The sequence below is a fragment of the Xylocopa sonorina genome, unplaced genomic scaffold, assembly GCF_050948175.1.
Source record: "Xylocopa sonorina isolate GNS202 unplaced genomic scaffold, iyXylSono1_principal scaffold0052, whole genome shotgun sequence".
Taxonomy (NCBI): Eukaryota; Metazoa; Arthropoda; class Insecta; order Hymenoptera; family Apidae; genus Xylocopa; species Xylocopa sonorina.
The window spans coordinates 119,509-191,597 of NW_027490123.1; positions in this window are offsets into that span (position 1 = coordinate 119,509).

The following is a 72,089-nucleotide window of genomic DNA, read 5'->3' on the forward strand; positions in this document are numbered from 1 at the left end:
AACGCTATTCCCTAGCAAGGAAGTGTCGCATTTACATTCTTTTGAAGTGAATACGAGCTATACATGACACTTCGCAATGAACATTATATCTTATCACGAAACATATAAATGAGATGCGACATCGCGTTTTAAGAAGCATTATAACCTTATTGCCTCGAAGCGGAGATATCTGCAAACGCTATTTCCTAGCATGGAAGTGTCGCATTTACATTCTTTTGAAGTGAATACGAGGTATACATAACACTCCACAATGAATATTATATCTTATCATGAAAGGTAGAAATGAGATGCGATATCGCGTTTTGAGAAGGATTAGAACTCTATTGCTACGATACGTAGACATCTGCAAACGCCATTTCCTAGCAAGGAAGTGTCGCATTTTCATTCGTTTGGAATGAATAAGAGGTATACATGACACTTCGCAATGAATATTATATCTTATCACCAAGCATAGAAATGAAATGTGACATCTTGTTTTAAGAAGCATTAGGACTCTTTTGCTACGATACGTAGACATCTGCAAACGCTATTTCCTAGGACGGAAACGTCGCACTTACATCCTTTTGAAGTGAATACGAGGTATACATGACACTTCGCAATGAATATTATATCTTAGCACGAATCATAGAAATGAGATGCGATATCGCGTTTTGAGAAGCATTAGAACTCTATTGCTACGATACATATACATCTGCAAACGCTATTTCCTAGCAAGGAAGATTCGCATTTACATTCATTTGAAGTGAATACGAGGTAATCATGACACTCCGCAATGAACATTATATCTTATCATGAAACATAGAAGTGAGATGCGATATAGCGTTTTAAGAAGGATTAGAACTCTATTGTCTCGGCGCGTAGACATCTGCAGACGCTATTTCCTAGCATGGAAGTGTCGCATTTACATTCTTTTGTAGTGAGTACGAGGTGTACATGTCACTTCGCAATGAATATTGTATCTTATCACGAAGCATAGAAATGAGATGCGATATCGCGTTTTAAGAAGCATTAGAACTCTATTGCTCCGATACGTAGGCATCTGCAAACGCTATTTCCTAGCAAGAGAGATTCGCATTTACATTCTCTTGAAGTGAATACGAGGTATACATGACACTTCGCAATGAATATTATATCTTATCACGAAACATATAAATGAGATGCGATATCGCGATTTAAGTAGCATTAGAACTCTATTGCTACGATACGTAGACATCTGCAAACGCTATTTCCTAGCAAGCAATTGTCGCATTTACATTCTATTGAAGTGAATACGAGGTATACATGACACTTCGCAATGAATATTATATCTTATCATGAAACATAGAAGAGAGATGCGATATCGCGTTGTAAGAAGCATTAAAACTCTATGTCCTCGATGCGGAGACATCTGCAAACGCTATTTCCTAGCATGGAAGTGTCGCACTTACATTCTTTTGAAGTGAATACGAGGTATACATGACACTTCGCAATGAATATTATATCTTTTCACGAAACATAGAAGAGAGATGCGATATCGCGTTCTAAGGAGCATTAGAACTCTATGGCCTCGATGCGGCGACATGAAGTGAATACGATGTATACATGACACTTCGCAATGAGTATTATATCTTATCACGAAACATATAAATGAGGTGTCATATCGCGATTTAAGTAGCATTAGAACGCTATTGCTACGATACGTAGACATCTGCAAACGCTATTTCCTAGCAATCAATAGTCGCATTTACATTCTTTTGAAGTGAATACAAGGTATACATGACCATTCGCAATGAATATTATATCTTATCACGAAACATAGGAATGAGATGCGATATCGCGATTTAAGTAGCATTAGAACTCTATTGCTACGATACGTAGACATCTGAATACACTATTTCCTAGCAAGGAAGTGTCGCATTTACATTCTTTTGAAGTGAATACGAGGTGTACATGACACCTCGCAGTGAATATTATATCTTATCACGAAACATAGAAATGAGATGCGATATCGCGTTGTAAGAAGCATTAAACTCTATGGCCTCGATGCGGAGACATCTGCAAACGCTATTTCCTAGCAAGCAATAGTCGCGTTTACATTCTTTTGAAATGAATTCGAGGTTTACATGACACTTCGGAATGAATATTATAACTTACCACGAAACATAAAAATGTGATGCGATATCGCGATCTAAGAAGCATTAGAACTCTATTGCCTCGACGCATAGACATCTGCAGACGCTATTTCCTAGCATGGAAGTGTCGCATTTTCATTCTTTTGTAGTGAATGCGAGGTATACATGACACTTCGCAACTAATATTATAACTTATCACGAAGCATAGAAATGAGATGCGAAATCGCGATCTAAGAAGCATTAGAACCCTATTGCTACGATACGTAGTCATCTGAATACGCTATTTCCTAGCAAGGAATAGTTGCATTTATTATACATTCTCTAGAAGTGAATACGAGGTATACATGACACTTCACAATGAACATTATATCTTATCATGTAACATATAAGTGAGGTGCGAAATCGCGTATTAAGAAGCATTAGAACCCTATTGCCTCGATGTGGAGATATCTGCAAACGCTATTTCCTAGCAAGCAATAGTCGTATTTACATTCTTTTGAAATGAATTCGAGGTTTACATGACACATCGGAATGAATATTATAACTTATCACGAAACATCAAAATGAGATGCGATATCGCGATCTAAGAAGCATTAGAACACTATTGCTACGATACGTAGGCATCTGCAAACGCTATGCCCTAGCAAGGAATAGTCGCATTTACATTCTTTTGATGTGAATACGTGGTATACATGACACTTCGCAATGAATATTATATCTTATCATGAAGCATAGAAATGAGATGCGATATCGCGTTTTGAGAAGCATTAGAACTCCATTGCTACGATACGTAGACATCTGAATACGCTATTTCCTAGCAAGGAAGTGTCGCATTTACATTCTTTTGAAGTGAATACGATGTATACATGACACTTCGCAATGAATACTATAACTTATCACGAAACATAGAAATGAAATGCGACATCTCGTTTTAAGAAGCATTAGGACTCTATTGCCTCAATGCGGAGATATCTGCAAGGGCTATTTCCTAGCATGGAAATGTCGCATTTAGATTCCTATGAAGTGAATTCGAGGTATACATGACACCTCGGAATGAATATTATAACTTATCACGAAACATAGAAGTGAGATGCGATATCGCGATATAAGCAGCAATAGAACTCTATTGCTACGATACGTAGGCATCTGCAAGCGCTATTTCCTAGCTAGGAACAGTCGCGTTTACATTCTTTTGAAGTGAATACGAGGTATACATGACACTTCGCAATGCATATTATATCTTATCACGAAACATAGAAATGGGATGCGATATCGCGTTTTAAGTAGCATTAGGACTCTATTGCTACGATACGTAGACATCTGAATACGCTATTTCCTAGCAAGGAGGATTCGCATTTACATTCATTTGAATACGAGATATACATGACACTTCACAATGAACATTATATCTTATCATGTAACATATAAGTGAGATGCGATATCGCATCTTAAGAAGCATTAGGACTCTACTGCCTCAATGCGGATATATCTGCAAGGGCTATTTCCTAGCATGGAAATGTCGCATTTAGATTCCTTTGAAGTGAATTCGAGGTATACATGACAATTCGGAATGAATATTATAACTTATCACGAAACATACAAATGAGATGCGATATCGCGATCTAAGAAGCATTAGAAATCTATTGCTACGATACGTAGGCATCTGCAAATGCTATGCCCTAGCAAGGAAGTGTCGCATTTACATTCGTTTGGAGTGAATAGGAGGTATGCATGACACTTCGCAATGAATATTATATCTTATCACGAAACATAGAAATGAAATGCGACATCTCGTTTTAAGAAGCATTAGGACTCTATTGCCTCAATGCGGAGATATCTGCAAGGGCTATTTCCTAGCATGGCAATGTCGCATTTAGATTCCTTTGAAGTGAATTCGAGGTGTACATGACACTTCGGAATGAATATTATAACTTATCACGAAACATAGAGATGAGATGCGATATCGCGATCTAAGCAGCATTAGAACTCCATTGCTACGATACATAGGCATCTGCAAACGCTATTTCCTAGCAAGGAATAGTCGCATTTACATTCCTTTGAAGTGAATACGAGGTATACATGACACTTCGCAATGAATATTATATCTTATCATGAATCATAGAAGTGAGATGCGATATCGCGTTTTAAGAAGCATTAGATCCCTATTGCCACCTGTGGAGATATCTGCAAACGCTATTTCCTAGCAAGGAAGTGTCTCATTGTCATTCGTTTGGAGTGAATACGAGGTATACATGACACTTCGCAATGAATATTATATCTTATCATGAAGCATAGAAATGAGATGCGATATCCCGATTTAAGAAGCATTAGAACTCTATTGCTACGATACGTAGACATCTACAAACGCTATTTCCTAGCAAGGAAATGTTGCATTTTCATTCTTTTCAAGTGAATACGATGCATACATAACACTCCAGAGTGAACATTATATCTAATCATGAAACATAGAAATGAGATGCGATATCGCGGTTTAAGAAGCATTAGAACTCTATTGCGTCGATACGGAGACATCTGCAAACGCTATTTAATAGCAAGGAAGTGTCGCATTTACATTCTTTTGAAGTGTATGCGAGGTATACATGACACATCGCAATGAATATTATATCTTATCATGAAACACAGAAGTGAGATGCGATATCGCGTTTTAAGAAGCATTAGAACTCTATTGCTACGATACGTAGACATCTGCAAACGCCATTTCCTAGCATGGAAGTGTCACATTTACATTACATTGAAGTGTAGACGAGGAATACATAAAACTTCCCAATGTATATTATATTTTATCATGAAACATAGAAATGGGATGCGATACCACGTTTTGAGAAGCATTAGCACTCCATTGCTACGATACGTAGACATCTGCAAACGCTATTTCCTAGCAAGGAAGTGGCGCATTTACATTCTTCTGAAGTGAATACGAGGAATACATGACACTTCGCAATGAATATTATATCTTATCATGAAACATAGGAATGAGGTGCTATATCGCGTTTTGAGAAGCATTAGAACTCTACTGCTGATATACGTAGACATCTGCAAACTCTATTTCCTAGCATGGAAATGTCGCAATAACATTCCATTGAAGTGAATACGAGGTATACATAACATTACACAATGAATATTATATCTTATTACGAAACATAGAAATGAAATACGACATCACGTTTTGAGAAGCATTAGTACCCTATTGCTGTGATACGTAGACATCTGCAAACGCTATTTCCTAGCAAGCAAGTGTCGCATTTTCATTCTTTTGAAGTGAATACGAGGTATACATGACACTTCGCAATGAATATTAAGTCTTATCATGAAACATAGAAGTGTGATGCGACATCTCATTTTAAGAAGTACTAGAAATCTATTGTTTTGATACGTAGACATCTGGATACGCTATTTCCTAGCAAGGAAGTGTCGCATTCACATTCTTTGGAAGTGAGTACGAGGTATACATTACACTTCGCAATGAACATTATATCTTATCATGAATCATAGAAGTGAGATGCGATATCGCGTTTTAAGAAGCACTAGAAACCTAATGTTTCGATGCGGAAACTTCTGCAAACGCGATATCCTAGCATGGAAGTGTCGCCTTTACATTCTTTTGAAGTGAATACGAGGTATACATGACACTTCGCAATGAATATTATAACTTATCACGAAAGATAGAAATGAGATACGATATCGCGATTTAAGGAGCATTAGAACTCCATTGCTACGATACGTAGACATCTGCAAACGCTATTTCCTAGGAAGGAAGTGTCGCATTTACATTCTTTTTAAGTGAATAAGTGGCATACATGACACTTCGCAATGAATATTATATCTTATCATGAAACATAGATGCGAGATGCGACATCTCGTTTTAAGAAGCACTAGAAATCTATTGTTTTGGTACGTAGACATCTGCAAACGCTATTTCCTAGCCAGGAAGTGTCGCATTCACATTCTTTGGAAGTGAGTACGAGGTATACATGACACTTCGCAATGAATATTATATCTTATCATGAAACATAGAAATGAGATGCGATAACCCGTTTTAAGAAGCAATAGAACTCTATTGCTTCGATACGTGGAGATCTGCAAACACTAATTCCTAGCAAGGAAGTGTCACATTTACATTCTTTTGAAGTGACTACGAGGTATACGTTACACTTCGCAATGAAAATTATACCGTATCATGAAACATGGCAGTGAGATCCGATATCGCGTTTTGAGAAGCATTAGAACTCTATTGATACGATACGTAGACATCTGCAAACGCTATTTCCTAGCATGGAAGTGTCATCTTTACATTCTTTTGAAGCGAATACGAGGTATACATGACACTTCGCAATGAATATTATATCTTATCATGAGACATAGACATGAGATGCGCTATCGCGTTTTAAGAAGCATTAGAACTCTATTGTTACAATACATATACATCCGCAATCGCTATTTAATGGCACGGAAGTGTCGCATCTACATTCTTTTGATGTGCATACGAGGTGAACATGGCACTTCGCAATGGATATTATATCTTATCATGAAACATAGAAGTGGGATGCGGTATCCCGTTTTAAGAAACATTAGAACTCTATTGCTTCGATACGTAGACATCTGTAAACGCTATTTCCTATAGAAAGGAAGTGTCGCATTTACATTCAATTGAAGTGTATGCGAGGTATAAGTGAAACTTCGCAATGAATATTATATCTTATCATCAAACATAGAAATGAGATGCGATATCGCGATTAAAGAAGCACTAGAACTCTATTGCTACGATACGTAGACATCTGCAAACGCTTTTTCCTAGCATGGAAGTGTCGCATTTACATTCTTTGAGGTGAATACGAGGTATACATGACTCTTCGCAATGAATATTATACCCTATCATGGGACATAGAAATGCGATGCGATATCTCGTTTTAAGAAGCATTAGAACTCTATTGCTTCGATACGTAGGCATCTGGAAGCGCTATTGCCTAGAAACGAAGTGTCGCATTTACATTCTTTTGATTTGAATACGAGGTATTCATGACACTTCGGAATGAATATTATATCTTATCATGAAACATAGAGATGAGTTGCGATATCGCGTTCTAAGCAGCACTAGAACTTCACTGCTTCGATAGGTAGACATCTGCGAATGCTGTTCCGTCGAAAGGAACTGTCGCATCTACTTTCTTTTGATGCGAATACGAGGTATGCATGACACTTCGCAATGATTATTATATCTTATAATGAAACATAGAAGTGAGCTGCGATGACGCGTGTTAAAAAGAATAAGAACACTATTGCTGCGATAAGTAAAAATCTGCAAACGCTACTTAATAGCAAGGAAGGTGTCGCACTTACAATCTTTTGAAGTGAATACGAAGTATACACGACACTTCGCAATGAATATTATATCTTATCATGAAACATAGAAATGTGATGCGATATCACGTTATAAGAAGAATTGGAACACCACTGCTTCGATACGTAGACATCTGCAAACTCTACTTCCTAGCAAGGCAGTGTCGCTTTTACGTACTTTTGAAGTGAATACGATGTATACATGACACTTCGCAATGAATATTATATCTTCTCATGATACATAGAAATGAGATGCGATATCGCATTTTAAGAAGAATTAGAACTCTATTGCTTCGATACGTAGATATCTGGGAACGTAATTTCCTAGAAAGGAACCTCCTCGCACCCCCCAGCATCAAACCCAGGGCGCATGCAACCAGCCAAACTCGCCTGCAGAACCAGCAACTGGAAGTGTTCTCGCGCGCATACCTGCAGGCGCTCACTCACACCGAGTTCCGCTGCCTCACTCGCACCGCCGAGTATACCTGTCTCGCTCGTACCGGGCACCAGTGTATCACTCGCACCACCGAGTATACCTGTCTCGCCCGCACCAAGGACGGGCAGCCCTATCTCCCTCGCACCGAGGATTCCGTCCTGCAGGAAGACGTAGCCGCCGCCCATCACCTGAATGGGGCCTTTTCCAATTCCGGGAACAGGATCTGCTAGAACCTATATATTACTTCTAAGCTAGGACGTACATACCATATCATGATGCATATATAAGAATTCCTAGATCTAATTTACACTAAGTAAGATGCGTCCAGCCAGCGGCATACTCCGCTAGCCCCACCACGAGCCGCGAGTCCCCACTCGCGGGACAGCGATCTCCCTACCACGAGCCTCCGCGACCGTAGCGCCCCGCGAACCGAGGAGGTCAGAGACGCGTCTCCAGAGCACACACTTTGACTCAAAATCTCCTACCGAGTAGTCGAAACCTCTAGTTCTAGATCGTTAGCCACCTCAATGTGGGGTTCAGGCATCGTATTTCTATTTCCATTTTAACTTAGTCTTAGTCTTAGAATAATTCCAGTTCTTGTATACTTTAAACCTAGAATATACTTTATTTTTACTTTTACTATATCCAAGTACAAGTTCTTTTACCAAGTCTACTATTTCCACATCCATTAATTTTATCAAGTGTTTACAATACTAGTTCTACATTTAACATTACATTTAACTACGAATTCTTCCACGGGTTCTTCCATACAACTGGGGTTGCTCTTCATCAAATTGAAGGAGTATAGAAATCGGCTTTGTGACGTTGAGACCGCCGCCTATCCTTCAGATCTTAGTCGAAAGTACAGAAGAACCTGGTGAATGAATCGTGCTTCCGGTTTGCGAAGAACGCGACGTGCGAGTAGGAAGAATTTCATACGATCACATGTGCGTGAATATTTGGGGGGCGTTCCGAGAGTCCTCGTATACCAGCGACCTGCCATCGCACCAGCCCAGACGCCGCTTTCCGAAGCGACCGTCGACGATTCCGATCCAGACACCACGACGCATCATGCCGATTCTGCCACATTCAGCATCATCGCTGAATTCCGACCGCCGTCCTCCTCTTCGCTGGCGACTGATCGAGATTTCCGTACCAGCCAACAGAATGAAATCCGCTACGATCCCAGCCAACGATCCTCCACGCCGTTTCTACGTACAAATCGAGAGAGAAGTCATCGGAAGGTAGGGTCATTCCCTTATTATCGCGAGTGTTTTCGCTAGTGTCGCGTCAGCCGAAATTGTCGGACACGGTCTTAACGCGTTCCCGCGGACCGAACTACCGAAAAATAGGCTCGTGTCGTAAAGCCTCCGGAGCAACGGAAAATAGTTTCGCTGGACGTGATACCTCGTATTCACTTCAAAAGAATGTAAATGCGACACTTCCTTGCTAGGAAATAAGGTTTGCAGATATCTACGTATCGAAGAAGTAGAGTTCTAATACTTCTTGAATCGCCATATCGCATCTCATTTTTATGTTTCAACATAAGATATAATATTCATTGCGAAGTGTCATGTATACATCGTATTCCTCTCAAGAGAAAGTAAATGCGACACTTCCTTTCTAGGAAATTACGTTTCCAGATGTCTACGTATCGAAGCAACAGAGTTCTAATGTTTCTTAAAACGCGATATCGCATCTCATTTCTATGTTTCATGATAAGATATAATATTCATTGAGCAGTGCTATGTATATCTCGTCTACACTTCAAATGAATGTAAATACGATACTTCATTCCTAGGAAATAGCGTTTGCAGATGTCTACGTACCGATGCAATAGAGTTCTAATGCTTCTTAAGACGCGAAACCGTATCTCATTTCTATGTTTCATGATAAGATATAATATTAATTGCGAAGTGCCATGTATACCTCGCATACACCTCAAATGAATGTAAATACGACACTTCCCTCCTAGGAAATAGCGTTTGCAGATGTCTACGTATCGTAGCAGTAGAGTCCTAATGCTTCTCGAAACGCGATATCGCATCTCATTCCTATGCTTCATGATAAGATATAATATTCATTGCGAAGTGTCATGTATACCTCGTATTAACTTCGAAAGAATGTAAATGCGGCACTACCTTGCTAGGAAATAGCGTTTCCAGATGTCTACGTATCGAAGCAATAGAGTTCTAATGCTTCTTAAATCGCGATATCGCAATTCATTTCTATGTTTCATGATAAGATATAATATTCATTGCGAAGAGTCATGTATATCTCGGATTCACATCAAAAGGATTTAAGTGCGACACTTCCTTGCTAGGAAATATTGTTTGCAGATGTCTACGTATCGTAGCAATAGAGTTCTAGTGCTTCTTAAATCACGATATCGAATCTCATTTCTATGTTTCGTGATAAGGTATAATATTCATTGCGAAGTGTCATGTTTATGTCGTATTCACTTCAGAATAATGTAAAACCGGCACTTTCCTAGCTAGGAAGTAGCGCTTGCAGATGTCTACGTATCGAAGCAATGGTGTTCTAATGGTTCTCAAAACGCGATACCGCAACTCATTCCTATGTTTCATGATAAGATATAAAATTCATTCCGATGTGTCATGTATATCTCGTATTCACTTCAAAAGAATGTAAATGCGAAACTTCCATGCTAGGAAATAGCGTTTGCAGATGTCTACGTATCGCAGCAATAGAGTTCTAATGCTTCTCAAAACGCGATATCGCAACCCATTCCTATGTTTCAAGATAAGATATAATATTCATTGTGTAATGTTATGTATACCTCGTATTCACTTCAAAAGAATGTAAATGCGACAATCCCTTGCTAGGAAATAGCGTTTGCAGATGTCTACGTATCGTTGCAATAGAGTTCTAATGCTTCTTAAAACGCGATATCGCATCTCACTTCTATGTTTCATGATAAGATATAATATTCATTGCGAAGCGTCATGTATACCTCGTATTCACTTCAAAAGAATGTAAATGCGAAACTTCCATGCTAGGAATTAGCGTTTGCAGATGTCTACGTATCGTAGCGATAGAGTTCTAATGCTTCTTATAAAGCGAAATCGCATCTCACTTCTATGTTTCTTGATAAGATATAATATTCATTGCGAAGTGTCACGTATACCTCGTACTCAGATCACAAGAATGTAAAAGCGGCACTTCCTTCCCAGGAAGTAGCGTTTGCAGATGTCTACGTATCGAAGCAATAGAGTTCTAATGCTTCTCAAAACGCGATATCGCAACACATTCCTATGTTTCATGATAAGATATAATATTGATTCCGATGTTTCATGTATATCTCGTATTCACTTCAAAAGAATGTAAATGCGAAACTTCCATGCTAGGAAATAGCGTTTGCAGATGTCTACGTATCGTAGCAATAGAGTTCTAATGCTTCTCAAAACGCGATATCCCAACACATTCCTATGTTTCATGGTAAGATATAATATTCATTGCGAAGTGTCATGTACATCTCGTTTTCACTTCAAAAGAATGTAAATGCGAAATTTCCATGCCAGGAAATAGCGTTTGCAGATGTCTACGTATCGTAGCAATAGAGTTCTAATGCTTTTTAAAACGCGATATCGCAACTCATTCCTATGTTTCATGATAAGATATAATATTCATTGCAAAGTGTCATGTATATCTCGTATTCACTTCAAAAGGATGTATGTGCGTCATTTCCTTGCTAGGAAATATTGTTTGCAGATGTCTACGTATCGTAGCAATAGAGGACTAATACTTCTAAACACGAGATGTCGCATTTCATTTCTATGTTTCGTAATAAGATGTAATATTCATTGTGGAGTGTTAGGTATACCTCGTATTCACTTCAGAAGGATGTAAGTGCGTCACTTCCTTGCTAGGAAATATTGTTTGCAGATGTCTACGTATCGTAGCAATGGAGTTCTAGTGCTTCTTAAATCACGATATCGCAACTCATTCCTATGTTTCATGATAAGATATAATATTCATTGCGAAGCGTCATGTATACCACGTATTCACTTCAAAAGAATGTAAATGCGAAACTTCCAAGCTAGGAAATAGCGTTTACAGATGTCTACGTATCGTAGCGATAGAGTTCCAATGCTTCTTAAAACGCGAAATTGCATCTCACTTCTATGTTTCATGATAAGATATAATATACATTGCGAAGTGCCATGTATACCTCGTATTCACTTCAGAAGAATGTAAATGCGACACTTTCTTGCTAGGAATTATTGTTTGCAGATGTCTACGTATCGTAGCAATAGAGCTCTAATGCTTCTCAAAACGCGATATCGCAACTCATTCCTATGTTTCATGATAAGATATAATATTCATTGCGAAGCGTCATGTATACCACGTATTCACTTCAAAAGAATGTAAATGCGAAACTTCCAAGCTAGGAAATAGCGTTTACAGATGTCTACGTATCGTAGCGATAGAGTTCTAATGCTTCTTAAAACGCGAAATTGCATCTCACTTCTATGTTTCATGATAAGATATAATATTCATTGCGAAGTGTCATGTATACCTCGTATTCACTTCAAAAGAATGTAAATGCGACACTTCCTTGCTAGGAAATAGCGTTTCCAGATGACCACGTATTGAAAGAATAGAATTCTAATACTTCTTAAAACGAGATGTCGCATCTCATTACTATGTTTCATGATAAGATATAATATCCATTGCGAAGTGTTACGTATACCTCGTATTCACTTCAAAAGGATGTAAGTGAGACAGTTCCGTGCTAGGAAATAGCGTTTGCAGATGTCTACGTATCGCAGTAATATATTTCTAATTCTTCTCAAAACGCGATATCGCAACTCATTCCTATGTTTCATAATAAGATATTGTATTCATTGCGAAGAGTCATGTATAGCTCGTATTCACTTCAAAAGAATGTAAATGCGAAACGTCCATGCTAGGAAATAGCGTTTGCAGATGTCTACGTATCGTAGCGATAGAGTCCTAATGCTTCTTAAAGCGCGATATCGCACCTCACTTCTATGTTTCATGATAAGATATAATATTCATTGCGAAGTGTCACCTGTACCTCGTACTCACATCACAAGAATGTAAATGCGACACTTCCATGCTAGGAAATGGCGTTTACAGATGTTTACGTATAGTAGCAATAGAGTTCTAATGCTTCTTAAAACGCGATATCGCATCTCACTTCTATGTTTCATGCTAAGGTATAATATTTATTGCGAAGTGTCATGTATATTTCGTATTCACTTCAAGAGAATGTAAATGCGACACTTCTATGCTAGGAAATAGCGTTTCCAGATGACCACGTATCGAAAGAATAGAGGTCTAATACTTGTTAAAACGAGATGTCGCATCTCATTACTGTGATTCATGATAAGATATAATATCCATTGCAAAGTGTTACGTATACATCGTATTCACTTCAATGGAATGTAAATGCGACATTTCCATGCTAGGTACTAGAGTTTGCAGGTGTCTACGTATCGTAGCAAGAGAGTTCTAATGCGTCTTAAAACGAGATGCCGCATTTCATTTCTATGTTTCGTAATAAGATATAATATTCATTGTGGAGTGTTATGTATACCTCGTATTCACTTCAAAAGAATGTAAATGCGACCCTTCCATGCTAGGAAATAGCCTTTGCAGATGTCTACGTATCGTAGCAATAGAGTTCTAATGCGTCTTAGAACGCGATATCGCATCTCACTTCTATGTTTCGTGATAAGATATAATATTCATTGGGAGGTGTCATGTATACCTCGTATTCATTTCAATGGAATGTAAATGCGACACTTCGCTGCTAGGAAGTAGTGTTTGCAGATGTCCACGAATCGAAGCAATAGGGCTCTAATGCATCTCAAAACGCGATGTCGCATCTCATTTCTATGTTTCATGATCAGGTATAATATTAATTGCGAAGTGTCATGTATACCTCGTATGCACTTCAAAAGAATGTAAATGCGACACTTGCATGCTAGGAAATAGCGTTTGCAGATGTCTACGTATCACAGCAATAGAGTACTAATGCTTCTTAAAACGAGATGTCGCATTTCATTTCTATGTTTCGTAATAAGATATAATATTCATTGTGGAGTGTAATGTATACCTCGTATTCACTTCAAAAGAATGTAAATGCGACACTTGCATGCTAGGAAATAGCGTTTGCAGATGTCTACGTATCGTAGCAATAGAGTTCTAATGCTTCTTAAAACGCGATATCGCATCTCACTTCTATGTTTCAAGATAAGATATAATATTCATTGCGAAGTGTCATGTATACCTCGTATTCACTTCAAAAGAATGTAAATGTGACACTTACATGCTAGGATATAGCGTTTGCAGAAGTCTACGTATCGTAGCAATAGAGTTCTAATGCTTCTTAAAACGCGATATCGCATCTCACTTCTATGTTTCATGATAAGATATAATATTCATTGCGAGGTGTCATGTATATCTCGTGTTCACTTCAAAAGAATGTAAATGCGACACTTCCTTGCTAGGAAATAGCGTTTCCAGATGACCACGTATCGAAAGAATAGAGTTCTAATACTTGTTAAAACGAGATGTCGCATCTCATTACTATGTTTCATGATAAGATATAATATCCATTGCGAAGTGTTACGTATACATCGTATTTACTTCAATGGAATGTAAATGCGACATTTCCATGCTAGGTAATAGAGTTTGCAGGTGTCTACGTATCGTAGCAAGAGAGTTCTAATGCTTCTTAAAACGAGATACCGCATTGCATTTCTATGTTTCGTAATAAGATATAATATTCATTGTGGAGTGTTATGTATACCTCGTATTCACTTCAAAAGAATGTAAATGCGACACTTCCATGCTTGGAAATAGCCTTTGCAGATGTCTACGTATCGTAGCAATAGAGTTCTAATGCTTCCTATAACGCGATATCGCATCTCACTTCTATGTTTCAAGATAAGATATAATATTCATTGCGAAGTGTCATGTATACCTCGTATTCACTTCAAATGAATGTAAGTGCGACACTTCCATGCTAGGAAATAGCGTTTGCAGATGTCTACGTATCACAGCAATAGAGCACTAATGCTTCTTAAAACGAGATGTCGCATTTCATTTCTATGTTTCGTAATAAGATATAATATTCATTGTGGAGTGTAATGTATACCTCGTATTCACTTCAAAAGAATGTAAATGCGACACTTGCATGCTAGGAAATAGCGTTTGCAGATGTCTACGTATCGTAGCAATAGAGTTCTAATGCTTCTTAAAACGCGATATTGCATCTCACTTCTATGTTTCAAGATAAGATATAATATTCATTGCGAAGTGTCATGTATACCTCGTATTCACTTCAAAAGAATGTAAATGCGACACTTACATGCTAGGATATAGCGTTTGCAGAAGTCTACGTATCGTAGCAATAGAGTTCTAATGCTTCTTAAAATGAGATGTCGCATTTCATTTCTATGTTTCGTGATAAGAAATAATATTCATTGTGGAGTGTTATGTATACCTCGTATTCACCTCAAACGAATGTAAATGCGACACTTCCTTGCTAGGAAATATTGTTTGCAGATGTCTACGTATCGTGGCAATAGTGTTCTAATGCTTATTAAAACGCGACATCGCATCTCACTTCTATGTTTCAAGATAAGATATAATATTCAATGCGAAGTGTCATGTATACCTCGTATTCACTTCAAAAGAATGTAAATGCGACACTTCCATGCTAGGAAATAGCGTTTGCAGATGTCTACGTATCGTAGCAATAGAGTTATAATGCTTCTTAAAACGAGATGTCGCATTTCATTTCTATGTTTCGTGATGAGATATAATATTCATTGTGGAGTGTTATGTATACCTCGTATTCACTTCAAAAGAATGTAAATGCGACACTTGCATGCTCGGAAATAGCGTTTGCAGATGTCTACGTATCGTAGCAATAGGGTTCTAATGCTTCTTAAAACGCGATATCGCATCTCACTTCTATGTTTCAAGATAAGATATAATATTCATTGCGAAGTGTCATGTATACCTCGTAGTCACTTCTAATGAATGTAAGTGCGACACTTCCATGCTTGGAATAGTGTTTCCAGATGTCTACGTATCGAAAGAATAGAATTCTAATACTTCTTAAAACGCGATATCGCATCTCACTTCTATGTTTCATGATAAGATATAATATTCATTGCGAGGTGTCATGTATATCTCGTGTTCACTTCAAAAGAATGTAAATGCGACACTTCCTTGCTAGGAAATAGCGTTTCCAGATGACCACGTATCGAAAGAATAGAGTTCTAATACTTGTTAAAACGAGATGTCGCATCTCATTACTATGTTTCATGATAAGATATAATATCCATTGCGAAGTGTTACGTATACATCGTATTTACTTCAATGGAATGTAAATGCGACATTTCCATGCTAGGTAATAGAGTTTGCAGGTGTCTACGTATCGTAGCAAGAGAGTTCTAATGCTTCTTAAAACGAGATACCGCATTACATTTCTATGTTTCGTAATAAGATATAATATTCATTGTGGAGTGTTATGTATACCTCGTATTCACTTCAAAAGAATGTAAATGCGACACTTCCATGCTTGGAAATAGCCTTTGCAGATGTCTACGTATCGTAGCAATAGAGTTCTAATGCTTCCTATAACGCGATATCGCATCTCACTTCTATGTTTCAAGATAAGATATAATATTCATTGCGAAGTGTCATGTATACCTCGTATTCACTTCAAATGAATGTAAGTGCGACACTTCCATGCTAGGAAATAGCGTTTGCAGGTATCTACGTATCACAGCAATAGAGCACTAATGCTTCTTAAAACGAGATGTCGCATTTCATTTCTATGTTTCGTAATAAGATATAATATTCATTGTGGAGTGTAATGTTTACCTCGTATTCACTTCAAAAGAATGTAAATGCGACACTTGCATGCTAGGAAATAGCGTTTGCAGATGTCTACGTATCGTGGCAATAGTGTTCTAATGCTTATTAAAACGCGACATCGCATCTCACTTCTATGTTTCAAGATAAGATATAATATTCAATGCGAAGTGTCATGTATACCTCGTATTCACTTCAAAAGAATGTAAATGCGACACTTCCATGCTAGGAAATAGCGTTTGCAGATGTCTACGTATCGTAGCAATAGAGTTCTAATGCTTCTTAAAACGAGATGTCGCATTTCATTTCTATGTTTCGTGATGAGATATAATATTCATTGTGGAGTGTTATGTATACCTCGTATTCACTTCAAAAGAATGTAAATGCGACACTTGCATGCTCGGAAATAGCGTTTGCAGATGTCTACGTATCGTAGCAATAGGGTTCTAATGCTTCCTAAAACGCGATATCGCATCTCACTTCTATGTTTCATGATAAGATATAATATTCATTGCGAAGTGTCATGTATACCTCGTGTTCACTTCAAAAGAATGTAAATGCGACACTTACATGCTAGGAAATAGCGTTTGCAGATGTCTACGCATCGTAGCAATAGAGTTCTAATGCTTCTTGAAACGAGATGTCGCATTTCATACCTATGTTTCGTGATAAGATATAATATGCATTGCGAAGTGTCATGTATACCTCGTATTCACTTCAAAAGAATGTAAATGCGACACTTCCATGCTAGGAAATAGCGTTTGCAGATGTCTACGTATCGAAAGAATAGAGTTCTAATACTTGTTAAAACGAGATGTCGCATCTCATTACTATGTTTCATGATAAGATATAATATCCATTGCGAAGTGTTACGTATACATCGTATTTACTTCAATGGAATGTAAATGCGACACTTACATGCTAGGATATAGCGTTTGCAGAAGTCTACGTATCGTAGCAATAGAGTTCTAATGCTTCTTAAAACGAGATACCGCATTACATTTCTATGTTTCGTAATAAGATATAATATTCATTGTGGAGTGTTATGTATACCTCGTATTCACTTCAAAAGAATGTAAATGCGACACTTCCATGCTTGGAAATAGCCTTTGCAGATGTCTACGTATCGTAGCAATAGAGTTCTAATGCTTCCTATAACGCGATATCGCATCTCACTTCTATGTTTCAAGATAAGATATAATATTCATTGCGAAGTGTCATGTATACCTCGTATTCACTTCAAATGAATGTAAGTGCGACACTTCCATGCTAGGAAATAGCGTTTGCAGATGTCTACGTATCACAGCGATAGAGTACTAATGCTTCTTAAAACGAGATGTCGCATTTCATTTCTATGTTTCGTAATAAGATATAATATTCAATGTGGAGTGTAATGTATACCTCGTATTCACTTCAAAAGAATGTAAATGCGACACTTGCATGCTAGGAAATAGCGTTTGCAGATGTCTACGTATCGTAGCAATAGAGTTCTAATGCTTCTTAAAACGAGATACCGCATTTCATTTCTATGTTTCATGATAAGATATAATATTCATTGCGAAGTGTCATGTATACCTCGTATTCACTTCAAAAGAATGTAAATGCGACACTTCCTTGCTAGGAAATACTGTTTGCAGATGTCTACGTATCGGAGCAATACTGTTCTAATGCTTCCTAAAACGCGATATCGCATCTCACTTCTATGTTTCATGATAAGATATAACATTCATTGCGAAGTGTCATGTATACCTCGTATTCACTTGAAAAGAATGTAAATGCGACACTTACATGCTAGGAAATAGCGTTTGCAGATGTCTACGTATCGTAGCAATAGAGTTCTAATGCTTCTTAAAACGAGATGTCGCATTTCATTTCTATGTTTCGTGATAAGATATAATATTCATTGCGAAGTGTCATGCATACCTCGTATTCACTTCAATGGAATGTAAGTGCGACACTTCCATGCTAGGAAATAGCGTTTGCAGATGTCTACGTATCACAGCAATAGAGTACTAATGCTTCTTAAAATGAGATGTCGCATTTCATTTCTATGTTTCATGATAAGATATAATATTCATTGTGGAGTGTTATGTATACCTCGTATCCACTTCAAAAGAATGTAAATGCGACACTTGCATGCTCGGAAATAGCGTTTGCAGATGTCTACGTATCACAGCAATAGAATACTAATGCTTCTTAAAACGAGATGTCGCATTTCATTTCTATGTTTCGTAATAAGATATAATATTCATTGTGGAGTGTAATGTATACCTCGTATTCACTTCAAAAGAATGTAAATGCGACACTTGCATGCTAGGAAATAGCGTTTGCAGATGTCTACGTATCGTAGCAATAGAGTTCTAATGCTTCTTAAGACGCGATATCGCATCTCACTTCTATGTTTCATGATAAGATATAAAATTCATTGTGAAGTGTCATGTATACCTCGTATTCACTTCAAAAGAATGTAACTGCGACACTTCGCTGCTAGGAAGTAGTGTTTGCAGATGTCCACGAATCGAAGCAATAGGGCTCTAATGCTTCTCAAAACGAAATGTCGCATCTCATTTCTATGTTTCATGAACAGGTATAATATTAATTGCGAAGTGTCATGTATACCTCGTATTCACTTCAAATGAATGTAAATGCGGCACTTCCATGCTAGGAAATAGCGTTTGCAGATGTCTACGTATCACAGCAATAGAGTACTAATGCTTCTTAAAACGAGATGTCGCATTTCATTTCTATGTTTCGTAATAAGATATAATATTCATTGTGGTGTGTAATGTATACCTCGTATTCACTTCAAAAGAATGTAAATGCGACACTTGCATGCTAGGAAATAGCGTTTGCAGATGTCTACGTATCGTAGCAATAGGGTTCTAATGCTTCTTAAAACGCGATATCGCATCTCACTTCTATGTTTCAAGATAAGATATAATATTCATTGCGAAGTGTCATGTATACCTCGTATTCACTTCTAGTGAATGTAAGTGCGACACTTCCATGCTTGGGAATAGTGTTTCCAGATGTCTACGTATCGAAAGAATAGAATTCTAATACTTCTTAAAACGCGATATCGCATCTCACTTCTATGTTTCATGATAAGATATAATATTCATTGCGAGGTGTCATGTATATCTCGTGTTCACTTCAAAAGAATGTAAATGCGACACTTCCTTGCTAGGAAATATCGTTTCCAGATGACCACGTATCGAAAGAATAGAGTTCTAATACTTGTTAAAACGAGATGTCGCATCTCATTACTATGTTTCATGATAAGATATAATATCCATTGCGAAGTGTTACGTATACATCGTATTTACTTCAATGGAATGTAAATGCGACATTTCCATGCTAGGTAATAGAGTTTGCAGGTCTCTACGTATCGTAGCAAGAGAGTTCTAATGCTTCTTAAAACGAGATACCGCATTACATTTCTATGTTTCGTAATAAGATATAATATTCATTGTGGAGTGTTATGTATACCTCGTATTCACTTCAAAAGAATGTAAATGCGACACTTCCATGCTTGGAAATAGCCTTTGCAGATGTCTACGTATCGTAGCAATAGAGTTCTAATGCTTCCTATAACGCGATATCGCATCTCACTTCTATGTTTCAAGATAAGATATAATATTCATTGCGAAGTGTCATGTATACCTCGTATTCACTTCAAATGAATGTAAGTGCGACACTTCCATGCTAGGAAATAGCGTTTGCAGATGTCTACGTATCACAGCAATAGAGTACTAATGCTTCTTAAAATGAGATGTCGCATTTCATTTCTATGTTTCATGATAAGATATAATATTCATTGTGGAGTGTTATGTATACCTCGTATCCACTTCAAAAGAATGTAAATGCGACACTTGCATGCTCGGAAATAGCGTTTGCAGATGTCTACGTATCACAGCAATAGAGTACTAATGCTTCTTAAAACGAGATGTCGCATTTCATTTCTATGTTTCGTAATAAGATATAATATTCATTGTGGAGTGTAATGTATACCTCGTATTCACTTCAAAAGAATGTAAATGCGACACTTTCATGCTAGGAAATAGCGTTTGCAGATGTCTACGTATCGTAGCAATAGAGTTCTAATGCTTCTTAAGACGCGATATCGCATCTCACTTCTATGTTTCATGATAAGATATAAAATTCATTGTGAAGTGTCATGTATACCTCGTATTCACTTCAAAAGAATGTAACTGCGACACTTCGCTGCTAGGAAGTAGTGTTTGCAGATGTCCACGAATCGAAGCAATAGGGCTCTAATGCTTCTCAAAACGAAATGTCGCATCTCATTTCTATGTTTCATGAACAGGTATAATATTAATTGCGAAGTGTCATGTATACCTCGTATTCACTTCAAATGAATGTAAATGCGGCACTTCCATGCTAGGAAATAGCGTTTGCAGATGTCTACGTATCACAGCAATAGAGTACTAATGCTTCTTAAAACGAGATGTCGCATTTCATTTCTATGTTTCGTAATAAGATATAATATTCATTGTGGTGTGTAATGTATACCTCGTATTCACTTCAAAAGAATGTAAATGCGACACTTGCATGCTAGGAAATAGCGTTTGCAGATGTCTACGTATCGTAGCAATAGGGTTCTAATGCTTCTTAAAACGCGATATCGCATCTCACTTCTATGTTTCAAGATAAGATATAATATTCATTGCGAAGTGTCATGTATACCTCGTATTCACTTCTAATGAATGTAAGTGCGACACTTCCATGCTTGGGAATAGTGTTTCCAGATGTCTACGTATCGAAAGAATAGAATTCTAATACTTCTTAAAACGCGATATCGCATCTCACTTCTATGTTTCATGATAAGATATAATATTCATTGCGAGGTGTCATGTATATCTCGTGTTCACTTCAAAAGAATGTAAATGCGACACTTCCTTGCTAGGAAATAGCGTTTCCAGATGACCACGTATCGAAAGAATAGAGTTCTAATACTTGTTAAAACGAGATGTCGCATCTCATTACTATGTTTCATGATAAGATAGAATATCCATTGCGAAGTGTTACGTATACATCGTATTTACTTCAATGGAATGTAAATGCGACATTTCCATGCCAGGTAATAGAGTTTGCAGGTGTCTACGTATCGTAGCAAGAGAGTTCTAATGCTTCTTAAAACGAGATACCGCATTACATTTCTATGTTTCGTAATAAGATATAATATTCATTGTGGAGTGTTATGTATACCTCGTATTCACTTCAAAAGAATGTAAATGCGACACTTCCATGCTTGGAAATAGCCTTTGCAGATGTCTACGTATCGTAGCAATAGAGTTCTAATGCTTCCTATAACGCGATATCGCATCTCACTTCTATGTTTCAAGATAAGATATAATATTCATTGCGAAGTGTCATGTATACCTCGTATTCACTTCAAGTGAATGTAAGTGCGACACTTCCATGCTAGGAAATAGCGTTTGCAGATGTCTACGTATCACAGCAATAGAGTACTAATGCTTCTTAAAACGAGATGTCGCATTTCATTTCTATGTTTCGTAATAAGATATAATATTCATTGTGGAGTGTAATGTATACCTCGTATTCACTTCAAAAGAATGTAAATGCGACACTTGCATGCTAGGAAATAGCGTTTGCAGATGTCTACGTATCGTAGCAATAGAGTTCTAATGCTTCTTAAAACGCGATATCGCATCTCACTTCTATGTTTCAAGATAAGATATAATATTCATTGCGAAGTGTCATGTATACCTCGTATTCACTTCAAAAGAATGTAAATGCGACACTTACATGCTAGGATATAGCGTTTGCAGAAGTCTACGTATCGTAGCAATAGAGTTCTAATGCTTCTTAAAACGAGATGTCGCATTTCATTTCTATGTTTCGTGATAAGAAATAATATTCATTGTGGAGTGTTATGTATACCTCGTATTCACCTCAAACGAATGTAAATGCGACACTTCCTTGCTAGGAAATATTGTTTGCAGATGTCTACGTATCGTAGCAATACTGTTCTAATGCTTCCTAAAACGCGATATCGCATCTCACTTCTATGTTTCATGATAAGATATAATATTCATTGCGAAGTGTCATGTATACCTCGTATTCACTTCAAAAGAATGTAAATGCGACACTTACATGCTAGGAAATAGCGTTTGCAGATGTCTACGTATCGTAGCAATAGAGTTCTAATGCTTCTTAAAACGAGATGTCGCATTTCATTTCTATGTTTCGTGATAAGATATAATATTCATTGCGAAGTGTCATGCATACCTCGTATTCACTTCAATGGAATGTAAGTGCGACACTTCCATGCTAGGAAATAGCGTTTGCAGATGTCTACGTATCACAGCAATAGAGTACTAATGCTTCTTAAAATGAGATGTCGCATTTCATTTCTATGTTTCATGATAAGATATAATATTCATTGTGGAGTGTTATGTATACCTCGTATCCACTTCAAAAGAATGTAAATGCGACACTTGCATGCTCGGAAATAGCGTTTGCAGATGTCTACGTATCACAGCAATAGAGTACTAATGCTTCTTAAAACGAGATGTCGCATTTCATTTCTATGTTTCGTAATAAGATATAATATTCATTGTGGAGTGTAATGTATACCTCGTATTCACTTCAAAAGAATGTAAATGCGACACTTGCATGCTAGGAAATAGCGTTTGCAGATGTCTACGTATCGTAGCAATAGAGTTCTAATGCTTCTTAAGACGCGATATCGCATCTCACATCTATGTTTCATGATAAGATATAAAATTCATTGTGAAGTGTCATGTATACCTCGTATTCACTTCAAAAGAATGTAACTGCGACACTTCGCTGCTAGGAAGTAGTGTTTGCAGATGTCCACGAATCGAAGCAATAGGGCTCTAATGCTTCTCAAAACGAAATGTCGCATCTCATTTCTATGTTTCATGAACAGGTATAATATTAATTGCGAAGTGTCATGTATACCTCGTATTCACTTCAAATGAATGTAAATGCGGCACTTCCATGCTAGGAAATAGCGTTTGCAGATGTCTACGTATCACAGCAATAGAGTACTAATGCTTCTTAAAACGAGATGTCGCATTTCATTTCTATGTTTCGTAGTAAGAAATAATATTCATTGTGGAGTGTTATGTATACCTCGTATTCACCTCAAACGAATGTAAATGCGACACTTCCTTGCTAGGAAATATTGTTTGCAGATGTCTACGTATCGTAGCAATACTGTTCTAATGCTTCCTAAAACGCGATATCGCATCTCACTTCTATGTTTCATGATAAGATATAATATTCATTGCGAAGTGTCATGTATACCTCGTATTCACTTCAAAAGAATGTAAATGCGACACTTACATGCTAGGAAATAGCGTTTGCAGATGTCTACGTATCGTAGCAATAGAGTTCTAATGCTTCTTAAAACGAGATGTCGCATTTCATTTCTATGTTTCGTGATAAGATATAATATTCATTGCGAAGTGTCATGCATACCTCGTATTCACTTCAATGGAATGTAAGTGCGACACTTCCATGCTAGGAAATAGCGTTTGCAGATGTCTACGTATCACAGCAATAGAGTACTAATGCTTCTTAAAATGAGATGTCGCATTTCATTTCTATGTTTCATGATAAGATATAATATTCATTGTGGAGTGTTATGTATACCTCGTATCCACTTCAAAAGAATGTAAATGCGACACTTGCATGCTCGGAAATAGCGTTTGCAGATGTCTACGTATCACAGCAATAGAGTACTAATGCTTCTTAAAACGAGATGTCGCATTTCATTTCTATGTTTCGTAATAAGATATAATATTCATTGTGGAGTGTTATGTATACCTCGTATTCACCTCAAACGAATGTAAATGCGACACTTCCTTGCTAGGAAATATTGTTTGCAGATGTCTACGTATCGTGGCAATAGTGTTCTAATGCTTATTAAAACGCGACATCGCATCTCACTTCTATGTTTCAAGATAAGATATAATATTCAATGCGAAGTGTCATGTATACCTCGTATTCACTTCAAAAGAATGTAAATGCGACACTTCCATGCTAGGAAATAGCGTTTGCAGATGTCTACGTATCGTAGCAATAGAGTTCTAATGCTTCTTAAAACGAGATGTCGCATTTCATTTCTATGTTTCGTGATGAGATATAATATTCATTGTGGAGTGTTATGTATACCTCGTATTCACTTCAAAAGAATGTAAATGCGACACTTGCATGCTCGGAAATAGCGTTTGCAGATGTCTACGTATCGTAGCAATAGGGTTCTGATGCTTCCTAAAACGCGATATCGCATCTCACTTCTATGTTTCATGATAAGATATAATATTCATTGCGAAGTGTCATGTATACCTCGTATTCACTTCAAAAGAATGTAAATGCGACACTTACATGCTAGGAAATAGCGTTTGCAGATGTCTACGCATCGTAGCAATAGAGTTCTATTGCTTCTTGAAACGAGATGTCGCATTTCATACCTATGTTTCGTGATAAGATATAATATGCATTGCGAAGTGTCATGTATACCTCGTATTCACTTCAAAAGAATGTAAATGCGACACTTCCATGCTAGGAAATAGCGTTTGCAGATGTCTACGTATCGTAGCAATAGAGTTTTAATGCTTCTTAAAACGAGATGTCGCATTTCATTTCTATGTTTCGTGATAAGATATAATATTCATTGCGAAGTGTCATGTATACCTCGTATTCACTTCAAATGAATGTAAATGCGACACTTACATGCTAGGTAATAGAGTTTGCAGGTGTCTACGTATCGTAGCAAGAGATTTCTAATGCTTCTTAGAACGAGATACCGCATTTCATTTCTATCTTTCGTAATAAGATATAATATTCATTGTGGAGTGTTATGTATACCTCGTATTCACTTCAAAAGAATGTAAATGCGACACTTCCATGCTAGGAAATAGCCTTTGCAGATGTCTACGTATAGTAGCAATAGCGTTCTAATGCTTCCTAAAACGCGATATCGCATCTCACTCCTATGTTTCATGATAAGATATAATATTCATTGCGAAGTGTCAGATATACCTCGTATTCACTTCAAAAGAATGTAAATGCGACACTTCCTTGCGACGAAATATTGTTTGCAGATGTCTACGTATCGTAGCAATAGATTTCTAATGCTTCTTAAAACGCGATATCGCATCTCACTTGTATGTTTCATGATAAGATATAATATTCATTGCGAAGTGTCATGTATACCTCGTATTCACTTCAAAAGAATGTAACAGCGACACCTCGCTGCTAGGAAGTAGTGTTTGCAGATGTCCACGAATCGAAGCAATAGGGCTCTAATGCTTCTCAAAACGCGATGTCGCATCTCATTTCTATGTTTCATGAACAGGTACAATATTAATTGCGAAGTGTCATGTATACCTCGTATTCACATCAAATGAATGTAAATGCGACACTTCCATGCTAGGAAATAGCGTTTGCAGATGTCTACGTATCACAGCGATAGAGTACTAATGCTTCTTAAAACGAGATGTCGCATTTCATTTCTATGTTTCGTAATAAGATATAATATTCAATGTGGAGTGTAATGTATACCTCGTATTCACTTCAAAAGAATGTAAATGCGACACTTCCTTGCTAGGAAATACTGTTTGCAGATGTCTACGTATCGTAGCAATACTGTTCTAATGCTTCCTAAAACGCGATATCGCATCTCACTTCTATGTTTCATGATAAGATATAATATTCATTGCGAAGTGTCATGTATACCTCGTATTCACTTCAAAAGAATGTAAATGCGACACTTACATGCTAGGAAATAGCGTTTGCAGATGTCTACGTATCGTAGCAATAGAGTTCTAATGCTTCTTAAAACGAGATGTCGCATTTCATTTCTATGTTTCGTGATAAGATATAATATTCATTGCGAAGTGTCATGCATACCTCGTATTCACTTCAATGGAATGTAAGTGCGACACTTCCATGCTAGGAAATAGCGTTTGCAGATGTCTACGTATCACAGCAATAGAGTACTAATGCTTCTTAAAATAAGATGTCGCATTTCATTTCTATGTTTCATGATAAGATATAATATTCATTGTGGAGTGTTATGTATACCTCGTATTCACTTCAAAAGAATGTAAATGCGACACTTGCATGCTCGGAAATAGCGTTTGCAGATGTCTACGTATCGTAGCAATAGAGTTCTAATGCTTCTTAAAACGCGACATCGCATCCCACTACTATGTTTCAAGATAAGATATAATATTCATTGCGAAGTGTCATGTATACCTCGTATTCACTTCAAAAGAATGTAAATGCGACACTTCCTTGCTAGGAAATACTGTTTGCAGATGTCTACGTATCGTAGCAATACTGTTCTAATGCATCCTAAAACGCGATATCGCATCTCACTTCTATGTTTCATGATAAGATATAATATTCATTGCGAAGTGTCCTGTATACCTCGTATTCACTTCAAAAGAATGTAAATGCGACACTTACATGCTAGGAAATAGCGTTTGCAGATGTCTACGTATCGATGCAATAGAGTTCTAATGCTTCCTAAAACACGATATCGCATCTCATTTCTACGTTTCATGATAAGATATAATATTCATTGCGAAGTTTCTTGTATACCTCGTCTTCACTTGAAAAGAATCTAAACGCGAAACATCCATGCTAGGAAATAGCGTTTGCGTATTGTCTAGGTATCGTAGCAATAGAGTTCTAATTCTACTATAAATCGCGATATCACATCACATTTCTATGTTTCGTGGTAAGACACAATATTCATTGTGAAGTTTCATGTATGCCTCGTATTCACTTCAAAAGAATGTAAATGCGACACTTTCTTGCTAGGAAGTAGCGTTTCCAGATTTCTACGTATCGTAGATATAGAGTTCTAACGCTTCTTTAAACGCGAAATCGCATTTCATTTCTATGTTCGATGATAAGAAATAATATTCATTGCGAAGTGTCATGTATACCTCGTACTCACTTCAAAAGAATATAAATGCGACACTTCCTTGCTAGGAAATAGCGTACCCAGATGTCTACGTATCGAAGCAGTAGAGTTCTAATGCTTCCTAAATCCCGATATCGCATTTCATTTCTTGGTTTCATGGTAAGATATAATACTCATTGCGATGTGTCACTTATATCTGGCATAACTTCAAATGAATGTAAATGCGACACTTCCTTGCTAGGAAATAGCATTTGCAGATTTCTACGTGTCGTAGCAATAGAGATCTAATGCTTCTTAAAACGCGATATCGCATCTCATTTCTTTGTTTCATGATAAGATATAATATTCACTGCTAAGTGTCATGTATACCTCGTATTCACTTCAAAAGAATGTAAATACGACACTTCCTTGCTAGGAAATATCGTTTGCAGATTTCTACGTATCGTAGCAATGGAGTTATAATGCTTCTTAAAACGCGATATCGTATCTCATTTCTATGTTTCATGATAAGATATAATATTCATTGCGAAGTGTCAAGTATACCTCGTATTCACTTCTAAGCAATGTAAATGCGACGCTTCCATGCTGGGGAATAGCGTTTGCAGATTTCTACATATCGTGGCAATAGAGTTCTAATGCTTCTTAAAATGCGATATCGCATCTCACTACTATGTTTCATGATAAGATAAAATATTCATTGCGATGTGTCATGTGTACCTCGTATTCACTTCAAAAGAATGTAAATGCGACACTTCCTTGCTAGGAAATATTGTTTGCAGATGTCGACGTGTCGTAGCAATAGAGTTCTAATGCTTCTTAGAATGCGATATTGCATCTCACTTCTATATTTCGAGATAAGATACAATATTCATTGCGAAATGTCATGTATACCTCGTATTAACTTCAAAAGAATGTGACACTTCCATGCTAGGAAATAGCGTTTGCAGATGTCTGCGTATCGTAGCAATAGAGTTCTACTGCTTCCTTAAGCGCGATATCGCAACTCATTCCTATGTTTCATGATAAAATATAATATTTATTGCGAAGTGTCATGTATACCTCGTATTCTCTTCAAAAGAATGTAAATGCGACACTTCCATGCTAGGAAATAGGAAATATTGTTTGCAGATGTCTACGTATCGTAGCAATAGAGTTCTAATGCTTCTTAAAACGCGATATCGCAACTCATTCCTATGTTTCATGATAAAATATAATATTTATTGCGAAGTGTCGTGTATACCTCGTACTCACTTCAAATGGATGTAAGTGCGACAATTCTATCATAGGAAATATTGTTTGCAGATGTCTACAAATCGTAGCAATAGAGTTCTAGTGCTTCTTAAATCACGATATCGAATCTCATTCCTATGTTTCGCGATAAGGTATAATATTCATTGCGAAGTGTCATGTATACCTCGTATTCACTTCAAAAGAATGTAAATGTTACTCTTCCATGCTAGGAAATAGCGTTTGCAGATATCAATGTATCGTAGCAATAGAGATCTAATGCTTCTTAACACGTGATGTCGCATTTCATTTCTATGTTTCGTAATAAGATATAATATTCATTGTGGAGTGTTATGTATACCTCGTATTCACTTCAAACGGATGTAAGTGCGACACTTCCTTGCTAGGAAATATTGTTTGCAGATGTCTACGTCTCGTAGCAATAGACTTCTAATGCTTCTTAAAACGCGATATCGCAACTCATTCCTATGTTTCATGATAAAATATAATATTTATTGCGAAGTGTCGTGTATACCTCGTACTCACGTCAAAAGGATGTAAATGCGTCAATTCCATCAGAGGAAATATTGTTTGCAGATGTCTACGTATCGTAGCAATAGAGTTATAGTGCTTCTTAAATCACGATATCGAATCTCATTTCTATGTTTCGCGATAAGGAATAATATTCATTGCGAAGTGTCATGTATACCTCGTACTCACTTCAAAAGAATGTAAATGCGACACTTCCATGCTAGGAAATAGCGTTTGCAGATATCAATGTATCGTAGCGATAGAGTTCTAATGCTTCTTAAAACGCGATATCCCATCTCACTTCTATGTTTCATGGTACGATATAATATTCAATGCGAAGTGTCGTGTATACCTCGTACTCACTTCAAAAGGATGTAAATGCGACAACTCCATGCCAGGAAAAATTGTTTGCAGATGTCTACTTATCGTAGCAATAGAGTTCTAGTGCTTCTTAAATCACGATATCGAATCTCATTTCTATGTTTCGCGATAAAATATAATATTTATTGCGAAGTGTCATGTATACCTCGTATTCACTTCAAAAGAATGTAAATGTTACACTTCCATGCTAGGAAATAGCGTTTGCAGATGTCAATGTATCGTAGCAATAGAGTTCTAATGCTTCTTAAAACGAGATGTCGCATTTCATTTCTATGTTTCGTAATAAGATATAATATTCATTGTGGAGTGTTATGTATACCTCGTATTCACTTCAAAAGGATGTAAGTGCGACACTTCCTTGCTAGGAAATATTGTTAGCAGATGTCTACGTATCGTAGCAATAGAGTTCCAGTGCTTCTTAAATCACGATATCGAATCTCATTTCTATGTTTCGTGATAAGGTATGATATTCATTGCGAAGTGTCATGTATACCTCCTATTCACTTCAAAAGAAGGTAAATGCGACACTTCCTTGCTAGGAAATATTGTTTGCAGATGTCTACGTATCGTAGCAATAGAGTTCTAATGCTTCTTAAAACGCGATATCGCAACTCATTCCTATGTTTCATGATAAAATATAATATTTATTGCGAAGTGTCGTGTATACCTCGTACTCACTTCAAATGGATGTAAGTGCGACAATTCTATCATAGGAAATATTGTTTGCAGATGTCTACAAATCGTAGCAATAGAGTTCTAGTGCTTCTTAAATCACGATATCGAATCTCATTTCTATGTTTCGCGATAAGGTATAATATTCATTGCGAAGTGTCATGTATACCTCGTATTCACTTCAAAAGAATGTAAATGTTACTCTTCCATGCTAGGAAATAGCGTTTGCAGATATCAATGTATCGTAGCAATAGAGATCTAATGCTTCTTAACACGTGATGTCGCATTTCATTTCTATGTTTCGTAATAAGATATAATATTCATTGTGGAGTGTTATGTATACCTCGTATTCACTTCAAACGGATGTAAGTGCGACACTTCCTTGCTAGGAAATATTGTTTGCAGATGTCTACGTCTCGTAGCAATAGACTTCTAATGCTTCTTAAAACGCGATATCGCAACTCATTCCTATGTTTCATGATAAAATATAATATTTATTGCGAAGTGTCGTGTATACCTCGTACTCACGTCAAAAGGATGTAAATGCGTCAATTCCATCAGAGGAAATATTGTTTGCAGATGTCTACGTATCGTAGCAATAGAGTTATAGTGCTTCTTAAATCACGATATCGAATCTCATTTCTATGTTTCGCGATAAGGAATAATATTCATTGCGAAGTGTCATGTATACCTCGTACTCACTTCAAAAGAATGTAAATGCGACACTTCCATGCTAGGAAATAGCGTTTGCAGATATCAATGTATCGTAGCGATAGAGTTCTAATGCTTCTTAAAACGCGATATCCCATCTCACTTCTATGTTTCATGGTACGATATAATATTCAATGCGAAGTGTCGTGTATACCTCGTACTCACTTCAAAAGGATGTAAATGCGACAACTCCATGCCAGGAAAAATTGTTTGCAGATGTCTACTTATCGTAGCAATAGAGTTCTAGTGCTTCTTAAATCACGATATCGAATCTCATTTCTATGTTTCGCGATAAAATATAATATTTATTGCGAAGTGTCATGTATACCTCGTATTCACTTCAAAAGAATGTAAATGTTACACTTCCATGCTAGGAAATAGCGTTTGCAGATGTCAATGTATCGTAGCAATAGAGTTCTAATGCTTCTTAAAACGAGATGTCGCATTTCATTTCTATGTTTCGTAATAAGATATAATATTCATTGTGGAGTGTTATGTATACCTCGTATTCACTTCAAAAGGATGTAAGTGCGACACTTCCTTGCTAGGAAATATTGTTAGCAGATGTCTACGTATCGTAGCAATAGAGTTCCAGTGCTTCTTAAATCACGATATCGAATCTCATTTCTATGTTTCGTGATAAGGTATGATATTCATTGCGAAGTGTCATGTATACCTCCTATTCACTTCAAAAGAATGTAAATGCGACACTTCCTTGCTAGGAAATATTGTTTGCAGATGTCTACGTATCGTAGCAATAGAGTTCTAATGCTTCTTAAAACGCGATATCGCAACTCATTCCTATGTTTCATGATAAAATATAATATTTATTGCGAAGTGTCGTGTATACCTCGTACTCACTTCAAATGGATGTAAGTGCGACAATTCCATCATAGGAAATATTGTTTGCAGATGTCTACAAATCGTAGCAATAGAGTTCTAGTGCTTCTTAAATCACGATATCGAATCTCATTTCTATGTTTCGCGATAAGGTATAATATTCATTGCGAAGTGTCATGTATACCTCGTATTCACTTCAAAAGAATGTAAATGTTACTCTTCCATGCTAGGAAATAGCGTTTGCAGATATCAATGTATCGTAGCAATAGAGATCTAATGCTTCTTAACACGTGATGTCGCATTTCATTTCTATGTTTCGTAATAAGATATAATATTCATTGTGGAGTGTTATGTATACCTCGTATTCACTTCAAACGGATGTAAGTGCGACACTTCCTTGCTAGGAAATATTGTTTGCAGATGTCTACGTCTCGTAGCAATAGACTTCTAATGCTTCTTAAAACGCGATATCGCAACTCATTCCTATGTTTCATGATAAAATATAATATTTATTGCGAAGTGTCGTGTATACCTCGTACTCACGTCAAAAGGATGTAAATGCGTCAATTCCATCAGAGGAAATATTGTTTGCAGATGTCTACGTATCGTAGCAATAGAGTTATAGTGCTTCTTAAATCACGATATCGAATCTCATTTCTATGTTTCGCGATAAGGAATAATATTCATTGCGAAGTGTCATGTATACCTCGTACTCACTTCAAAAGAATGTAAATGCGACACTTCCATGCTAGGAAATAGCGTTTGCAGATATCAATGTATCGTAGCGATAGAGTTCTAATGCTTCTTAAAACGCGATATCCCATCTCACTTCTATGTTTCATGGTACGATATAATATTCAATGCGAAGTGTCGTGTATACCTCGTACTCACTTCAAAAGGATGTAAATGCGACAACTCCATGCCAGGAAAAATTGTTTGCAGATGTCTACTTATCGTAGCAATAGAGTTCTAGTGCTTCTTAAATCACGATATCGAATCTCATTTCTATGTTTCGCGATAAAATATAATATTTATTGCGAAGTGTCATGTATACCTCGTATTCACTTCAAAAGAATGTAAATGTTACACTTCCATGCTAGGAAATAGCGTTTGCAGATGTCAATGTATCGTAGCAATAGAGTTCTAATGCTTCTTAAAACGAGATGTCGCATTTCATTTCTATGTTTCGTAATAAGATATAATATTCATTGTGGAGTGTTATGTATACCTCGTATTCACTTCAAAAGGATGTAAGTGCGACACTTCCTTGCTAGGAAATATTGTTAGCAGATGTCTACGTATCGTAGCAATAGAGTTCCAGTGCTTCTTAAATCACGATATCGAATCTCATTTCTATGTTTCGTGATAAGGTATGATACTCATTGCGAAGTGTCATGTATACCTCCTATTCACTTCAAAAGAAGGTAAATGCGACACTTCCTTGCTAGGAAATATTGTTTGCAGATGTCTACGTATCGTAGCAATAGAGTTCTAATGCTTCTTAAAACGCGATATCGCAACTCATTCCTATGTTTCATGATAAAATATAATATTTATTGCGAAGTGTCGTGTATACCTCGTACTCACTTCAAATGGATGTAAGTGCGACAATTCCATCATAGGAAATATTGTTTGCAGATGTCTACAAATCGTAGCAATAGAGTTCTAGTGCTTCTTAAATCACGATATCGAATCTCATTTCTATGTTTCGCGATAAGGTATAATATTCATTGCGAAGTGTCATGTATACCTCGTATTCACTTCAAAAGAATGTAAATGTTACTCTTCCATGCTAGGAAATAGCGTTTGCAGATATCAATGTATCGTAGCAATAGAGATCTAATGCTTCTTAACACGTGATGTCGCATTTCATTTCTATGTTTCGTAATAAGATATAATATTCATTGTGGAGTGTTATGTATACCTCGTATTCACTTCAAACGGATGTAAGTGCGACACTTCCTTGCTAGGAAATATTGTTTGCAGATGTCTACGTCTCGTAGCAATAGACTTCTAATGCTTCTTAAAACGCGATATCGCAACTCATTCCTATGTTTCATGATAAAATATAATATTTATTGCGAAGTGTCGTGTATACCTCGTACTCACGTCAAAAGGATGTAAATGCGTCAATTCCATCAGAGGAAATATTGTTTGCAGATGTCTACGTATCGTAGCAATAGAGTTATAGTGCTTCTTAAATCACGATATCGAATCTCATTTCTATGTTTCGCGATAAGGAATAATATTCATTGCGAAGTGTCATGTATACCTCGTACTCACTTCAAAAGAATGTAAATGCGACACTTCCATGCTAGGTAATAGCGATTGCAGATATCAATGTATCGTAGCGATAGAGTTCTAATGCTTCTTAAAACGCGATATCCCATCTCACTTCTATGTTTCATGGTACGATATAATATTCAATGCGAAGTGTCGTGTATACCTCGTACTCACTTCAAAAGGATGTAAATGCGACAACTCCATGCCAGGAAAAATTGTTTGCAGATGTCTACTTATCGTAGCAATAGAGTTCTAGTGCTTCTTAAATCACGATATCGAATCTCATTTCTATGTTTCGCGATAAGGTATAATATTCATTGCGAAGTGTCATGTATACCTCGTATTCACTTCAAAAGAATGTAAATGTTACACTTCCATGCTAGGAAATAGCGTTTGCAGATGTCAATGTATCGTAGCAATAGAGTTCTAATGCTTCTTAAAACGAGATGTCGCATTTCATTTCTATGTTTCGTAATAAGATATAATATTCATTGTGGAGTGTTATGTATACCTCGTATTCACTTCAAAAGGATGTAAGTGCGACACTTCCTTGCTAGGAAATATTGTTAGCAGATGTCTACGTATCGTAGCAATAGAGTTCCAGTGCTTCTTAAATCACGATATCGAATCTCATTTCTATGTTTCGTGATAAGGTATGATATTCATTGCGAAGTGTCATGTATACCTCGTATTCACTTCAAAAGAATGTAAATGCGACACTTCCTTGCTGGGAAATATTGTTTGCAGATGTCTACGTATCGTAGCAATAGAGTTCTAATACTTCTTAAAACGCGATATCACAACTCATTCCTATGTTTCATGATAAAATATAATATTTATTGCGAAGTGTCGTGTATACCTCGTACTCACTTCAAATGGATGTAAATGCGACAATTCCATCATAGGAAATATTGTTTGCAGATGTCTACGTATCGTAGCAATAGAGTTCTAGTGCTTCTTAAATCACGATATCGAATCTCATTTCTATGTTTCGCGATAAGGTATAATATTCATTGCGAAGTGTCATGTATACCTCGTATTCACTTCAAAAGAATGAAAATGTTACTCTTCCATGCTAGGAAATAGCGTTTGCAGATGTCAATGTATCGTAGCAATAGAGTTCTAATGCTTCTTAACACGTGATGTCGCATTTCATTTTTATGTTTCGTAATAAGATATAATATTCATTGTGGAGTGTTATGTATACCTCGTATTCACTTCAAACGGATGTAAGTGCGACACTTCCTTGCTAGGAAATATTGTTTGCAGATGTCTACGTCTCGTAGCAATAGACTTCTAATGCTTCTTAAAACGCGATATCGCAACTCATTCCTATGTTTCATGATAAAATATAATATTTATTGCGAAGTGTCGTGTATACCTCGTACTCACGTCAAAAGGATGTAAATGCGACAATTCCATCATAGGAAATATTGTTTGCAGATGTCTACGTATCGTAGCAATAGAGTTCTAGTGCTTCTTAAATCACGATATCGAATCTCATTTCTATGTTTTGCGATAAGGTATAATATTCATTGCGAAGTGTCATGTATACCTCGTATTCACTTCAAAAGAATGTAAATGCAACACTTCCATGCTAGGAAATAGCGTTTGCCGATGTCAACGTACCCTAGCAATAGAGTTCTTATGCTTCTTAAATCGAGATGTCGCATTTCATTTCTATGTTTCATGATAAGATATAATATTCATTGCGAAGTGTCATTTATACCTCGTATTCACTTCAAAAGAATGTAAATGCGACACTTCCTTGCTACGAAATATTGTTTGCAGATGTCTACGTATCGTAGCAATAGAGTTCTAGTGCATCTTAAAACACGATATCGCATCTCATTTCTGTGTTTCATGATAAGATATAATATTCATTCTGAACTGTCATGTATACCTCGTATTCACTTGAGAGGAATGTAAATGCGTCTATTCCTTGCTAGGAAATAGCGTATGCATATGTCTAGGTATCGTAGCAATAGAGTTCTAATTCTACTTAAATCGCGATATCACATCTGATTTCGATTTTTCGTGATAAGTTATAATATTCATTGCGAAGTGTCATGTATACCTCGTATTCACTTGAAATGAATGTAAATGCGACAATTCCTTGCTAGGTAATAGCACCTTCAGATGTCTACGTATCGTAGCAATAGATTTCTAACGCTTCTTTAAACGCGATGTCGCATCTCACATCTATGTTTCATGGTACGATATAATATTCAATGCGAAGTGTCGTGTATACCTCGTACTCACTTCAAAAGGATGTAAATGCGACAACTCCATGCCAGGAAAAATTGTTTGCAGATGTCTACTTATCGTAGCAATAGAGTTCTAGTGCTTCATAAATCACGATATCGAATCTCATTTCTATGTTTCGCGATAAGGTATAATATTCATTTCGAAGTGTCATGTATACCTCGTATTCACTTCAAAAGAATGTAAATGTTACACTTCCATGCTAGGAAATAGCGTTTGCAGATGTCAATGTATCGTAGCAATAGAGTTCTAATGCTTCTTAAAACGAGATGTCGCATTTCATTTCTATGTTTCGTAATAAGATATAATATTCATTGTGGAGTGTTATGTATACCTCGTATTCACTTCAAAAGGATGTAAGTGCGACACTTCCTTGCTAGGAAATATTGTTAGCAGATGTCTACGTATCGTAGCAATAGAGTTCCAGTGCTTCTTAAATCACGATATCGAATCTCATTTCTATGTTTCGTGGTAAGGTATGATATTCATTGCGAAGTGTCATGTATACCTCGTATTCACTTCAAAAGAATGTAAATGCGACACTTCCTTGCTGGGAAATATTGTTTGCAGATGTCTACGTATCGTAGCAATAGAGTTCTAATACTTCTTAAAACGCAATATCACAACTCATTCCTATGTTTCATGATAAAATATAATATTTATTGCGAAGTGTCGTGTATACCTCGTACTCACTTCAAATGGATGTAAATGCGACAATTCCATCATAGGAAATATTGTTTGCAGATGTCTACGTATCGTAGCAATAGAGTTCTAGTGCTTCTTAAATCACGATATCGAATCTCATTTCTATGTTTCGCGATAAGGTATAATATTCATTGCAAAGTGTCATGTATACCTCGTATTCACTTCAAAAGAATGAAAATGTTACTCTTCCATGCTAGGAAATAGCGTTTGCAGATGTCAATGTATCGTAGCAATAGAGTTCTAATGCTTCTTAACACGTGATGTCGCATTTCATTTTTATGTTTCGTAATAAGATATAATATTCATTGTGGAGTGTTATGTATACCTCGTATTCACTTCAAACGGATGTAAGTGCGACACTTCCTTGCTAGGAAATATTGTTTGCAGATGTCTACGTCTCGTAGCAATAGACTTCTAATGCTTCTTAAAACGCGATATCGCAACTCATTCCTATGTTTCATGATAAAATATAATATTTATTGCGAAGTGTCGTGTATACCTCGTACTCACGTCAAAAGGATGTAAATGCGACAATTCCATCATAGGAAATATTGTTTGCAGATGTCTACGTATCGTAGCAATAGAGTTCTAGTGCTTCTTAAATCACGATATCGAATCTCATTTCTATGTTTTGCGATAAGGTATAATATTCATTGCGAAGTGTCATGTATACCTCGTATTCACTTCAAAAGAATGTAAATGCAACACTTCCATGCTAGTAAATAGCGTTTGCCGATGTCAACGTACCCTAGCAATAGAGTTCTTATGCTTCTTAAATCGAGATGTCGCATTTCATTTCTATGTTTCATGATAAGATATAATATTCATTGCGAAGTGTCATTTATACCTCGTATTCACTTCAAAAGAATGTAAATGCGACACTTCCTTGCTACGAAATATTGTTTGCAGATGTCTACGTATCGTAGCAATAGAGTTCTAGTGCATCTTAAAACACGATATCGCATCTCATTTCTGTGTTTCATGATAAGATATAATATTCATTCTGAACTGTCATGTATACCTCGTATTCACTTGAGAGGAATGTAAATGCGTCTATTCCTTGCTAGGAAATAGCGTATGCATATGTCTAGGTATCGTAGCAATAGAGTTCTAATTCTACTTAAATCGCGATATCACATCTGATTTCGATTTTTCGTGATAAGTTATAATATTCATTGCGAAGTGTCATGTATACCTCGTATTCACTTGAAATGAATGTAAATGCGACAATTCCTTGCTAGGTAATGGCACCTTCAGATGTCTACGTATCGTAGCAATAGATTTCTAACGCTTCTTTAAACGCGATGTCGCATCTCACATCTATGTTTCATGGTACGATATAATATTCAATGCGAAGTGTCGTGTATACCTCGTACTCACTTCAAAAGGATGTAAATGCGACAACTCCATGCCAGGAAAAATTGTTTGCAGATGTCTACTTATCGTAGCAATAGAGTTCTAGTGCTTCATAAATCACGATATCGAATCTCATTTCTATGTTTCGCGATAAGGTATAATATTCATTGCGAAGTGTCATGTATACCTCGTATTCACTTCAAAAGAATGTAAATGTTACACTTCCATGCTAGGAAATAGCGTTTGCAGATGTCAATGTATCGTAGCAATAGAGTTCTAATGCTTCTTAAAACGAGATGTCGCATTTCATTTCTATGTTTCGTAATAAGATATAATATTCATTGTGGAGTGTTATGTATACCTCGTATTCACTTCAAAAGGATGTAAGTGCGACACTTCCTTGCTAGGAAATATTGTTAGCAGATGTCTACGTATCGTAGCAATAGAGTTCCAGTGCTTCTTAAATCACGATATCGAATCTCATTTCTATGTTTCGTGATAAGGTATGATATTCATTGCGAAGTGTCATGTATACCTCGTATTCACTTCAAAAGAATGTAAATGCGACACTTCCTTGCTGGGAAATATTGTTTGCAGATGTCTACGTATCGTAGCAATAGAGTTCTAATACTTCTTAAAACGCAATATCACAACTCATTCCTATGTTTCATGATAAAATATAATATTTATTGCGAAGTGTCGTGTATACCTCGTACTCACTTCAAATGGATGTAAATGCGACAATTCCATCATAGGAAATATTGTTTGCAGATGTCTACGTATCGTAGCAATAGAGTTCTAGTGCTTCTTAAATCACGATATCGAATCTCATTTCTATGTTTCGCGATAAGGTATAATATTCATTGCGAAGTGTCATGTATACCTCGTATTCACTTCAAAAGAATGAAAATGTTACTCTTCCATGCTAGGAAATAGCGTTTGCAGATGTCAATGTATCGTAGCAATAGAGTTCTAATGCTTCTTAACACGTGATGTCGCATTTCATTTTTATGTTTCGTAATAAGATATAATATTCATTGTGGAGTGTTATGTATACCTCGTATTCACTTCAAACGGATGTAAGTGCGACACTTCCTTGCTAGGAAATATTGTTTGCAGATGTCTACGTCTCGTAGCAATAGACTTCTAATGCTTCTTAAAACGCGATATCGCAACTCATTCCTATGTTTCATGATAAAATATAATATTTATTGCGAAGTGTCATGTATACCTCGTATTCTCTTCAAAAGAATGTAAATGCGACACTTCCATGCTAGGAAATAGCATTTGCAGATGTCAACGTATCGTAGCAACAGAGTTCTAATGCTTCTTAAAACGGGATGTCGCATTTCATTTCTATGTTTCGTAATAAGATATAATATTCATTGTGGATTGTTATGTATACCTCGTATTCACTTCAAAAGGATGAAAGTGCGACACTTCCGTGCTAAGAGATAGCTTTTGAAGATGTCAACGTATCGTAGCAATAGAGTTCTAATGCTTCTTAAAACGAGATGTCGCATTTAATTTCTATGTTTCGTAATAAGATATAATATTCATTGTGGAGTGTTATTTATACCTCGTATTCACTTCAGAAGGATGTAAGTGCGACACTTCCTTGCTAGGAAATATTGTTTGCAGATGTCTACGTGTCGTAGCAATAGAGTTCTAGTGCTTCTTAAATCACGATATCGAATCTCATATCTATGTTTCGCGATAAGGTATAATATTCATTGCGAAGTGTCATGTATACCTCGTATTCACTTCAAAAGAATGTAAATGCGACATTTCCATGCTAGGAAATAGCGTTTGCAGATGTCAGTGTATCGTAGCAATAGAGTTCTAATGCTTCTTAAAACGAGATGTCGCATTTCATTTCTATGTTTCGTAATAAGATATAATATTCATTGTGGAGTGTTATGTATACCTCGAATTCACTTCAAAAGGATGTAAGTGCGACACTTCCATGCTAGGAAATAGCGTTTGCAGATGTCAACGTACCGTAGCAATAGAGTTCTAATGCTTCTTAAAACGAGATGTCGCATTTCATTTCTATGTTTCGTAATAAGATATAATATTCATTGTGGAATGTTATGTATACCTCGTATTCACTTCAAAAGAATTTAAATGCGACACTTCCTTACTAGGAAATAACATTTGCAGATGTCTACGCATCGTAGCAATAGAGTTCTGGTGCTTCTTATATCGCGATATCGCATCTCACATCTATGTTTCGATAAAAGATACAATATTCATTGCGAAGTGTCATGTGTACCTGGTATTAACTTCAAAAGAATGTAAATGCGGCAGTTCCATGCTTGGAAATAGCGTTTGCAGATGACTACGAATCGTAGCAATAGAGATCTAATGCTTCTTAAAACGAGATGTCGCATTTCAATTCTATGTTTCATGATAAGATATAATATTCATTGCGTAGTGTCATGTATACCTCGTACTCACTTCAAAAGAATGTAAGTGTTACTCTTCCATGCTAGGAAATAGCGTTTGCAGATATCAATGTATCGTAGCAATAGAGATCTAATGCTTCTTAACACGTGATGTCGCATTTCATTTCTATGTTTCGTAATAAGATATAATATTCATTGTGGAGTGTTATGTATACCTCGTATTCACTTCAAACGGATGTAAGTGCGACACTTCCTTGCTAGGAAATATTGTTTGCAGATGTCTACGTCTCGTAGCAATAGACTTCTAATGCTTCTTAAAACGCGATATCCCATCTCACTTCTATGTTTCATGGTACGATATAATATTCAATGCGAAGTGTCGTGTATACCTCGTACTCACTTCAAAAGGATGTAAATGCGACAACTCCATGCCAGGAAAAATTGTTTGCAGATGTCTACTTATCGTAGCAATAGAGTTCTAGTGCTTCTTAAATCACGATATCGAATCTCATTTCTATGTTTCGCGATAAGGTATAATATTCATTGCGAAGTGTCATGTATACCTCGTATTCACTTCAAAAGAATGTAAATGTTACACTTCCATGCTAGGAAATAGCGTTTGCAGATGTCAATGTATCGTAGCAATAGAGTTCTAATGCTTCTTAAAACGAGATGTCGCATTTCATTTCTATGTTTCGTAATAAGATATAATATTCATTGTGGAGTGTTATGTATACCTCGTATTCACTTCAAAAGGATGTAAGTGCGACACTTCCTTGCTAGGAAATATTGTTAGCAGATGTCTACGTATCGTAGCAATAGAGTTCCAGTGCTTCTTAAATCACGATAACGAATCTCATTTCTATGTTTCGTGATAAGGTATGATATTCATTGCGAAGTGTCATGTATACCTCGTATTCACTTCAAAAGAATATAAATGCGACACTTCCTTGTTGGGAAATATTGTTTGCAGATGTCTACGTATCGTAGCAATAGAGTTCTAATGCTTCTCAAAACGCGATATCGCACCTCATTCCTATGTCTCATTATAAGATATAACACTCATTGCGAAGTGACATGTATACCTCGTATTCACTTCAAAAGAATGTAAAAACGACACTTCCATGCTAGGAAATAGCGTTTGCAGATGTCTACGTATCGTAGCAATAGAGTTCTACTGCTTCCTTAAGCGCGATATCGCATCTCACTTCTATGTTTCATGATAACATATAATATTCATTGTGGAGTGTTATGTATACCTGGTATTCACTTCAAAAGAATGTAAATGCGACACTTCCTTGCTAGGAAATATTGTTTGCAGATGTCTACGTATCGTAGCGATAGAGTTCTAATGCTTCTTAAAACGCGATATCGCAACTCATTCCTATGTTTCATGATAAAATATAACATTTATTGCGAAGTGTCATGTATACCTCGTATTCTCTTCAAAAGAATGTAAATGCGACACTTCCATGCTAGGAAATAGCATTTGCAGATGTCAACGAATCGTAGCAACAGAGTTCTAATGCTTCTTAAAACGGGATGTCGCATTTCATTTCTATGTTTCATGAAAAGATATAATATACATTGCGATGTGTCATGTATATCTCGTATTCACTTCAAAAGAATGTAAATGCGAAAGCTCCATGCTAGGAAATAGCGTTTGCAGATGTCTACGTATCGTAGCGATAGAGTTCTAATGCTTCTGAAAACGCGATATCGCAACTCATTCCTATGTTTCATGATAAAATATAATATTTATTGCGAAGTGTCGTGTATACCTCGTACTCACTTAAAATGGATGTAAATGCGACAATTCCATCATAGGAAATATTGTTTGCAGATGTCTACGTATCGTAGCAATAGAGTTCTAGTGCTTCTTAAATCACGATATCGAATCTCATTTCTATGTTTCGCGATAAGGTATAATATTCATTGCGAAGTGTCATGTATACCTCGTATTCACTTCAAAAGAATGAAAATGTTACTCTTCCATGCGAGGAAATAGCGTTTGCAGATGTCAATGTATCGTAGCAATAGAGTTCTAATGCTTCTTAACACGTGATGTCGCATTTCATTTTTATGTTTCGTAATAAGATATAATATTCATTGTGGAGTGTTATTTATACCTCGTATTCACTTCAAACGGATGTAAGTGCGACACTTCCTTGCTAGGAAATATTGTTTGTAGATGTCTACGTCTCGTAGCAATAGACTTCTAATGCTTCTTAAAACGCGATATCGCAACTCATTCCTATGTTTCATGATAAAATATAATATTTATTGCGAAGTGTCGTGTTTACCTCGTACTCACGTCAAAAGGATGTAAATGCGACAATTCCATCATAGGAAATATTGTTTGCAGATGTCTACGTATCGTAGCAATAGAGTTCTAGTGCTTCTTAAATCACGATATCGAATCTCATTTCTATGTTTCGCGATAAGGTATAATATTCATTGCGAAGTGTCATGTATACCTCGTATTCACTTCAAAAGAATGCAAATGCAACACTTCCATGCTAGGAAATAGCGTTTGCCGATGTCAACGTACCCTAGCAATAGAGTTCTTATGCTTCTTAAATCGAGATGTCGCATTTCATTTCTATGTTTCGTGATAAGATATAATTTTCATTGTGGAGTGTTATGAATACCTCGTATTCACTTCAAAAGAATGTAAATGCGACACTTCCTTGCTAGGAAATATTGTTTGCAGATGTCTACGTATCGTAGCAATAGAGTTCTAATGCTTCTCAAAACGCGATATCGCACCTCATCCCTATGTCTCATTATAAGATATAACACTCATTGCGAAGTGACATGTATACCTCGTATTCACTTCAAAAGAATGTAAATACGACACTTCCATGCCAGGAAATAGCGTTCGCACATGTCTACGTATCGTAGCAATAGAGTTCTAATGCTTCTTAAAACAAGATGTCGCACTTCATTTCTATGTTTCGTGATAAGATATAATTTTCATTGTGGAGTGTTATGAATACCTCGTATTCACTTCAAAAGAATGTAAATGCGACACTTCCTTGCTAGGAAATATTGTTTGCAGATGTCTACGTATCGTAGCAATGGAGTTCTAATGCTTCTTAAAACGCGATATCGCATCTTACTTCTATGTTTCAAGATAAGATATAATATTCATTGCGAAGTGTCCTGTATACCTCGTACTCAAATATCAAGAATGTAAATGCGACCCTTCCATGCTAGGAAATAGCGTTTGCAGATGTCTACGTATCGTAGCAATAGACTTCTAATGCTTCTTAAAACGAGATGTCGCATTTCATTTCTATATTTCGTGATAAGATATAATATTCATTTTGGAGTGTTACGTATACCTCGTATTCAGTTCAAAAGAATGTAAATGCGACACTTCCATTCTAGGAAATAGGGCTTGCAGATGTCTACGTATCGTAGCAATAGAGTTCTAATGCTTCTTAAAACGCGATATAGCATCTCACTTCTATGTTTCATAATAAGATATAATATTCACTGCAATGTGTCATGTATACCTCGTATTCACTTCAAAAGAATGTAAATGCGAAACTTCCATGCTAGGAAATAGCGTTTGCAGATATCTATGTATCGTAGCAATAGAGTTCTAATGCTTCTTAAAACAAGATGTCGCATTTCATTTCTATATTTCGTGATAAGATATAATATTCAATTTGGTGTGTTACGTATACCTCGTATTCAGTTCAAAAGAATGTAAATGGGACTCTTCCATTCTAGGGAATAGCGTTTGCAGATGTCTACGTATCGTAGCAATAGAGTTCTAATGCTTCTTAAAACGCGATATCGCATCTCACATCTATGTTTCATAATAAGATATAATATTCACTGCGATGTGTGATGTATACGTCGTATTCACTTCAAAAGAATGTAAATGCGAAACTTCCATGCTAGGAAATAGCGTTTGCAGATGTCTACGTATCGTAGCAATAGAGTTCTAATGCTTCTTAAAACATGATGTCGCATTTCATTTCTATGTTTCGTGATAAGATATAATTTTCATTGCGAAGTGTCATGTATACCTCGTATTCACTTCAAAAGAATGTAAATGCGACACTTCCATGCTCGGAAATAGGGTTTGCAGATGTCTACGTATCGTAGCAATAGACTTCTAATGCTTCTTAAAACGAGATGTCGCATTTCATTTCTATATTTCGTGATAAGATATAATATTCAATTTGGAGTGTTACGTATACCTCGTATTCAGTTCAAAAGAATGTAAATGGGACACTTCAATTCTAGGAAATAGCGTTTGCAGATGTCTACGTATCGTAGCAATAGAGTTCTAATGCTTCTTAAAACGCGATATCGCATCTCACTTCTATGTTTCATAATAAGCTATAATATTCATTGCGAAGTGTCAAGTATACCTCGTACTCAAATATCAAGAATGTAAATTACGACACTTCCATGCTAGGAAATAGCGTTTGCAGATGTCTACTTATCGTAGCAAGAGAGTTCTAATGCTTCTTAAAACAAGATGTCGCATTTCATTTCTATGTTTCGTGATAAGATATAATTTTCATTGTGGAGTGTTATGAATACCTCGTACTCACTTCAAAAAAATGTAAATGCGACACTTCCTTGCTAGGAAATATTGTTTGCAGATGTCTACGTATCGTAGCAATAGAGTTCTAATGCTCCTTAAAACAAGATGTCGCATTTCATTTCTATGTTTCATGATAAGATATAATATTCATTGCGAAGTGTCATGTATACCTGGTATTCACTCCAAAAGAATGTAAATGCGACACTTCCATGCTAGGAAATAGCGTTTGCAGATGTCTACGTATCGTAGCAATAGTGTTCTAATGCTTCTTAAAACGCGATATCGCATCTCACATCTATGTTTCATAATAAGATATAATATTCACTGCGATGTGTCATGTATACGTCGTAGTCACTTCAAAAGAATGTAAATGCGAAACTTCCATGCTAGGAAATAGCGTTTGCAGATGTCTACGTATCGTAGCGATAGAGTTCTAATGCTTCTTAAGACGCGATATCGCATCTCACTTCTATGTTTCATGATAAGATATAATATTCATTCGAAGTGTCATGTATACCTCGTATTCACTTCAGAAAAATGTAAATGCGACACTTCCATGCTAGGAAATAGCGTTTGCAGCTGTCTACGTATCGTAGCAATAGAGTTCTAATGCTTCTCAAAACGCGATATAGCACCACATTTCTATGTTTCATGATAAGATATAATATCCATTGCGAAGTCTCACTTATACCTCGTATTTACTTGAAATGAATGTAAATACGACACTTCCATGCTAGGAAATAGCGTTTGCAGATATCTACGTATCGTAGCAATAGAGTTCTAAAGCTTCTCAAAACGCGATATAGCACCTCATTCCTATGTTTCATGATAAGATATAATATTCTTTGCGATGTGTCATGTATATCTCGTACTTACTTCAAAAGAATGTAAATGCGACTCTTCCTTGCTAGGAAATAACGTTTGCAGATGTCTACGTATATTAGCAATAGAGTTCTAATGCTTCTCAAAACGCGATATCGCACCTCATTCCTATGTTTAATTATAAGATATAATAGTCATTGCGAAGTGTCATGTATTCCTCGTATTCACTTCAAAAGAATGTAAATGCGACACTACCTTGCTAGGAAATATTGTTTGCAGATATCTACGTATCGTAGCAATAGAGTTCTAATGCTTCTTAAAACGCGATATCGCATCTCACTTCTATGTTTCATGATATGATATAATATTCATTGCGATGTGTCATGTATACCTCGTATTCACTTCAACAGAATGTAAATGCGACACTTGCATGCTAGGAAATAGCGTTTGCAGATGTCTACGTATCGAAGAAATAGAGTTCTAATGCTTCTTAAAACGCGATATCGCATCTCACTTCTATGTTTCATGATAAGATATAATATTCATTGCGAAGTGTCATGTATACCATGTATTAACTTCAATGGAATGTAAATGCGACACTTCCATGCTAAGAAATAGCGTTTGCAGATGTCTACGTATCGTAGCAATAGAGTTCTAATGCTTCTTAAAACGAGATGTCGCATTTCATTTCTATGTTTCGTAACAAGATATAATATTCATTGTGGAATGTTATGTATACCTAGTATTCACTTCAAAAGAATGTAAATCCGACGCTTCCTTGCTAGGAAATAACGTTTGCAGATGTCTACGTATATTAGCAATAGAGTTCCAATGCTTCTCAAAAGTCGATATAGCACCTCATTTTTATGTTTCATGATAAGATATAATATTCTTTGCGAAGTGTCATGTATACCTCGTATTCACTTCAAAAGAATGTAAATGCGACACTTCCTTGCTAGGAAATAGCGTTTTCAGATGACCACGCATCGAAAGAGTAGAGTCTTAATACTTCTTAAAACGAGATGTCGCATCTCATTACTGTGTTTCATGATAAGATATAATATCCATTGCGAAGTGTCATTCATACCTCGTATTCACTTCAATGGAATGTAAATGCGACACTTCCATGCTAGGAAATAGCCTTTGCCGATGTCTACGTATCGTAGCAATAGAGTTCTAATGCTTCTCAAAACGCGATATAGCACCACATTTCTATGTTTCATGATAAGATATAATATCCATTGCGAAGTGTCACTTATACCTCGTATTTACATGAAATGAATGTAAATACGACACTTCCATGCTAGGAAATAGCGTTTGTAGATATCTACGTATCGTAGCAATAGAGTTCTAAAGCTTCTCAAAACGCGATATAGCACCTCATTCCTATGTTTCATGATAAGATATAATATTCTTTGCGATGTGTCATGTATATCTCGTACTTACTTCAAAAGAATGTAAATGCGACACTTCCATGCTAGGAAATAGCGTTTGCAGATGTCTACGTATCGTAGCAATTGAGTTCTAATGCTTCCTAAAACGCGATATCGCATCTCACATCTACGTTTCGTGATAAGATATAATATTCATTGTGGAATGTTATGTATACCTAGTATTCACTTCAAAAGGATGTAAATCCGACACATCCTTGCTAGGAAATAACGTTTGCTGATGTCTACGTATATTAGCAATAGAGTTCCAATGCTTCTCAAAACGCGATATAGCACCTCATTTCTATGTTTCATGATAAGATATAATATCCATTGCGAAGTGTCATTCATACCTCGTATTCACTTCAATGGAATGTAAATGCGACACTTCCATGCTAGGAAATAGCGTTTGCAGATATCTACGTATCGTAGCAATAGATTTCTAAAGCTTCTCAAAACGCGATATAGCACCTCATTCCTATGTTTCATGATAAGATATAATATTCTTTGCGATGCGTCATGTATATCTCGTACTCACTTCAAAAGAATGTAAATGCGACAATTCCATGCTAGGAAATAGCGTTTGCAAATGTCTACGTATCGTAGCAATTGAGTTCTAATGCTTCCTAAAACGCGATATCGCATCTCACTTCTATGTTTCATGATAAGATATAATATTCATTGCGAAGTGTCATGTATACCTCGTATTCACTTCAGAAAAATGTAAATGCGACACTTCCATGCTAGGAAATAGCGTTTGCAGCTGTCTACGTATCGTAGCAATAGAGTTCTAATGCTTCTCAAAACGCGATATAGCACCACATTTCTATGTTTCATGATAAGATATAATATCCATTGCGAAGTGTCACTTATACCTCGTATTTACTTGAAAAGAATGTAAATGCGACACTTCCATGCTAGGGAATAGCGATTCCAGATGTCTACGTATCGTAGCGATAGAGTTCTAATGCTTCTTAAGACGCGATATCGCATCTCACTTCTATGTTTCATGATAAGATATAATATTCATTGCGAAGTGTCATGTATACCTCGTATTCACTTCAGAAAAATGTAAATGCGACACTTCCATGCTAGGAAATAGCGTTTGCAGCTGTCTACGTATCGTAGCAATAGAGTTCTAATGCTTCTCAAAACGCGATATAGCACCACATTTCTATGTTTCATGATAAGATATAATATCCATTGCGAAGTGTCACTTATACCTCGTATTTACTTGAAATGAATGTAAATACGACACTTCCATGCTAGGAAATAGCGTTTGCATATATTTACGTATCGTAGCAATAGAGTTCTAAAGCTTCTCAAAACGCGATATAGCACCTCATTCCTATGTTTCATGATAAGATATAATATTCTTTGCGATGTGTCATGTATATCTCGTACTTACTTCAAAAGAATGTAAATGCGACTCTTCCTTGCTAGGAAATAACGTTTGCAGATGTCTACGTATATTAGCAATAGAGTTCTAATGCTTCTCAAAACGCGATATCGCACCTCATTCCTATGTTTAATTATAAGATATAATAGTCATTGCGAAGTGTCATGTATTCCTCGTATTCACTTCAAAAGAATGTAAATGCGACACTACCTTGCTAGGAAATATTGTTTGCAGATATCTACGTATCGTAGCAATAGAGCTCTAATGCTTCTTAAATCGCGATATCGCATCTCATTTCTATGTTTCGTGATAAGTTATAACATCCATTGCGAAGTGTCATGTATACCTCGTATTCACTTCAAAAGAATGTAAATGCGCCACTTCCTTGCTAGGAAATAGCGTTTGAAGATTTCTACGTACCGTAGCAATGGAGTTCTAATGCTCCTTAAAGCGCGATAACGCGTCTCATTTCAATGTTTCTTGATAAGATACAATATTCATTGCGAAGTGTCATGTATACCTCGTATTCACAACTAAAGAATGTAAGAGCGACACTTCCTTGCTAGCAAGTAACGTCTCCAGGTATCTACGTATCGTAGCAATAGAGTTCTAATGCTTCTTAAAACGCGATATCGCATGTCACTTCTATGTTTCATGATAAGATATAATATTCATTGCGAAGTGTCATGTATACCTCGTTTTAACTTCAATGGAATGTAAATGCGACACTTCCATACTAGGAAATAGCGTTTGCAGATGTCTACGTATCGTAGCAATAGAGTTCTAAAGCTTCTTAAAACGAGATGTCGCAGTTCATTTCTATGTTACGTAATAAGATATAATATTCATTGTGGAATGTTATGTATACCTAGTATTCACTTCAAAAAAATGTAAATCCGACACATCCTTGCTAGGAAATAACGTTTGCAGATGTCTACGTATATTAGCAATAGAGTTCCAATGCTTCTCAAAACGCGATATAGCACCTCATTTCTATGTTTCATGATAAGATATAATATTCTTTGCGAAGTGTCATGTATACCTCGTATTCACTTCAAAAGAATGTAAATGCGACACTTCCTTGCTAGGAAATAGCGTTTCCAGATGACCGCGCATCGAAAGAGTAGAGTCATAATACTTCTTAAAACGAGATGTCGCATCTCATTACTGTGTTTCATGATAAGATATAATATCCATTGCGAAGTGTCATTCATACCTCGTATTCACTTCAATGGAATGTAAATGCGACACTTCCATGCTAGGAAATAGCGTTTGCAGATATCTACGTATCGTAGCAATAGAGTTCTAAAGCTTCTGAAAACGCGATATAGCACCTCATTCCTATGTTTCATGATAAGATATAATATTCTTTGCGATGTGTCATGTATATCTCGTACTCACTTCAAAAGAATGTAAATGCGACAATTCCATGCTAGGAAATAGCATTTGCAGATGTCTACGTATCGTAGCAATTGAGTTCTAATGCTTCCTAAAACGCGATATCGCATCTCACTTCTATGTTTCATGATAAGATATAATATTCATTGCGAAGTGTCATGTATACCTCGTATTAACTTCAATGGAATGTAAATGCGACACTTCCATGCTAGGAAATAGCGTTTGCAGATGTCTACGTATCGTAGCAATAGAGTTCTAATGCTTCTTAAAACGCGATATCGAATCTCACTTCTATGTTTCATGATAAGATATAATATTCATTGCGAAGTGTCATGTGTACCTCGTATTAACTTGAAAAGAATGTAAATGCGGCATTTCCATGCTAGGAAATAGCGTTTGCAGATGTCAACGTATCGTAGCAATAGAGTTCTAATGCTTCTTAAAACGAGATGTCGTATTTCATTTCTATGTTTCGTAATAAGATATAATATTCATTGTGGAATGTTATGTATACCGAGCATTCTCTTCAAAAGAATGTAAATGCAGCACTTCCTTGCTAGGAAATAACGTTTGCAGATGTCTACGTATATTAACAATAGAGTTCTAATGCTTCTAAAACGCCATATAGCACCTCATTTCTATGTTTCATGATAAGATATAATTTTCATTGTGGAGTGTTATGAATACCTCGTATTCACTTCCAGAGAATGTAAATGCGACACTTCCATTCTAGGAAATAGCGTTTGCAGATGTCTACGTATCGTAGCGATAGAGTTCTAATGCTTCTTAAAACAAGATGTCGCATTTCATTTCTATGTTTCGTGATAAGATATAATTTTCATTGTGGAGTGTTATGAATACCTCGTATTCACTTCCAGAGAATGTAAATGCGACACTTCCATTCTAGGAAATAGCGTTTGCAGATGTCTACGTATCGTAGCGATAGAGTTCTAATGCTTCTTAAAACGCGATATCGCATCTCACATCTATGTTTCGTGATGAGATATAATTTTCATTGTGGAGTGTTATGAATAACTCCTATTCACTTCAAAAGAAAATAAATGCGACACTTCCTTCCTAGGAAATATTGTTTGCAGATGTCTACGTATCGTAGCAATAGAGTTCTAATGCTTCTTAAAACGCGATATCGCATCTCTCATCTATGTTTCATGATAAGATATAATATTCATTGCGAAGTGTCATGTATGCCTCGTATTCACTCCAAAAGAATGTAAATGCGACACTTACATGCTAGGAAATAGCGTTTGCAGATGTCTACGTATCGTAGCAATAGAGTTCTAATGCTTCTTAAAACGCGATATAGCATCTCACATCTATGTATCATAATAAGATATAATATTCTTTGCGAAGTGTCATCTATATCTCGTATTCACTTCAAAAGAACGTAAATGCGACACTTCCATCCTAGGAAATAGCGTTTGCAGATGTCTACGGTTCGTAGCAATAGAGTTCTAATGCTTCCTAAAACGCGTTATCGCATCTCACTTCTATGTTTCATGATAAGATATAATATTCATTGAGAAGTGTCATGTATACCTCGTATTCACTTCAAAAGAATGTAAATGCGACACTTCCATGCTCGGAAATAGCGTTTGCAGATGTCTACGTATCGTAACAATAGACTTCTAATGCTTCTTAAAACGAGATGTTGCATTTCATTTCTATATTTCGTGATAAGATATAATATTCATTTTGGATTGTTACGTATACCTCGTATTCAGTTCAAAAGAATGTAAATGCGACACTTCCATTCTAGCAAATAGCGTTTGCAGATGTCTACGTATCGTAGCAATAAAGTTCTAATGCTTCTCAGAACGCGACATAGCACCTCATTTCTATGTTTCATGATAAGATATAATATTCTTTGCGAAGTGTCATTTATACCTTGTATTCACATCAAAAGAATGAGAATGCGACATTTCCATGCTAGGAAATAGCGTTTGCAGATGTCTACGTATCGTAGCAATAGAGTTCTAATGCTTCTTAAAACGAGATGTCGTATTTCATTTCTATGTTTCGTAATAAGGTATAATATTCATTGTGGAATGTTATGTATACCGAGCATTCTCTTCAAAAGAATGTAAATGCAACACTTCCTTGCTAGGAAAAAGCGTTTCCAGATGACCACGTATCGAAAGAATAGAGTCCTAATACTTCTTAAAACGAGATGTCGCATCTCATTACTGTGTTTCATGATAAGATATAATATCCATTGCGAAGTGTCACTTATACCTCGTATTTACTTGAAATGAATGTAAATACGACACTTCCATGCTAGGAAATAGCGTTTGCAGATGTCTACATATCGTAGCAATAGAGTTCTAATTCTTCTTAAAACGCGATATCGCATCTCACATCTATGTTTCATAATAAGATATAATATTCATTGCGAAGTGTCATGTATACCTCGTACTCAAATATCAAGAATGTAAATGCGACACTTCCATGCTAGGAAATAGCGTTTGCAGATGTCTACGTATCGTAGCAATAGAGTTCTAATGCTTCTGAAAACCAGATGTCGCATTTCATTTCTATGTTTCGTGATAAGATATAATTTTCATTGTGGAGTGTTATGAATACCTCGTATTCACTTCCAGAGAATGTAAATGCGACACTTCCATTCTAGGAAATAGCGTTTGAAGATTTCTACGTATCGCAGCAATGGAGTTCTAATGCTTCTTAAAGCGCGATATCGCGTGTCATTTCAATGTTTCTTGATAAGATACAATATTCATTGCGAAGCGTCATGTATACCTCGTATTCACATCTAAAGAATGTAAGAGCGACACTTCCTTGCTAGCAAGCAGCGTCTCCAGATATCTACGTATCGTAGCAATAGAGTTCTAATGCTTCTTAAAACGCGATATCGCATCTCACTTTTATGTTTCATAATAAGATGTAATATTCATTATGGAGTGTTATGTATACCTCGTATTCAGTTCAAAAGAATGTAAATAATACACTTCCTTGCTAGGAAATATTGTTTGCAGATGTCTACGTATATTAGCAATAGAGTTCTAATGCTTCTCAAAACGCGATATAGCACCTCATTTCTATGTATCATGATAAGATATAATATTCATTGCGAAGTGTCATGTATACCTCGTATTCACTTCAAAAAAATGTAAATGCGACACTTCCATGCTAGGAAATAGCGTTTGCAGCTGTCTACGTATCGTAGCAATAGAGTTCTAAAGTTTCTCAAAACGCGATACAGCACCTCATTCCTATGTTTCATGATAAGATATAATATTCCTTGCGATGTGTCATGTATATCTCGTACTCACTTCAAAAGAAAGTAAATGCGACACTTACATGCTAGGAAATAGCGTTTGCAGATGTCTACGTATCGTAGCAATAGAGTTCTAATGCTTCTTAAAACGCGATATAGCATCTCACATCTATGTATCATAATAAGATATAATATTCGTTGAGAAGTGTCATGTATACCTCGTATTCACTTCAAAAGAATGTAAATGCGACACTTCCATGCTCGGAAATAGCGTTTGCAGATGTCTACGTATCGTAACAATAGACTTCTAATGCTTCTTAAAACGAGATGTTGCATTTCATTTCTATATTTCGTGATAAGATATAATATTCATTTTGGAGTGTTACGTATACCTCGTATTCAGTTCAAAAGAATGTAAATGCGACACTTCCATTCTAGCAAATAGCGTTAGCAGATGTCTACGTATCGCAGCAATAAAGTTCTAATGCTTCTCAGAACGCGACATAGCACCTCATTTCTATGTTTCATGATAAGATATAATATTCTTTGCGAAGTGTCATTTATACCTTGTATTCACATCAAAAGAATGAGAATGCGACATTTCCATGCTAGGAAATAGCGTTTGCAGATGTCTACGTATCGTAGCAATAGAGTTCTAATGCTTCTTAAAACGAGATGTCGTATTTCATTTCTATGTTTCGTAATAAGATATAATATTCATTGTGGAATGTTATGTATACCGAGCATTCTCTTCAAAAGAATGTAAATGCAACACTTCCTTGCTAGGAAAAAGCGTTTCCAGATGACCACGTATCGAAAGAATAGAGTCCTAATACTTCTTAAAACGAGATGTCGCATCTCATTACTGTGTTTCATGATAAGATATAATATCCATTGCGAAGTGTCACTTATACCTCGTATTTACTTGAAATGAATGTAAATACGACACTTCCATGCTAGGAAATAGCGTTTGCAGATGTCTACATATCGTAGCAATAGAGTTCTAATGCTTCTTAAAACGCGATATCGCATCTCACATCTATGTTTCATAATAAGATATAATATTCATTGCGAAGTGTCATGTATACCTCGTACTCAAATATCAAGAATGTAAATGCGACACTTCCATGCTAGGAAATAGCGTTTGCAGATGTCTACGTATCGTAGCAATAGAGTTCTAATGCTTCTGAAAACCAGATGTCGCATTTCATTTCTATGTTTCGTGATAAGATATAATTTTCATTGTGGAGTGTTATGAATACCTCGTATTCACTTCCAGAGAATGTAAATGCGACACTTCCATTCTAGGAAATAGCGTTTGCAGATGTCTACGTATCGTAGCGATAGAGTTCTAATGCTTCTTAAAACGCGATATCGCATCTCATTTCTATGTTTCGTGATAAGTTATAACATCCATTGCGATGTGTCATGTATACCTCGTATTCACTTCAAAAGAATGTAAATGCGCCACTTCCTTGCTAGGAAGTAGCGTTTGAAGATTTCTACGTATCGTAGCAATGGAGTTCTAATGCTTCTTAAAGCGCGATATCGCGTCTCATTTCAATGTTTCTTGATAAGATACAATATTCATTGCGAAGCGTCATGTATACCTCGTATTCACATCTAAAGAATGTAAGAGCGACACTTCCTTGCTAGCAAGCAGCGTCTCCAGATATCTACGTATCGTAGCAATAGAGTTCTAATGCTTCTTAAAACGCGATATCGCATCTCACTTTTATGTTTCATAATAAGATGTAATATTCATTATGGAGTGTTATGTATACCTCGTATTCAGTTCAAAAGAATGTAAATAATACACTTCCTTGCTAGGAAATATTGTTTGCAGATGTCTACGTATATTAGCAATAGAGTTCTAATGCTTCTCAAAACGCGATATAGCACCTCATTTCTATGTATCATGATAAGATATAATATTCATTGCGAAGTGTCATGTATACCTCGTATTCGCTTCAAAAAAATGTAAATGCGACACTTCCATGCTAGGAAATAGCGTTTGCAGCTGTCTACGTATCGTAGCAATAGAGTTCTAAAGTTTCTCAAAACGCGATACAGCACCTCATTCCTATGTTTCATGATAAGATATAATATTCCTTGCGATGTGTCATGTATATCTCGTACTCACTTCAAAAGAAAGTAAATGCGACACTTCCATGCTAGGAAATAGCGTTTGCATATGTCTACGTATCGTAGCAATTGAGTTCTAATGCTTCCTAAAACGTGATATCGCATCTCACATCTACGTTTCATGATAAGATATAATATTCATTGTGGAATGTTATGTATACCTCCTATTCACTTCAAAAGAATGTAAATGCGACACTTCCGTGCTAGGAAATAGCGTCTCCAGATATCAACGAATCTTAGCAATAGAGTTCCAATGCTTCTTAAAACTCGATATCGCATCTCATTTCTGTGTTTCATGATAAGATATAATATTCATTGCGATGTGTCATGTAAACCTCGTATTCACTTCAACAGAATGTAAATGCCACACTTCCTTGCTAGGAAATAGTGTTTCCAGATGACCACGTTTCGAAAGAATAGAGTTCTAATACTTCTTAAAACGAGATGTCACATCTCATTTCTATGATTCATGATAAGATATAATATCCATTGCGAAGTTTCATGCATACCTCGTAATCACTTCAATGGAATGTAAATGCGACACTTACATGCTAGGAAATAGCGTTTGCAGATGTCTACGTATCGTAGCAATAGAGTTCTAATGCTTCTTAAAACGCGATATAGCATCTCACATCTATGTATCATAATAAGATATAATATTCTTTGCGAAGTGTCATCTATATCTTGTATTCACTTCAAAAGAACGTAAATGCGACACTTCCATCCTAGGAAATAGCGTTTGCAGATGTCTACGGTTCGTAGCAATAGAGTTCTAATGCTTCCTAAAACGCGTTATCGCATCTCACTTCTATGTTTCATGATAAGATATAATATTCATTGAGAAGTGTCATGTATACCTCGTATTCACTTCAAAAGAATGTAAATGCGACACTTCCTTGCTAGGGAATAGCGTTTGCAGATGTCTACGTATCGAAGCAATATAGTTATAATGTTTCTTAAAACGGGATATCGCATCTCATTTCTATGCTTCATGATAAGATATAATATTCATTGTGGAGTGTTATTTATACCTCGTATTCACTTCAAAAGAATGTAAATGCGACACTTCTATGCTAGGAGACAGCGTTTCCAGATGTCTACGTATCGTAGCAATAGATTTCTATTGCTTCTTGAAACGTGATATAGCATCTCACTTCTATCGTTCGTGATAAGATATAATATACATTGCGAAGTGTCACTTGTACCTCGCATACACCGCAAATGAATGTAAATGCGACACTTCCTTCCTAGGAAATAGCGTTTGCAGATTTCTACGTATCGAAGCAATAGAGTTCTAATGCTTCTTAAATCGCGATATCGCATCTCATTTCTATGCTTCGTGATAAGATATAATATTCATTGGGAAGTGTCATGTATACCTCGTATTGACTTCAAAAGATTGTAAATGCGACTATTCCTTGCTAGGAAATAGAGTTTGCAGATGTCTACGTATCGTAGCAATAGAGTTCTCATGCTTCTTAAATCGCGATATCGCATTTCATTTCTATGTTTCGTGATAAGATACAACATTCATTGTAGAGTGTTATGTATACCGCTTATTCACTTCAAAAGAATGTAAATGCCACACTCCCTCGCTAGGAAATAGCGTTTGCAGATGTCTACATATCGAGGCAATAGAGTTCTAATGCTTTTTAAAACGCGAAATCGCATCTCATTTCTATGTTTCGTGATAAGGTACAACATTCATTGTAGAGTGTTATGTATACCGCGTATTCACTTCAAAGGATTGTAAATGCGACACTACCTTGCTAGGAAATTGCGTTTGCAAATGTCTACGTATCGAAGCAATGGAGTTCTAAAGCTTCTTAAAACGCGATATCGCATCTCATTTCTATGTTTCCTGATAAGATATAATATTCATTGTGGCGAGTTAGGTATACCTCGTATTCACTTCAAAAGAATGTAAATGCGACACATCCTTGCTAGGAAATAGCGATTCCAGATGTGTACGTATCGTAGCAATAGGATTCTAATGCTTCGCAAAACGCGATACCGCATCTAATTTCTATGTTTCCTGATAAGATATACTATTCATTGCGTAGTGTCATGTATACCTCGTATTCACTTCAAAAAAATGTAAATGCGACACTTCCATGCTAGGAAATAGCGTTTGCAGCTGTCTACATATCGTAGCAATAGAGTTCTAAAGTTTCTCAAAACGCGAAATAGCACCTCATTCCTATGTTTCATGATAAGATATAATATTCTTTGCGATGTGTCATGTATATCTCGTACTCACTACAAAAGAATGTAAATGCGACACTTCCTTGCTAGGAAATAGCGTTTCCAGATGACCACGTATCGAAAGAGTAGAGTCTTAATACTTCTTAAAACGAGATGTCGCATCTCATTACTGTGTTTCATGATAAGATATAATATCCATTGCGAAGTGTCATTCATACCTCGTATTCACTTCAATGGAATGTAAATGCGACACTTCTATGCTAGGAAATAGCCTTTGCCGATGTCTACGTATCGTAGCAATAGAGCTCTAATGCTTCTCAAAACGCGATATAGCACCTCATTTCTATGTTTCATGATAAGATATAATATCCATTGCGAAGTGACACTTATACCTCGTATTTACTTGAAATGAATGTAAATGCGACACTTCCTTGCAGGAAATAGCGTTTGCAGATGTCTACGTATCGTTGCAATGGAGTTCCAATGCTTCTTAAATCGCGATATCGAATCTCATTTCTATGTTGCATGATAAGATATAGTATTCATTGCGAAGTGTTATGTATACCTCGTCTACACAACAATCGAATGTAAATGTCACACGTCCTTGCTAGGAAATAGCGTTTCCAGATGTCTAGGTATCGAAGAAATAGAGTTGCAATACTTCTAAAAATGCGATATCGCATCTCAATTCTGTTTCATGATAAGATATAATATTCATTGCGAGGTGATATGTACACCTCGTTTTCACTTGAAAAGAATGTAAATGCCACGCATCCTTGCTAGGAAATGCGTTTCCAGATGTCTACGTATCGAAGCAATGTATTTCTATTGCTTCTTAAAACGCGATATCGGATCTTATTTCTATGTTTCATGATAAGATATAGTATTCATTGCGAAGTGTTATGTATACCTCGTCTATACTTCAAAAGATTGTAAATGCCACACATCCATGCTAGGAAATGCGTTTACAGATATCTACGTATTGAAGCACTATCATCTCATTTCTGTGTTTCATGATAAGTTATAATATTCATTGCGAAGTGTTATGTATACCTCGTCTACACTTCAAAAGAATGCAAATGCCACACTTCTTAGCTAGAAAATTGCTTTTCTAGATGTCTACGCATCGAAGCAATAGATTTCTAACTCTTTATAAAACGCGATATCGCATATCAATTCTAAGTCACATGATAAGTTGTAATTTCAATGCAACGCGTTATGTATATCTCCTCTACACTTCAAATGAATGTAAATGGATCAGTTCCTTGATACGGAATATCGTTTCTATATCTGAAGGTTTGGAAGCAATAAAGTTTTAATGCTTCGTAAAACGCAGCTGCGCATGTTACTTCTATATTTCAAGATAAGATGTAATATTCATAGCATCGCGTTATGTTTATCTGCTTCTGCATATGAATTGAGTGTGAACCCTACACTTTCTTGCCCGGGGATAGCGTTTCTAGATGTCCAGGTGCCGAAGCATTCAATTTGTCATGCTTCATGCACCGCAATATCGCATTTCATGTAAACAGTTCAAAGTAAGTAAGAAGGTTGTAAAGCTGTATGCATCGCATTATGCTTATCTGCTTCTGTGCTTTATAATGCTCTGGGATGTGAGAAGGTCCTCAACCATCCTTAACCCCCTAAAGAGAAGTCAAAAGTCCAGCGGCCCTGCAGGTGTGCCATGGGAGCGCGACGCGCGAGGCGCTATGCAATTTAAATGATCAGGAGGATCCCCTCAGGGACAGCCAAGGGGGCGAGAAGAGGAAATCGCCGAAGTCCACTGATCGATGGACCCGAACAATACCGAAGCCTACAGCCCACTCCACCAAGGAGCCCCGAGGAGGATCCAGGAGACCCGAGGACCACCAGCGAATTCAAGGAACCTGAAGAAGAGAACGTGAGAGCTTATTCGCTAAAGCGTCCCATTTCTTGAGTCGCATATCGTATATTGTTCTTATATCGTGAAGCGAGTACAGATACCCGGTAATTCGCGGCGTGTTGCGTAGTTTGCCGTAGCCCTTGTTAGTTAAACCCACGTCGAGACCATTAATAAACATGCCGTGACTTCAGTATCTCGCGACCTGAGTGTGTGTACTTGGTTAGGCGTAGTCGAGAGGAGGAGCATTTCGAAGTTTCAAGGGTTGTTCCGCCCCAGGGTTCCCGGGGTCATGTAGTCTATCCCTTTGCTACTTTCTGAGCAGCTGGCGAGCAAGAAAAGTTGTACGTGAGCGGATACCTTGGAACGATAAATCGCTTTAGATTAAAGTACGTTTTACACCTTAAAGCATTTAGATAATTAACCCCGTCGAGCTTTCCTGACTTACTATATATAGGTTTCCGTCACAACTAATAGGAACCATCACTTTACACAGATATATAGAACACACACAGTTTTATACGTAGAACTGAGAATTTGAGAACTTACTTTGAAACGTTAGTAGTGAGGAATTCCATCGGAATTCATAGAAATTCAGAACTTACTTGCTATGAAACATAGGCAGATAATGGCCATCGCATTGCTTAGAACTTTAGAACTTGCTTACTTCAACAAAGATTTCTATTGACTTCGTCCGTTCTTTTAGAAGAGTTTTTGATAAACCACATACTTTTCACGCTTCTGATATCTTTGAAAGTTCGCGAGATGTAATCGTTTAAGTTTTAAAATGATTACTTAGTGTGGATTATTATTTAGTAACTCGCTCATAAACGAGTCTGCATAGGATTTAATCCATAAGTTTTTAAGCCTGGAATTTATGCAGTTATTTGTTATTCACTTATTGCTCAAACGACAAAGATTCTGACCACTTCAAAATGGTTGACTTTCATCAATTTTCTTAAAAATTGAAATACTGCCCAACTGCTTGCATTAAAGACTGTAATTAAAGCTTTCGAAACATTTTAGCCCTTATAGATGAATTCTGGAATTGAAATTGAATGTTTGACTTTTCTAGCTCCTGTTTAGACATCTTTCTATTGGAATGTTCAAGTATTTTTCATATTCGTAATTATTAAAAATGTTTTACTTGATTCTTTTATTTAATATTTAGAATTTTCTGCGAAATATTTTTTATCGTAATGAACTATATAATTGCAATTATAATTCTTTATGAAATAATAATAACAGAAAGGTATGTATCCATTCTTGTAGTTTTGTAAAGAGTATTTAATCTTACTATTGTCACGTCCTGGCCCGGGAGAATTTCTCGTGTGGGGGATGGACGACACGTAGCCGAAACGCGGAACCGATCACTCGATTGTGATGGGTGTCGTGGTTCCTTTAATGGGACGCGAACACTATAAGCACACGCGGACGCGATTTAGTATGTAGATTCTCTTACCTTTCGTCGTCTTGAGCCCTCGGTTGAATTAATATTTCTGTTCCAGGTATCGCTGTTTCCTGGGATCGCCTTCCGGAATGGTAGCTGCGTAGAAGCTGCGGAACGGAAACGTCAGAGGAATGAGGCTCCACTGGCCTTGGCAGGAATGCTGATCCCGCTTGGAAGAACTGGCCGAAGAGTGAAGAGACTGGATGCGGAAGCGAGAGTCCTGGCTCGCCCTGGATTCGGTGAATTCACGCACTAATCGTCGGAGCTGATTCTTTCGTCCCGCACGTCGCGTTCTTTTCGAGACGGCGCGGCACATTCAAAAGCGACCTTCGACTGACTGGATTCGAGTTGGTAAGCGGCGGTCCTCTCTATCCGTGTCGGTCCAGCAGAACGAAGATCGATTGTCACTTCGAATAGTACAGAGCTGTAGTTCCACAAGGTTAAGCGGCGGTCCTCTCTAACGAAGTAGAATTTCCAAGCAACTGTACTGATTCAAAGAGTGAATATGGTTGTATGGATACGCGAGAATAAATGAAATAAAATAGAGTCGAATGTAGGTAAAAATAAAGATATATTCTAAGTATAAAACCTGACTTACACTGATACTTTCCCTAAGCTAGATATAAGTACTTAATAAACTAGAACTTGAACTTAACTAGAAACAGAGAACACCTCGAAGAGGTGGCAGACAGCCCTAAGGCATGGAGAAGAGATTGGAATGGCGGGTACTCGGAAGGAGTCCCGGAGAGATCGAGTCGGAACGAGTGTCGGAGTACGAACTGACGATCCTGTCGCGTGCACGGGACCTCCTCGGTTCCCGTGGCGCGCGAGTCGCTGAGCCCTCGCGGTGGGGCGTACGTTCGAGTGGGGCGCGCCTCGCGGTGGGGCGGCCGGTCGGAGTGGGAGCGCTCGCGTTACGCGTGAGCCGCGAGCGTCGGATGCGCGCGGGCGCGCGTCGCTACTAATGAATTAGAATATATATATGTACGTCGGTCTTAAAATTATGTGTGTGTGTTGTTGGTGTTACAATGTGTGAGTCGTGTACTTAGAACTAGGATTCGAGTATTATCGGTATACGCATGAGAAAAGTGAGTAAGGGCGAATACTGGCGGGAGATTCTGGTCGTTGCTCTTGTGGTGCCTCGTATGGTGCTGGATACGCGCGATAGCGCGGTCGGCTCGTCCATCTCATAGGCGGATTTAGCGGATCGGCTGCCTTAGCTCGGCCAAAGGGCGGTTCGCCCGTGCGGTAGGATGCAGGTAGACGCAGGTAATTGGTTGTTGCGTGCTGCGGGAGGCGCCGTGGGGTGGAAGGCGATACGCCGGACGTTACACTATCTAAAATGAAACATTGAGATCTGTTTACAATCTAATGGAATTTAATAACCTTTTGATTCAAATTCACAATGATAATCTTCCATAGTTCAACAATTTTGTGAGCTGTCCTCAGGAATCCGCAGCTCAGTACTTATAAAATGAACGACACAAAGAACAGCCTAACCAAACGTATTCGAACCGATTTTTCAATACTAATCTTATCATGTTTAACTTATGCTGCAAACTATTGAAGTGCCCTTCGAAAAGTGTTTATTCACAATGAAGTAAACGGTAAGTATTACGCCTTCCACCACTGTTTACGATACGTATGTTTCATTTACTATCAAAACCGTGAGTATTATCGCCTTTCTTTACTTTTTGTAACCTTCAATGCCTTCATGTTACAGATCGTTAAACTTGCTTTAAAATGCTCTATCGTATTACGGAAGAATGGACATACCAATTCATTCCAAAAAATGAAAGTAACCTTCATATGTCCAACATAACTCCACTTACAAAAAAACTATTTTCATCAACGGATGGGCCCTTTGTACTATGCAATTTTATATTAGCAAATACTTCTATGAAACTTATAGTTTCGTGGATATCTGAGGTGCTACTTATTACTGCCCCACCCTGTATATTGTTATGGATGTGTCCAACAAGGCAACGATGAACAGAGTTAAATTTAATATTATGATGTTTATTACTTTACTTATAGTATATTTGTTTTTCTGGAATTTTGCCAAAAAACAATGTTCACGATGTCGACAGATGAATATATTTGCCTTAGAATTACAAGAGCCAACAATTTCGAAAGTAAAATATTTCTTTACTTCGCTAACCGAATCATTGCAAACGTTATGTAAAGTGCGTGCCTTTCAAAACAGTCAGATGCAAATTACGATACAACGTTTCCAAGAAATGGTACGTGCCACTGTTTTTTAATTTCCGTTTATTTAATCAAAGGAAATTTAATTGAAATATCCGCAAAATTTGAGGACAAACAGTTATTGTAATTTTACGCAACATATATGATGGTGATAAAGGATAAGTATACGGAACTGAAAATGGAATGTAGCGAGCAGAAAAAGAAACTGATGGAGCTACAAAGTAGATTAATACATCCGTCAAATGATGATTCTAGGTTAATAAAATCTGTTAATCAAAGCACTATTGCAAAAATCAAGTATAATCAATATTACTTCTGCCCAAAGGCTATAATAGAATTGGACCGAAATGGGTACAAAACAGGCAATTATATCTATACGTTCTATTCTATGCAAAGGCAAATATTTCAAAGAGAAAAGATGTGTTACTTACAAATTACTTATGTTCCTATATACCTCACTAATTCAGGCTTCTTGTCCTGCAGAACTAATCATTCATTTAACATGTAAAGGGGTCGAAGAATAGTAAAAGATTTTTATATTTCATAGCCTCACTCGATACGTCGATTGGATCACGTAAAATATCGGACATTAATTGCATCTACATCTTCAGACCTTAAATATATAATTGCAACATCATATTTAATAGCGTTTTAATAACATTGTTCTAATTGTTTATATCTATGTCTAATAAATATATATTAATCGAATAAGTTGCTTTACCAAAGAATAAAAGTATCTGAGGCTTACAAATCGGAGCATTACATAACAAACGTGTATCACATATATAATATTACATGTAACAAAAGATGAAGACCAAAAAGATCGTACATAAGTTGAATCCACATTGCGGTCATAGAGATACAGAAACGGCAAAAATTCCAAACAATAATTTAAAAAATTCAAAAAGGGGGGAGTGAAAAGCCATCTCCTTGACGATGATAAGGAACAAGTCTGCCTCATGCACTACAATATCCCAAACAGCCAGCGATTGGCACGCCAATGACAACGGATGGAACGAATTCCGTGACAGAACTGTGCTAACAAAGTGCTCCTACTCAGCTTTCGAAATGGCTTACTGTTAGTGCTGGGGCAGCATTCGTATCACGGCACTATTAAAGCACCGAGATATAGCACACGAGCTACGCGGCCATGACAATGACACTATCAGCACACCATAGCTACATGCGTGGTTGTGGCGTAGGCTGACATTTACTAATGGGGAAGCTGTTTCCATAAAAATTATAAGCAAATATGAAAAATGACTAAACTGGGCAATTTATTTATTTTGATTCCAATATAGATACACCGGCACAAAACAAAGATATAAGAACTCGATTTTATTATTTTCTATAAACTATAAATATAGGAAAACGACCATCAAAATGTCTATCAATAGTCATATGCTGAACATCTACTGACATCTAACGGTTCTAATTTGTATGAAAGCACAGGTTCCCAAATTGCCAAATGTGATTCTGCGTCATTGCTGAGGAGATTCATGAATGGAGCGATGATACGCATGTCACCATGGTGCTGGTGCTGCGCGATTCGCTTGTCTAGAACGTGCTGGTAACACGTTCTGGCATTTTAGTTAACGAATCCGGTCACAGATGACTACGAATCAGTTGACACTCCTCGGAAGTGGCAATATAGTGCCGGCATGGTGTCGCTACCATCTTGCCGTTTGTTACCTGGGATGCTTTTTAGTGCATTATTCGGAATTGAATTTGAACACATAGCTACTTAATCGCAAATTTGTATGTACCGTGACGTGGTGACGTCACAAGGCTCGCTCAACCCCCCCCCCCCCCTGCTTCGGTTAGACTAGCTCGCAGATCACCACCCATGCGAGAAGCGCGACACGGATCATCGCGATAGCTGTATTTGCGAGGAGCGTGAAATACACGATGGTAGAACTCCCCCCCCCCCCCCCCCCCGTTCGTTTCTCTCTCTCCGTTCTACGGATTAGACTGGCGAGCTGATGGAAGAAGCGACCCATAATACGCCTCTTCGGCGGATAATAAGACCGCAGGTTCGCGGAAGGGCTGTGCGCCGGAGGTAGCGTGACGGGCTCGACGGTGGAGGAGTCGCGAAGTGAGCAAGAAGAGACCCTGAATCCCGAAGGATACGATCCAGAGCTCTGTAACGATAAGACCGCTGCCATAGTCCATGGAGACAAACAGGATGGTTCTCGGGTGTGAGAAGGACCTCTACCCCTCCCCTGAGCCCGTGGAGAGGAAAACTCAAGATGTGCAGTGGAATTGCAGGTGAGCCGTGGAAAGCGCGGGGCGCGACACGCGCCGCAGTTCAAATAATCCAGAGGACCCCCTCTAGACACACCAGAGGGGGCGATCAGGGAAGATCGCCGAAATCCACCGATCGATGCCCCGAACAATACCGAAGCGTATGGCCCTACCCCATCAAGGAGCCCTAAGGAGGGTCTAAGGGGATCCGAAGACCCCCAGCAAACCTATATAATGAGCTAGCCAGCACGAAGACAGCCTCTTATTCTTCGGAACGACTTAGCGACTACTTAGCGAGCAACCGAGCAAGCGATTATACGGAGCGATTCAGAGGAGAGAGAGAGAGAGAGAGAGAGAGAGAGAGAGAGAGAGAGAGAGAGAGGTAGACGGACTGAACGAGATCCATACTTGTTGGAAACGAGAACGTGAGTCCTTATACGCTAAAATGTCCCATTTGTTCCCTGCCGCAATTGTGATATCGCGTATTGTAATTTGTATTGTATAACGGGTGGTGATCCCCGGTCATTCGCGGCGTGTCGTATACCCTTTTGTAATACCGCGTCGAGGCAATCTAGAAAGAAGCCGTGAGATCAGAATGCCGCGACCCTAATTTGCGCACTCGGCTAGAAGCAGTCGAGCGAAAGAGTATTTCGAAATTTCGAGGGTTATCTTGCACCGGCTTTCCCCGGGTTGCGTGGTTTACTAGTTTTTGCTACTTCTTGAGTAGCTGGCGCCCAAAAAGTCCCAGCCTCGCAGCTTCGAAATACTTGCTGGATAGGAAATTTATTGTTCTGTACTTCGCGTTGCGAAGGTTCTATATACCCTTTTCTTGCGGATTGTAACGGGAAAAACCGTCACAGTACATAATTATACATGACTGCATAAAAAGGATGTCATATACTTTTATAATCAATGCGATATAAGAATATAAAACGAAGAACTATCCACTCCCATCAGGAGTAAAAACAATGTTTGGTACGCAAAGTTCATTGCAAAATATAATCAAGCAGTTAATATATCAAATCACAGCACACAATAAATCACTGAATGTATAATGATATAAATAGTAAGAAAAACATATTTACCTGTTAGATGTTTATAAATTCAAATTTAAAAGTCCAAGTCACATTTAATATATTACTATTTAACAAGGTGATTTAATGATGTTTCAAATAGGCGTGCAGAACTAGCTCGTACTTCTGTCAATGTAATTTCATTCGAAAGATACAAAGGATAAGAGGAAATATTCTCCAATATATAACATATATAAATCAACGGATGCAAGAGAGAACACTCGATCTCTGTGTAACGAGACCGGGGCGTCATCCTGCAGTAATCGTATAACGCCTGTTCCGAGATGGTGTAGAGAGTGAATGTGGAGGGTGAAAAGCATAAAATAACAACAATGTAACTAAAGAGAAAGAGAAAGAAAATATGTGGAAGCATTGCATTTATTAAGAGGAAATCCTAGAAATATCAAACAACAGATTATATACCATACTGTAAGGGAAAGGTACAACGAAATAGACGATATCGTGAGAGAAACTAAAAAAATCGAGAAACTTAAAAAGAAAATAATAATTTAGATTGAGCGAATCAATATCACTGATCCCGGCAAGCTTAATGGAAAACGCATAACGATGAATCGGTTAGAGTATAAGATAGATGTTGGTCGCGGTTTGAGTGGCCCTGGGAATCTTTTGCCCACTTCAGGGCAGGCAATAGGATGGTGGAGAGCCTGCCCTCCTGTTGCTTGGATCTATAGAATTCACATTCTATTGTAGAGTAGAAGCAGATAAATATAATGCTTTTCATAGGAGATTACAGCTTACTTAATTCGAAACGTTGAAATGAGATGAGTCATGGCATTGTATAATGCATTAATACTCTATTGTCTCGACATGTAGACACTACGAAGGGCAATCCTGTTGCATGGAGCTGTAGAATTTACATTCTTATGAAGTGTTAAAGCAGATAAGCATAGAGCTATGCATAAGAGATTACAGCATTCTTACTTCGAAACAATGAAATGGGATGCGCCAGCGCATTGCATGGAGAATTCTAGCTCGATTGCATTAACAGACAGACACTACGGAGCGCCATGCCGTTGCATGGAATTATATAGTTCACATTCTATTGAAGACCTCTAACAGTTAAGCATAATGTTATGGATATATGATTACAGATTCTTTTCTTTGAAACGTTGAAATGAGATGCGAAATCGCGCTGCATGAAGTATTAGAAATGTCTTGCTTGGACACATAGAGATCTGGAAACGATATTCTGTTGCAAGTAAGTATAGGATTCACATCCTTCTAAGGTCTAGATGCAGACAAATGTAACATATTGCATAGAACATTGCAATTTACCATGAATCATTGAAATGACTTGCGACATCGTGTTGAATGAAGCAATAGAACTCTATTGCTCCGATAAGTAAACAACTGGAAACGCTATTTCCGAGCAAGGAAGTGTGGCATTTACATCCTTTTGGAGTGTAGACGAGGTATACATAACAATTCGCAATGAATATTATATATTATCATGAAACATAGAAATGAGATGCGATAGCGCGATTTAAGAAGCATTAGAACTCTATTGCTACGTTACGTAGACATCTGCAAACGCTATATCTTAGCAAGGAAGTGTCGCATCTACATTCTTTTGAGGTGAATACGAGGTATACATAACACCTCGCCATGAATATTATATCTTATCATGAAACATACTAATGAGATGCGATATCTCGTTTTAAGAAGCATTAGAACTCTATTGCTTCAATACGTAGACATCTGTCATCGCTATTTCCCAGCAAGGAAGTGTCACATTTACATTCATTTGTAGTGTATGCGATATATACATGACACTCCACAATGAATATTATATACTATCATGAATCATAGAAATGAGATGCGATGTCGCGTATTACGAAGCATTAGAACACTTTTGCTTCGATACGTAGGTATCTGAAAACGTATTTCCTAGAGAGGAAGTGTCGCATTTACATTCTTTTGAAGCGAATACGAGGTATACATGACACTTCGCAATGAATATTATATCTTATCATGAAACATAGGAATGAGGTGCTGTATCGCGTTTTGAGAAGCATTAGAACTCTATTGCTAATATACGTAGACAGCTGCAAACTCTATTTCCTAGCATGGAAATGTCGCATTTACATTCCATTGAAGTGAATACGAGGTATACATAACACTCCACAATGAATATTATATCTTATTACGAAACATAGAAATGAAATGCGACATCTCGTTTTAAGAAGCATTAGAACACTATTGCTACGATGCGTAGACATCTGCAAACGTTATTTCCTAGCATGGAAGTGTCGCATTTACATTCTTTTGATGTGAATTCGAGGTATACATGACACTTCGCAATGAATATTACATCTTATCATGAAACATAGAAGTGAGATGCGATATCGCGTTTTAAGAAGCATTAGAATTCTATTGCTACGATACGTAGACGTCTGCAAACAATATTTCCTAGCAAGGAAGTGTCGCATTTACATTCTTTTGAAGTGAATACGAGGTATACGTAACACTCCACAATGAAAATTATATCTTATCACGAAACATAGAAATGAAATGCTACATCCCGTTTTAAGAAGCATTAGTACTCTATTGCTGTGGTACGTAGACATCTGCAAACAATATTTTATAGCATGTAAGTGTCGCATTTGCATTCTTTTGAAGTGAATACGAGGTATGCGTGACACTTCGCAATGAATATTATATCTTATCATGAAATATAGAAGTGAGATGCGATATCGCGTTTAAGAAGCATTAGAATTCTATTGCTACGATACGTAGACATCTGCAAACAATATTTCCTAGTAAGGAAGTGTCGCATTTACTTCTTTTGAAGTGAATACGAGGTATACATAACACTCCACAATGAAAATTATATCTTATAACGAAACATAGAAATGAAATGCGACATCCCGTTTTAAGAAGCATTAGTATTCTATTGCTGTGGTACGTAGACATCTGCAAACAATATTTCCAAGCAAGGAAGTGTCGCAATTACATTCTTTTGAAGTGAATACGAGGTATACATAACATTCCACAATGAATATTATATCTTATTACGAAACATAGGAATGAAATGCGACATCTCGTTCTAAGGAGCATTAGAACTCTATAGCTACGATACGTAGACATCTGCAAACGCTATTTCCTAGCATGGAAGTGTCGCATTTACATTCTTTTGAAGTGAATACGAGGTATACATAACACTTCGCAATGAATATTATATCTTATCTCGAAACATAGAAATGAAATGCGACATCACGTTTTAAGAAGCATTAGAACTCTATTGCTACGAAACGTAGACATCTGCAAACGCTATTTCCAAGCATAGAAGTGTCGCATTTGCATTCTTTTGAAGTGAATACGAGGTATACATGACACTTCGCAATGAATATTATATCTAATCTCGAAACATAGAAGTGAGATGCGATATCGCGATTTAAGAAGCACTAGAACTCTATTGCTACGATACGTAGACATCTGCAAACGCAATATCCTAGCATGGAAGTCTCGCATTCGCATTCTCTTGAAGTGAATACGAGATATACATGACACTTCGCAATGGATATTATATCTTATCATGAAACATAGAAATGAGGTGCGACATCTCATTTTAAGAAGTATTAGAACTCTATTCTTTCGATACGTAGACATCTGCAAACGTTATTTCTTAGCATGGAAGTGTCACATTTACATTCTTTTGATGTGAATTCGAGGTATACATGACACTTCGCAATGAATATTACATCTTATCATGAAACATAGAAGTGAGATGCGATATCGCGTTTTAAGAAGCAGTAGAATTCTATTGCTACGATACGTAGACGTCTGCAAACAATATTTCCTAGCAAGGAAGTGTCGCATTTACATTCTTTTGAAGTGAATACGAGGTATACGTAACACTCCACAATGAAAATTATATCTTATCACGAAACATAGAAATGAAATGCTACATCCCGTTTTAAGAAGCATTAGTACTCTATTGCTGTGGTACGTAGACATCTGCAAACAATATTTTATAGCATGTAAGTGTCGCATTTACATTCTTTTGAAGTGGATACGAGGTATGCATGACACTTCGCAATGAATATTATATCTTATCATGAAATATAGAAGTGAGATGCGATATCGCGTTTAAGAAGCATTAGAATTCTATTGCTACGATACGTAGACATCTGCAAACAATATTTCCTAGCAAGGAAGTGTCGCATTTACTTCTTTTGAAGTGAATACGATGTATACATAACACTCCACAATGAAAATTATATCTTATAACGAAACATAGAAATGAAATGCGACATCCCGTTTTAAGAAGCATTAGTATTCTATTGCTGTGGTACGTAGACATCTGCAAACAATATTTCCAAGCAAGGAAGTGTCGCAATTACATTCTTTTGAAGTGAATACGAGGTATACATAACATTCCACAATGAATATTATATCTTATTACGAAACATAGGAATGAAATGCGACATCTCGTTCTAAGGAGCATTAGAACTCTATAGCTACGATACGTAGACATCTGCAAACGCTATTTCCTAGCATGGAAGTGTCGCATTTACATTCTTTTGAAGTGAATACGAGGTATACATAACACTTCGCAATGAATATTATATCTTATCTCGAAACATAGAAATGAAATGCGACATCACGTTTTAAGAAGCATTAGAACTCTATTGCTACGAAACGTAGACATCTGCAAACGCTATTTCCAAGCATAGAAGTGTCGCATTTGCATTCTTTTGAAGTGAATACGAGGTATACATGACACTTCGCAATGAATATTATATCTAATCTCGAAACATAGAAGTGAGATGCGATATCGCGATTTAAGAAGCACTAGAACTCTATTGCTACGATACGTAGACATCTGCAAACGCAATATCCTAGCATGGAAGTCTCGCATTCGCATTCTCTTGAAG